Source organism: Salvia miltiorrhiza, chromosome 5 (genome assembly GCF_028751815.1).
Source record: "Salvia miltiorrhiza cultivar Shanhuang (shh) chromosome 5, IMPLAD_Smil_shh, whole genome shotgun sequence".
Classification (NCBI taxonomy): domain Eukaryota; kingdom Viridiplantae; phylum Streptophyta; class Magnoliopsida; order Lamiales; family Lamiaceae; genus Salvia; species Salvia miltiorrhiza.
This window is the reverse complement of record NC_080391.1, coordinates 16,796,970-16,863,045: the sequence shown is the minus strand read 5'-3', so window position 1 is coordinate 16,863,045 and position 66,076 is coordinate 16,796,970. Positions and strand designations below refer to the sequence as shown.

The 66,076-nt window shown below is 35.3% G+C and overlaps 2 protein-coding genes across 8 annotated transcripts; both read left to right on the top strand.

Moving 5' to 3' along the window:
• The first annotated feature begins 38,956 nt into the window (after positions 1 to 38,956).
• LOC130986410 (zinc finger protein BRUTUS) lies at positions 38,957 to 47,096 on the top strand. Its single transcript, XM_057909811.1, has 14 exons — positions 38,957 to 39,394; positions 40,259 to 40,468; positions 41,029 to 41,223; positions 41,303 to 41,649; positions 41,769 to 41,985; positions 42,203 to 42,371; positions 42,480 to 43,688; positions 43,959 to 44,130; positions 44,244 to 44,465; positions 44,550 to 44,687; positions 44,896 to 45,130; positions 45,230 to 45,289; positions 46,520 to 46,591; positions 46,697 to 47,096. The coding sequence occupies exons 1-14, from the start codon at positions 39,110 to 39,112 to the stop codon at positions 46,823 to 46,825; spliced, it is 3,660 nt and encodes a 1,219-aa protein (XP_057765794.1). The 5' UTR covers positions 38,957 to 39,109; the 3' UTR covers positions 46,826 to 47,096.
• Positions 47,097 to 47,844: 748 nt separating this feature from the next.
• On the top strand, positions 47,845 to 52,997 carry LOC130986409 (chaperone protein dnaJ 15). Of its 7 annotated transcripts, none has more exons than XM_057909807.1 (13): positions 47,845 to 48,117; positions 48,415 to 48,743; positions 49,470 to 49,593; positions 49,814 to 49,896; positions 49,976 to 50,087; positions 50,200 to 50,304; positions 50,587 to 50,637; positions 50,961 to 51,050; positions 51,130 to 51,238; positions 51,368 to 51,516; positions 51,602 to 51,655; positions 52,345 to 52,603; positions 52,902 to 52,997. In XM_057909807.1, exons 2-12 carry the CDS (start codon positions 48,616 to 48,618, stop codon positions 52,567 to 52,569), a joined length of 1,230 nt encoding a protein of 409 aa, XP_057765790.1. In that variant the 5' UTR covers positions 47,845 to 48,117; positions 48,415 to 48,615; the 3' UTR covers positions 52,570 to 52,603; positions 52,902 to 52,997. The 7 variants fall into 7 exon arrangements, with proteins under 7 accessions (XP_057765790.1, XP_057765788.1, XP_057765793.1 ...); XM_057909805.1 differs by having other exon boundaries at positions 52,761 to 52,997; XM_057909810.1 differs by lacking the exon at positions 47,845 to 48,117 and adding an exon at positions 48,161 to 48,252.
• The last annotated feature ends 13,079 nt before the right edge of the window (positions 52,998 to 66,076 follow it).

The window sequence follows — 66,076 nt, the reverse complement described above, 5'->3', positions numbered from 1 at the left end:
TTATTCAAACTTAATTGCAGCTTTTATTTTTAATTAAATTAATTAAATAATTTTAAAATATATATATTAAAATTCCGGGTATTCGGGTATACTCGATACCCGATTTTTTCGGGTCGGGTAATCGGGTACCCTATACCTGAACCCCATCTTCCCATCCCTAACTCCAATCACATGCTATAGAAGAGTGCACAAGACAATGCTCACCAATATCAAACTCAAACCCAAACACTACCTAACCCGAAATATCAAGTCTAAGTTCAAACATTCTAACAACAAGCAAATAATGCATAATCTAAGTAATGAGAACAAGAAAGTCATTAAAAACAAGGGATATGAGAACTTACCTTGATTCCTTAGCAAATGTAGGCAAAAACACTCCAAAAAACTCTTCAAAACCCCAAACTTGTAAACGTAAGAAATTAGAGGACAAAAATCAAAATTAACCGAATGAAACTCAAGCAAAAGTGATGGGTAATAAAATTATGGAACGAATTTTTGAGTCATGGAGTGAATTAGGAAAATCAGATAAAGGAAAATGATGGTTTTCATAGGTTTTGGGAAGAGAATAGGTGAAATGGGGTGAAAATCTCATCTTTTAAAGATTCAGCGCGAAAACGGCGGTCAAAAGCCACAAACTGCCGTTTTCGCCAGTCTTTGTCTTGGCCAAGTATAGTGGGAAAAGAGCAACAACCTTGTACTCTGGCCTGGGATGAGTAGGAGCAGCAAACAAGCTTAGTAGCAAAAGTAGGATGGATGCTTGAATCCCCATTCGGAATAGGTGCCTCATCAACTACTATATCCGCAGTGTCGCTCCTTAAATAAATGACATTACCCTGATTTTTTGGATTGATTTCAATGTTGCTAGAAAACCGTCCAAGCTTGTGCTTTGGGATGGCAATTATACTCGTTGGTACCCGACCCTAATGGAGCGGGGATGGGGCCAATATTTTGGTGGTCGGGGCGGGGACGGGTATGAAAAATTTAACCCGAATCGGGTTTGGGGAGGGTATATAGATTCCCACTTCGAATCGCCCCGAATAATATTATATTTAGTGTATTTTTAATTATTAATTAAATATATTAATATTAATTTTAATTTAAAATTCAAATTCATGATATATAATATTAAAAAATTGAATTATTTAATTACATGAAGATTGCTTTCTCTTCTCCTTTATATAACACTATTCTCCCACTTTCTTTCATCCATTTTTCGATGTGGAACATTGTTTCTCTTTAGTTCTCATTCCTTTGTCACTACATTTTGTCCCATATTGAAAATGTAAGAAATAGATGATGGGATTTATCTTATAAATAAGATTTTCTACACAAGATTTAACTTCATCAACTTTTGCTATATTTTTTCTTTAACTTTTAAGGAGAAAAGCAAATTTTAATTTTAACTAAATTTTATTAAAAGTTTAAATTAAAATTTTAATTTTGCGGGTACCCGATGGGTATCCTTCTCCCACCGGATAATTCCTACCCCGACCTCAGCTCGAGTTAAACGGGTATGGGGGCGGGATCGGGGATGTGAAAGCAATACCCAATCCCGCCCCGCCTTGTTGCCATCCCTGATTGTGCTGCACAGATGCCTGATTTTCCATCTGGTCAACCTGAGTCTCAAGTATCTTTATCTGCTTGGATAGAGAGCAGTCATCGTGGACTCCATAGTGGCAATCTTGTTGTTCGTCTGACCAAGAAAATTGGTTTGTTGCGCTATCTCTTCAAGTGACGCCTTCTTAGGCTCATTGATGACCCCATCCACTAGATACAGAAAAACTGGGTAGAGGCTACAAAGCATTGGTGGGTTGGCGTAGGAGAAATTTGGATGATTTTTGTTGTTCGCATGATAAGGATGATTTCCTATTTTCTGCCCTTGATATCTTTGTCGGTTGAACTGATAATTCATTTGATTGACATAATTGACATTCTCAAACTGCGGTGCCACTAATGAACCCGACTGATGTGTAACCTAAGCAACAATCTACGTCTCCATCTCCATCTCACACAACCTTTGGAGAAGTGCGGCATTTCTCCATCAGATCATCATTGCTCTCCTCTTTGACATATGCAATCTTTCTTGTCGAGCTCTGATCATTTGGCCATTGGTAGCTATTAGATTACATATCCTCTATCACCTTGTAAGCTTCCTTGGTGTCCTTACGCAGGAGACAGCTAACACCAGTAGCATCTACCATAGTCTTGGTAAAGTAAGACCAGTCAGACCATTATAGAAGTGAATGATTTGCTGCTCCTCTGTAAAGTAAGGGAACATCGTCTAAGCAATTCCCAGAATCTCTCCCAAGCATCAAGAATTGTCTCATCCCTCATCTGAGCAAAATGCGAGATCTCTGCTATAATCTTATGAGCTTTGGCAGCAGGAACGTACTTGGCAAAAAATGCTCTGCATTAATCATCCCAATTATAAATAGTTGATCGATCCAGATTCTTGAATAAGTCCTTGGCACGATCTCTGAGTGAAAACCCAAACATCATCATCTTGATGGCATCAGCAGACACTCCATTATGCTTGATCGTATCACATATATCCAAAAACTGAGTTAGATGTGCATGTGGATTCTCATTTTGCACCATTTTGATCAAACACGACTTCAGCTCAAATGTATTGGCCTGAACAACTGGGGCCCATCCAACTCCTTGGAATTGACCAACTTGAGGTTGGTACATGTGGTTGAATGGTAGAGGTGGTGAAGGAGGTTGTGAACATCTGTTGGCCTCTACCACTTATCTCTGCAGCTCTGCCATTTGGAGCATAACCTCTACGGGATCCAGTCATAGCTTGCTTCATCTTCTCACAGTTGTCTCTCTTCTGCTGCTTTTCAATTTCCAAATTTAAAGGTAGTAAATGCTCATTTCTTTTGGATCTCATGATCATGCAGACCAGAGGCAACAAATAAAATTAGAAACAAGAAAATAAAAATAAAATAAAGAAACAAATGCCCGAAGTAATGCCAAAGTACTATCAGAAATATCGAAGTATAACCTAACACAATCTCCGACAACGGCGCCAAAAACTTGATCACTATTTTAATAGCAACAAAAATACTGCAACTAAAACGGTGTAATCAAAGTATAAATTAACCACAAATCGAGTATCGTAATCCTCATGGACTAGTAAGCGAAAATACTATGAATAATTCTAATGAATGCTCACGCAATATTCAGGCAACAAAAATACGGTTGAGAATAAAACCTAGACTTAGGACATGATGAGGAGTAATATGTGCAGAGCAGAGGAATGATCTTTATTAGAGGAACGAACCTCGCCAGAGGAACGGGTGTCGTCAGAAAAATGGTACTTACCAGAGGAATGGCCCTCGTCAGAGGAATGGTTTTCACCAGAAGAACGGTTTTCGCCAGAGAAGTCACCAAAGAGTAGGAGGGCTCGCCCATGCGCCAGAGCAGAGGAATCGCCCGCTTGGGGGCAAATTTACTATTATGCCCTCGACCACGCGGGGAGCATGTTTTAGCGGCGAAATTACTATTTTGCCCTTAGCATGTAATTTATAAATACCCATGCACACGCACTCTGTAAGATACGCTCTCTTTATTTTTCAATACTATTGCAACTTATTCTCGTGCTCTCGGCAATTCAATTACTCTCTTTCACTTTTCTCGATCCAACACTAGGTATAACTTATAATTCAATGATAATTCACCGATTAATTCCCCACCTGTTCATTTATAATTCACCAGGACAAAACAAATAAATTTAAAGAAACAAATCAAATGAGAAAGACATTGATCCTAGGGAATGCAATTTTATCAATTAAATCTACACACTTAACCTATTAATCTAAATTACCAGTTTAATCCAGTCCTGATGAGAGATCACATAAATAATCATACACTCCCGCTAGAGCAGTTTATGATAGCTGATTATTAAATTCCATATCTCCGCTAGGTATAAAAAAAATCTACTAACTCCCAAAAGCACATAAGAATAGCTCCCTATGATTCACCTATCTCCGTCAGGTCTCAAGGTTAAAATCATATCACACATTCCTAAATCCGCTAAACAACTATCTTCGCTAGGTCTCAAATTGAATAGCTAAACATTCAAATTATTGATCAAGTAATTCACAAGAAACATGCACTAGAAATTGTGAATCTGAAACTGGAAGGCAATAGTATAATAATAAATCAATCACATAAATTCAATCAACTACATGCAAACCCTAAGAAAAGAAAATTAGCCAGACATTGTAAAAGAAAACAAAAACATAATTAAAAATAAAACAATTGAAAGGAATAAATTAAATAAAACATGGAATGCATTCAGCATAACAAGCTTGAATCTTCAATTTTGTAGAAATCTGATCCAAGCCCTAAAACTAGAAAACAATAAAATTCTAAGTCTAGGAATAAGAAAATATGAAAGCGAAATCCTAAAAGGTCAACAATGAGACCTATATAATCTCAGGTTAAAAATTAATATAAAAATCAAATAATTACATGGAGAAAATTGGATAAAGCTCAGCAGATGACGAAAACGACGATCTCATCCGTCATCCGCCGTTTTTGTGATTGAAAATTGCGGTGGTCATCGTTTTGGGTGCCGAAAATGTCAATTTTTCTAGGGGGAGTTCAGCAATCTAGGTTGCAAAAATGGCGGGCAATTCTCAGGTCGCCGTTTTTGTTCCTTTTCGCGATCATATGCACTTTTCACCCTTTTCTCAATTCTCATGCTTGCTTTTCTCAATTTTGAGGCATCAGACATGCTTCATCAGTATTTGTTGGGTCTCAGAGGGTTAACTGAACAGGTGTATAGGGGGAGAGGGGAATACACTTGTAGGCTATTTTTTGTCGAAAACGCACAAACCAAAACTTCAGATGGAAAGTGGTTGTAGACTGATACTGAAGTAACTTCAGTATTTTGATTTCAGTCAAGCACAGAGCTTTAACTAATATCCACGTAAGGCTTCAGTCTAGTGTTTGTAAACAGCGTAGAGTTACAAATCTTACTGACTATCAGATGATTGGTCAGTTAGACTAATAACTCAGCAGCGAAAATTTAAACTTAATTCAAATAGCCTTTAGAAAGATTGTCACTCAATAAAATCCTTAGTTACACTTTTCAGTTAAGCCAATTCAGTTGTAAAACAAGTTTAGCGTAGATAAGGAATAACTGAAAGCAGATAAAGAACACCAGGATTTTTACATGGTTCGGAAAATAAATTCATACGTCCACGGTTAGATGATCAATCTGACAATCACTCTGGGCTAGTGCTTATGGGTGCACAACAAATCTTACAACTGAAAATCAAATTTTCAGTACCAACACATTGGGTTGGATTTCTCGCTCACTCTTAGCACGCTAGGACAAACAAATGCATTTTCCAGCGCTTGGCTAAGATCTCTGGAGTCAGAGCACTTGTCTGAACTCCTCTCTACTCAAACACTCTTTTCGCTCGGTTGAAAAGGCGTTCGAAATCTTCTAACTAAGATTACTGAGAACATGCTCACAAGTAATCAATTCTAGGTTTATGATAAACAGGGGTTGCCTAGATTTCTAAGAGAGTTTAGGTAATCAGTAAAACTGATTTTACAATGTTTAAGTACTCCCTTCTTCGATTCAAAGTTTAGTCTAAGATAAGGCTGGCTTGTTGACAGAGCTTCAGCGTAAGTCTTTGAATCGGTGAGGATTGAAAGCGATCCTAGAGCTCTATTTATAGGTGAAGTCCCGAATATATCCGTTGGAGAGATGGTCTTTAGGATTTCAGCCATTGTGAGATGTTCCGTGCTTTGGGCTGAGGCTTCAATCTTCTTAGCTCCTGATTGGTTGAAGGTTTGAATCCTTTTTGTCCTTGGAGCAGGGTGCTTCTGAACTTTAGCATGAAAAAAGAAAGTTGGTGTACTAGAAAGGACGATCTTCATATCTGGTGCATTTAATGCTATTGCGGGAGCCAACACTTCAGTCTGATGAAGAATGTTGACTGATAAACTTAAGTCGAAGCTTCGTTGTTTACACGTGTTTGCACGTGAGACTTTAAGTTTAACTGAAGAGTCAGTTAGAGCTTTTGTCCTTCGCTTGAACAGTCGTTGTCTTCAGTTAAATTGTCTTCCTATTTAAACGAACGTCTCTAGTTCACGATGTCCTTCGTATCACCAGTAACTTCCTTCAGTTGTTCTATCTTCAGTTGAGCTTTGATCTTCTTAGTCTTCAGTCTTCAGCCTTCAGTTTCTTCGGTTTTCAACATGGAGAAACTTTAGGTACCTGTAACCTTCAGTCTAACTAAAAGATTGAACTCTAACAGTTGAGTTCAAATAGAGAGGCTAGTCTAAGAAAAGAAAATTAAGGGTTTTGGGATCATCAAAACTGGGATAGAATATTTCTTCTATTTTTCAACAGTATTATTGTTCCAAAACACATATTCCTGCACAGAATTTACCAAAACTATACCAAAACGTGACATCGCAAAACAATGTGAATTCATATCCAAAAGACATCACTGAATGCACAATTTCAACACGAAGCAAATAATATTGGTGGACGTCGTATCCACCAGAATTAAGTGAATATAACGATAAGCATGGTCGAACCACATAGAGTAGGTAAAATCATCCAATTCCCTAAAGACCTATTTTGGTGTATCCACCACGCTTTAATTTTGAGAAAATATTAATTAACCTAAGAAAGCAAATTAAATCAAATAAAATAACTCTAAAAAATAATCAATGAAAAGTAACTCGGCTCGAATAAATCCATATTAATTTAATAACTCTGCTCATCGACTCAGAGATGAATTAATCCCTATCAACCAACCAGTTATAGGATACCGTGAACGCAACGGACGTACCCCAATCCCTACTTACTGTGTCGATAAACAGCTGGAGACACCAGACCTGCTTATTTCCCTTATTAAAATATAACCTAACTTGAGACGCCAGACCTAGATTTAATATTCTAATAGCATTAAGATGAAGGAACTCAACTTAGATAGATTACCCTAGATACGCTGGTAATAATCAGTCTACCAATTTATTCCTACTACGAACATGGTAGCTTTATCACTAATCAGCCCTATTCCAATAATTACGGATTGGAGGAACCAATTGACTGTAATCCAATTAAACCTAAGTTGATCAGGCTTAAATAAAATCAGAATTGTCTTTAAACACAAGGAATAAATCGAAATCAACATGAATCAATTATATGCTCAATTAGGTCTCACAGATTATTAAATCAATATATACTTCATTATTCTCGCTGAATTAAGAAATTAGCTACTCATAATATTGAAATAAAACATAATCAAATAAATTAAAAAAAACATAAAACAAGAATAATAAATTAGAATTGAAATAAACGAAATCACCACACTTGAATTAACCAAAGAAATTGTCTGTTGCAAGGTAATAGTTCCAGCCGCCAACTCCCAAGAATAATAAGCAAAATAAACAAAACTAAAGCTTAAGCTAATCAACGTGTAAGTGCTTAAAGGAAATAAAGACTAATCCTAACTTATATCTAATATACTAGCGGCTATGGATCAAAAACAAAATAAAACCAAGGGATTTAAATCCCTTCAAAGCCGTCCCTTAGCCCACAATTTGGGCCAATCGGCCCTTACAAAGATAAGCCCAAAAATTAATCAAAATAAGAGTATTAGGCTTTAATTGAATTTAAAATAATTAACTTCAAGCTCAATCTCTAATTCCTCTTCCAATTCACGACAACATCATCAAATTCGCGTTCTTCTCGATCTTTCGACATCTACTAGTATCCATCACCAATCCATCTAATTCATGCACCAAATACCAATTAACAACTTGGGTAATATCAAAGCAAAACCAACGACAAACGACACGAAAATAGATAACTAAATCACACACATCAAATATCATACATAAAAATAATGCAAAATGAGTGTTTATCACTATTAAATGCAGCTAATTTTTTTATAAATTTAAATTAAAATTTTCTTAATAGCAAATAAGACTTTAAGACTTTTTATTAGTAAATGAGACTTTTGCTTTGATATAAATAATATTTTTCATAAAATTAGATAAGACTTCTCTTAATAGCAAATAAGACTTTTTTTTTTAAGTAAATAAGACTTTTTATTTGTAAATAAACTTGTGCTTGAATGTAAATAATATTTTTTATAAAATCAAATAAGATGTTTTATAAAATCAAATAAGACTTTTCTCAAACGTATATAAGACTTTTCTTAAGAGCAAATAAAATTTTTTATTCGTAAACAAAACTTTTGTTTAATGTAAATACTATGATTTTTCATAAAATCAAATAAGAATTTTAAAAGAGTAAATAAGACTTTATCTTTAAGATACAATAAAACTTCTCTTAATAGAAAATAAGACTTTATGCGGAGATAAGACTTTTTATATAATCAAATAACACTTTATAAATAAAGTTTGTAATAAGAGTCAATAAAGACGTTGTGGTATAATGGATAAGATATTGAATTTTAAAATTAATGATCTTGAATTAAATTCCCAATAGAAATATGTATTTTTTTCTAAGCCCACTAACCTGACCCGCCCATTGCCCCGACCCACATCCACTGACTCGGCTCACGCCCGTACCCTATCTAATTATCCGATCCATCTCAATCTCATATACGAGACTAGACTCATGCATGTGTGCCTCAAAAGTATATATTATTCATAAACAATAAACAATAAACAATAAATACTTGCACAAACAACAATTTTTATTTTTTTTCTAAAAAACAATAGCGAGTTCTTTTAAAAAGAATAAAGAAAAATATGAAATTGAAAATGTAAAATCTTTTTTTTTTTTTTTTGTGAAGATCATGCTCTACTAGATGACATGTTTCCTTTGTAAAAGAAAAATAAATTAGTGGTTTCCTAAGACGATCTATTATGGCGACACTCATGACTCATCCCATTTAACCTAAGTCAACTTTTTAATAAAATATTTATTTGTCTCTCATCCACATATATAACCTTTGTACTATCTGACAAGCCCATTTTTCGTGCTATTTTTTTGTGTCGTTTAGGCCTAGATCGAATCTTCTTTTTGTGTGTTTTGTATTTTTTTATGTCTGGGATGACATATTTTGGACAATAAGACATGTGAACATGATCTTGGGTAAATAGGCTGCTTGCAAAAGAGGCAAGAATTTGAGATCATTCATGCGCACAACAATCGTACTCATTTTGCTCAGACCAAGTACCGTGCGGAATCCAGTTGTGTTTGAAGGCAAAGCGTCGAGCCAAACTTTGAACAAAATCTGAGCATAGACATCTAGCAAACTTGACCATAAAAATTGGTATTCAAGGGCAAAGCGACAAAAACTAGTGTTCAAGGGCAAAGCGGCAAGTCAAAGTTCGAGCAAAAACTGAGCACAAATATGATGTTGACTTTGAGCAAAACCTGGAGTACAAGGACAAAGCGCGCACCCATTAGCAGAAGGAAAGAAGAAAACGGATATCCACTTACCTTTTATAGGGAGATCTGGTGTGATTAACTTACCAAAGTATGGGATACGTATCTGATTGGGCTATAAGCACACATGGAAACCAATTTAAGAATCGTGGCTGCGGCTAGAAACCCTAGCCACCATGCCCAGAAACTGTCACAGCCCACTATCCCAATGACGGGTTAACCGGGGTTATGACTTGGGTGAACGATAAGAAATGGAAATTTAAAAGGGATTTACTAAATAACCAACATTAATAACAACAAACTAGTGGTATATATATATATATATATAACCACTTGGGTAATTAACAAATGAGCCAGCCATAATGACTAAACCCCAAATGAAAGTTAAACAAAATGAAGGAGTAATAAGTTCCACAATACGATAACAAATTCAGAGTGTTTGCAGCGGAAAAACGTGTGAGTTATGCATATGGAGATGCATACTCAAGGTTTCATTGCATAAACATCAAAAGGGAAATCCGCTCAACACCGATCCATTCCATCGCCTGCTCAACCTGCACATTTAGAAATACATGCAGGGCTGAGTATAAAAATACTCAGTGACATAAGCCGAAAATACAACATGCATACATATATAAATTGAACTGCCATAACAGTAACACACAGGGGTTTTCATAAATGACCTGCGCTTACTAAAACATTTCGTTCATTTTCATAAAGGTGGATGCATCCCATTTTCAGTCTATATGATCCATATCTGCCCTTTCTATCACGCGCCGGGAAGGAGGCCTCCTTACCACGGACGCCAAGACCGGTCGCAAGCGACTCGCGGTCTCCATGAGTGTACACGTTAACCCTAGCTAGCGACCTTTGTCTAGCATAGGATCCCAATTGGATTTCCTTTAAAGTTGGCGAACCAACACAGATAGGATACATATAAAAACATAAACATTTTTGGCAGTCAATCATTTCATAAACATTTCATTTCATTTCATGAACATTTCATTTTCATTTCATAAGAGTCATTTATCATTTGGGCATAATAATAAACTGAAATTAACAGTTAAAATCATCTCATGCATATATTCGTATAAGAGGCCTACGACACGCAGGGGATCTCTATATACGTATAGTAAAAGTAATGCCCACCTCAATTGTTCTTAAAGCTGGCGTGGAGTCGTTTCTTCTTCTGCTTCACTTTCTGTTGCCCGGGCCTTCATTGATGAAGAGTCGATAAGTTCGTGAAGAAATTGTCATAAGACAAAGTCTAATTCTACGTGCCTAGGGTATCTTTTAAAGTTTTAGGGTTCTAGCAGCATCCATATTAATCTCGTTTCATTCAATCAATAAAATGTAATCACTTATCATGTAACTATCATATAGGTTCGAACATCAACATGTACATAATCCATAACTTCCTTCTACACCCGTCATTTAGTCAAGTACTCCATCAATTAAGAACAAGCTATATATTATTACCCTGAAAATTTAATCATTATAAATCATGCTTTCTCATACTTCGCACATTTTCATCACTTAAATAAATAAATCATTTAAAAAAAACACATGCTTAGTAATTTAATATCTCAATTAAATCCCAAGCTCATTTGATAAAGTAAATCATATACTTAATCATTCTATAACACAATTCCACATTTTTTTATCATGTAAATAAATAAGAAATTCCATTATTCATTTATAAATAATAAAACATTTTAAAAATCCATTGAGATGAAATAAAACATTTTAACCATTTAAAAATCCATACTCAAAAAGCCTTGAAATATTATAAAAATGAGGGTTTAATCCCAAATTTTTTTTTTTTTTTTAGTCCTTCAATAAATTAAATAAAAGAACGGACCTCATTTAAAATAAATAGTCCCAACCTTAAATATTAAAAATTAAATCAAGATATTTAAATTCACTAAATTAATTTAGTGAAAATTCAAACATTTTAAACTAAATAAGGCCAAAAATTCGTAGGCTTTATTAATCAATTTACAGTTCAAAACTTAATTGAAATGGGCCCATTACATTTTATTAAATAAAAATCGGCCCATTCCTTTTTTTTTTTACAAAGCAGGAAGGCCCAGCAACATAAAATAAAATCGGCCCATTTTATTTAAAATTTTCGGCCCAAGCTAAATAAATAAATCGGCCCAAACAAAATTAATAAAGAGCCCAATTAAATCCTAACCCTAACACCTATACACACATATACATAAACTCACACAACACATAAAACACTCACAGCTGCTCTCTCACTCTTACGCCTCTCTCTCCCTCTCGGCTTCCTGCCTGCCGCCGCCACCGGACGGTCGCGCCGTCGCCGGAGGCCGGCGGCTCTACCTCCCTCTCTCCCTCTCACTTCTCGCCCTCTTCCCTCAACTCTATCTCACTCGATCGTCTCTCTCTCACTGTTTTCCTCGCGAGCTCCGCCGTGAGCTGCTCCAGCGACCACAGGACAGCCATGGCCGCCGCCCTTCTCTCCATCTCACTCTCCATCGTTGGCCGGACAGCAGCAGCAAAGCCGCCGTTGCCGGCGCCTCCCTCTGCTCACTCCTCTTCTCCCTTCCTCCCTCGGCCATCTCCCTTTCTCTCGGACTCACGGTCACTGGGGCTACCTCCTCCGTCGTCCGTCTGGCTGGAATCGTGGTGGAGGCCGAGCCTTGCCTCGCCGGAAAGGTAGGTTCCAAATCTTCCCCCTTTTCCTCTCTTTTCTATTTTTAAACCCAGATCTGAAATTTCCCTTCTTTCCCTCTTTTTCGGCCGGTCAGGAACAGCCCGTTGCTCCCGCCGCCGTGTCGCCGCTGCCGATGCCGCCGCGTCGTCGTCACCGGAGAAGATAAGTCCTCCCCTCCCTCTCTTCTTCCTTTCCCCTTTTTTTTTCTTTAACCTAATCTCTCTCTCTCTCGGTTGTTTCAGACAGAAAAAGGAAAAAGGCGGTGGCTTGCCGCCGCGCCGCCTTCGGCCGTGAGCAGCCGCCGCCTGCTCTCACCCCCATTACTCCGTTCCCGGACACACATACAAGACAGAGTACAAGAACCCCCAAATTCAGTCCAGATTCACAAGTATAGCAAAGCTAGGGTTTTGTTTAGAAATCTGTTCTTTCATCATTCATTTATCATTTTCTTAGCAAAAATCGAACCTTGTAAATGTAATAGCTTAGAAAATATATTAACATGTGTGCGTGCGTATTCTTCTGTTCTTTGATGCTTGAATCGATATTAACTAGAAAAAAAAAATATAAAGAGAAATTTGGAGTAACCTCGATGTAGCTGGTATTTGGTGTTTAGCTGGAATCTGTGAATTATAATTCAAGCATAAGAACGTATGGCTTGAATCAGAATGTTAGAAACTGAAAATTAATGGAGTATTAAAGCAAGTTTTACCTCTTGAGGTTTACTGTAAGAGCTTTGAATGAAGTCAATCTCTTCTTTGGCTATTGAAGAACTAAGGAGGAATGGGAGGAATGTTGGCTGCTGATTTTGGTTAAATAAAAGTAAGTTGCATGTTGAGATGTTAAAGGTGTAGAAGATGGCTGGCAAAAGGAATGGGCTGATCTGGAGAATCTCTTTATTTAGTGGAATGGTTGGCATATGATGAGTGTTTCCAACACCATCAATTTATTTAAGAGTAAGATGGATGTGGAAATGAAAAGTATGTGTTATTTAGTGGAATGGTTGGCATATGATGAGTGTTTCCAACACCATCAATTTATTTAAGAGTAAGATGGATGTGGAAATGAAAAGTATGTGTAGGTGCTAGATGAATGTGATGAATAAAATCCTTATTCTGTATTTGTAATACTAATTTCGGGTTCCCATATAACGAAGCTTCGTTATAACTCTCTATAAATTACATATTTTATAACTCGTTTTATAAGTCGAAAATTAATTACGACTTCAAGTAAATAATAGAAATACTATTTCTATCGTATATAAATTAATTAACATGACTTTGCTAAGTCAGTTATAATCCGAAATAATAATTATTGACTACTCAATAATCCTTTAAATCTCAAACGGATTCAAATAATAATAAGAATTTAGCACATCAAAACACATATATAACAATTAAATCACATCAGATAAATCAAATCAGTTTTATTATTAATGGATGCCGAACCCTAATTATTAAGTCTTTAATCAGTGATTAAAAACTGGGATATGACATACTATCCCCCTTAAAATAAATTTCGTCCCGAAATTTGTACCTCAGGAAATAATTCTGGGTATTTCTCCTTCATGCTAGACTCGAGTTCCCATGTCGCCTCTTCTTGATCATGGTGCTTCCAAAGGACTTTTACTAAGGGTATCGACTTATTCCTTAGTACTTGAACCTTCCGATCTAGAATAGATTCGGGTCTCTCTTCATAGCTCATATCTGGGCTTAGGATAACGTCGTCCCTTTGGATCACGTGTTTTGGATCATAAACATATTTTCTCAACTGCGACACATGAAACACATTATGCACATTCCCAAGGCTTGGCGGCAACGCCAGCCTGTAAGCTACCGGGCCCACCCTTTCTAGGATCTCATAGGGTCCTATAAAACGGGGTCTAAGCTTACCCTTTACGCCAAATCTTGTAATCCCTTTAGAGGGAGAAATCTTCAAAAAGACTTTATCCCCACACTCAAACTGCAAGTCGGTTCGACGTTTGTCGGCATAAGACTTCTGTCTATCTTGGGCCTCTTTAATACGCTGTCGAATCTGACGGACGATCTCAATCATCTCGCCTACTGTATCTGGCCCCAAGATTCTTCTTTCGCCGACTTCATCCCAGTAAAGCGGCGATCTATATTTCTTCCCGTATAACGCCTCATAAGGTGCCATGGCGATAGTTGCTTGATAGCTGTTGTTGTAAGCAAATTCGATTAGTGGCAACACACGCTCCCAATCTTCTCCTCTATCTAGCACGACAGTCCTTAACATATCTTCTAGCGTTTGAATTGTCCTTTCGGACTGACCGTCGGTCTGCGGGTGGAAAGCTGTGCTGAAATTCAACCTTGTCCCCAATTCCTTCTGCAAGCTTATCCAGAATCTGGAGGTAAACTTAGAATCTCTGTCGGACGTGATTGTCTTCGGCACCCCATGTAAACGCACGATCTCCTTGATGTAGAGTTGGGCTAACTTATCTGATCTATACGTGATAGGGATAGGCAGAAAGTGTGCACTCTTTGTGAGTCTGTCTACAATGACCCATATTACCGTGTTACCTCGTCTTGTTTTTGGCAATCCTGTAACAAAGTCCATTGCAATATCGTCCCATTTCCATTCTGGAATCTCCAAAGGCTGTAGCTCGTCGTAAGGTCGTTGGTGTAAAGCCTTTACTTGCTGGCAAACTAGACACTTTTCGACGAATAAAGCCACGTCTCGTTTCATTCCTTCCCACCAGAAATTCTCTTTTAGATCTTGATACATCTTAGTGCTTCCCGGGTGGGCGACATAAGGAGTGTCATGGGCTTCGCTCATGATCTTGTTCTTGAGTTCCTCGTCATGAGGGATGCATATTCTCCTCTCAAAGAAAATAGCAGTATCGGCTTCTTCGTGGTAGTTCTTAAGATTTCCTTCTCTTATCTTAGCTCGTAATTTCTCCAATTTATCATCCTTCCTTTGAGCTTCTACCACCAATTTCCTCAAATTCGGTATAATCGACCACCCCCGCTATTGTAGCAGGTGGGTTTATCACCTCTAATTTCATCCTATCAAAATCTCGTATGAGCTCTTCTTCCTTTGTAAGGATGTATCCCAGTTTCAATGGGACCTTGCGGCTCAATGCGTCGGCTACTACATTGGCCTTCCCCGGGTGATAATTTATACCACAGTCATAATCTTTTACTAATTCGAGCCACCTTCGTTGTCTCATGTTGAGATCTTTTTGCTCGAAGAAGTACTTCAGACTTTTGTGATCGGTGTAAATCTCACACCTGACACCATATAGATGATGTCTCCAAATTTTTAGTGCGTGCACTACCGCCGCTAGTTCAAGATCATGGGTCGGATAATTCAATTCGTGTGGCCTAAGTTGCCGCGATGCATATGCAATCACTTTGCCTTCCTGCATCAAAACGCATCCTAGTCCGTTCTTTGATGCATCCGTGTAGACCACATACTCCTTGTCTGGTTCCGGAATTGTTAGCACTGGTGCTATAGTTAGCTTTTCCTTGAGCAGCTGAAAACTTTCTTCACACTCGTTAGTCCATGTGTATTTAATTCCCTTTCGGAGCAATTGCGTCATCAGCCTTGCTATCTTGGAAAATCCCTCAATGAATCTTCGATAGTAGCCAGCCAATTCCAAGAAACTTCTGATCTCGTTTGGGGTAGTTGGCGACTTCCATCCTTGTACTGCTTCCACTTTGGCGGGGTCCACCTTAATACCTTCTGAAGATACAATATGTCTCAGAAATGTAACTTCTTTGAGCCAAAACTCACATTTGTTGAATTTGGCATAAAGGCGTTCATCCCTAAGAGTTTGCAAAACAGTTCTCAGATGTTCCCTGTGTTCTTCTTCATTCTTGGAGTAAATGAGGATATCATCAATAAACACCAAGACGAATTTATCCAAATAAGGATGAAATACTCTGTTCATGAGGTCCATGAACACAGCTGGTGCATTTGTTAGTCCGAACGGTACAACTACGAACTCGTAGTGACCATATCTTGTTCGGAAAGCCGTTTTGGGTATATCTTCATGTCTAACCTTTAACTGATGATACCCAGACTTCAAATCGATTTTGGAGAAAACACTCGCGCCCTTGAGTTGGTCGAATAAATCATCAATTCTGGGCAATGGATACTTGTTCTTAAGCGTTAGCTTGTTCAGCTCTCGATAATCGATGCACAATCTCAAGGTTCCATCTTTCTTCTTGACAAACAGCACCGGCGCTCCCCATGGGGACACACTAGGCCTGATGAAGCCTAGGTCCAGCAACTCTTGTAACTGGATTTTCAACTCTTCCAATTCCTTCGGGCCCATTCTGTACGGTGCTTTTGATACCGGCGCCGCTCCTGGCTCTAGATCGATGGTGAATTCTACTTGTCTGTCAGGTGGTAATCCTGGCAAATTTTCTGGGAAAACATCTTGAAAATCCCGCACGATCTCTACATCTTCTATTGTCTTTTCGGTCTCAATTCCCCCGTTCAGGTATACGAGGAAGGCTTGGCAGTCTTTCTTGTTCATCATCTTCCTTGCCTGTAAAGCTGAAATAATCGGCACTCTGTTCCTCCTGCATATTCCGTGGAAACTCAAAGCGTCCCTTCCTGGAAAGTTGAAAGCGATTCTCCGCTCTTGGCACAATATCGTGGCATAGTTCTCCGCTAGCCAGTCCATCCCCAGGATTATATCAACGTCCTCCATCGATATGACGTGCAAGTTGTTCGCTATGACCTTAAACGATCCTATGGTCAGTTCTAGGTTCAAGCAAGCATGTGTTACTACTGTTGTCCCTCCTATTGGTGAAGAAATTCTCAAGTCCTGATTAGTCTTTTCAGGTTGGAGCTTTAAAGTTTTTATGCATGCACTTGCAATAAAAGAATGCGAGGCACCCGTGTCAAACAGAAGTATAACAGGTGTGTCGAGTAATGTGCCCATACCTGCCAAATTCCCTTGGTTGTTTCCTTGCTTATTCTTGTGCAAGGCATAGGCTCTTGCCTGTGGAATTTGCGGTGGACGTGCCGCAGGTCGATACTGCTGCTGTGGTGGTGGGTAGAGTAACTGTTGGCCTTGGATAGCTCTGAGTGGTTGTACTTGGCCCGGCTGATTCGGCCCTCTCATTCCTCCTTGAGGTTTTCCTTGGCAGTCTCTGGCAAAATGGCCCTTCTGGCCACACTTAAAGCAGGTATTGCTGCCAGCCAAGCATATGCCGTGATGTGACTTGGAGCATTTGGGACACAAAGGTGCCCTGAGCTGGCCCTGATTGTTTCCAGCTGATCCTGGATTGACTGGTCGTCCTTGCCATTGCCCTTGTGGCATCATGTTTCCTTGCCATGGCCTCTTGTTATCTTGGTTGTTGTAGTAACCCCTATTATTGTTGTTGTTGCCATCCCATTTTCTCTTCCCACGATCGTTGTTTCCCGAAGCTTGAGTTTGGGTTGGGCGGTCTTCAGGCATGGCTGCTTCAACATCCAGGGCTCTGCTAAGTGCCTCAGAGTGGGTGAGATTACCATGACCAGCAAGCGCCATCTTGATCTCATGCCTAAGGCCTGAACGAAACTTCTCGGCCATCTTTTCATCAGTGTCGATCAGATGAGGGGCATAGCGAGACATGTCGCAGAAAGCGCGATCGTATTCCGTCACGGACATCTTGTTTTGTTTCAGATTGAAAAACTCTGTCTCTTTCTTCTTTCTGTAGCTCTTGGGAATGTATTTATCGTAGATCTCCGTCTTGAAGTCTTCCCAAGTCAGGTTTTCCAATTGTTCGAGGGTCATTGCCCTCTTCTTGGTTTCCCACCAAAAATCTGCCGACCCAGTTAGTTGGAATGCAACACAAGAGAGTCTCTCTTGGTCAGAACAGTAAAGAAAGTCGAAAATCCTTTCCATTGCTCTAATCCAGATTTCGGCATCAGTCGGGTTGCCGGTCCCGTTGAATGTTGGCGGGCTCTGTTTAAGAAAAAGTTCCTCAACCCTTCGTGGGGGTTCGTTTGCGGTTCCCACATTGTTTCTTGGGACTCTTCTGGGAGGCATTCTGTGCTTCAAAGATAAAAGATCCTCAGTATATTCCTTACCACAATTCATAACATATTCATCTTGATTTAATCATGAAAGCATCATAACAAAACATCTAAATCCTTATTGATCACAAGAGGGTACTAGGACAACTCAACAATTGTAAGGCTCAATTTTTGAACGATATCAAAACAAAGTGGTGCAGAAAAATTTGTTGAGAAACTCAAACGAATAACCAGATGGTAGAAAGGAGTAACTACTAGGTCGAACAAAATGATCTAGAGTAAAAACTCATCGGGCTTTTCAACCGAAAGTTGAAACACATGGGTTTTCAACCCAAAATACGTCTACTGATATTTGGATCATGTGGACTGGCTAGGTCCAACATCATCACCTTCCAGTCACACGGGAGACATCATCCCGAACTTAGAAAGCCGTGGACAACTATTCATAATAATAAAACTCAAGTTCGTACTGGCAAACCAAAAGCTTAATTTAAAGTTCTATGTCCTATTGAACCCAAACCCCCAACGTATAACATGTACACAAATATATACATATATATAGGCAAAGCATACTGTTCTTAAAATCTATCATGTACTAAAAGTCGATTCGGTGTTCCATCGCGTGTGAACATTTGAACGTCGAGACTATGCTCAAACCCTTGATGCAGCGTTTGCCTTGAATTCGTCTTGTATCATCATCCCGTGTTTTTCCTTCAACGTGTACATGTCTTTTCATTCCTCTTTGTAGTTCAAAAGAACCATTGTTTTCTTGTGGGAGCTGAAATGCTCTAAGTTCTCTTTCATTCTTCTACATCATCACTTTAAAAATCTAGATTGTAGAGATATCCTACTAATCCAGCAGTCTATGTTCTTTTAGAATAGTGATCATGCAACTTATAGCAATCTATGTTTTCTGGGGAAAGCATGTGTCAATTCTCTATCATTCTTCTCTTATCATAACATCATATCTGCAATGATATGCCATGAAAGGCAAAACATTCAACATTTCAATGAAAGGCAAAACATTCAACATTTCATCATAGCATGCTCTTTACATAAACATTTTCATGAAACAGTTTAGAACAATAACATCTTTAAAACGTTGAAACTGCAGTTACCTTTTTCCTTGATTGAGCACGATGTAATGGAGTGTTGAGCGGTGTCGTATGAACCCACGTATGTCTAGTGAATCAAACTAGACTTGGCTTTTTAGAATAAGGTTTCTAGGGCCAGAGCAAACGAACTGCTCTGATACCACTCTGTCACAGCCCACTATCCCAATGACGGGTTAACCGGGGTTATGACTTGGGTGAACGATAAGAAATGGAAATTTAAAAGGGATTTACTAAATAACCAACATTAATAACAACAAACTAGTGGTATATATATATATATATATATATATATATATATATAACCACTTGGGTAATTAACAAATGAGCCAGCCATAATGACTAAACCCCAAATGAAAGTTAAACAAAATGAAGGAGTAATAAGTTCCACAATACGATAACAAATTCAGAGTGTTTGCAGCGGAAAAACGTGTGAGTTATGCATATGGAGATGCATACTCAAGGTTTCATTGCATAAACATCAAAAGGGAAATCCGCTCAACACCGATCCATTCCATCGCCTGCTCAACCTGCACATTTAGAAATACATGCAGGGCTGAGTATAAAAATACTCAGTGACATAAGCCGAAAATACAACATGCATACATATATAAATTGAACTGCCATAACAGTAACACACAGGGGTTTTCATAAATGACCTGCGCTTACTAAAACATTTCGTTCATTTTCATAAAGGTGGATGCATCCCATTTTCAGTCTATATGATCCATATCTGCCCTTTCTATCACGCGCCGGGAAGGAGGCCTCCTTACCACGGACGCCAAGACCGGTCGCAAGCGACTCGCGGTCTCCATGAGTGTACACGTTAACCCTAGCTAGCGACCTTTGTCTAGCATAGGATCCCAATTGGATTTCCTTTAAAGTTGGCGAACCAACACAGATAGGATACATATAAAAACATAAACATTTTTGGCAGTCAATCATTTCATAAACATTTCATTTCATTTCATGAACATTTCATTTTCATTTCATAAGAGTCATTTATCATTTGGGCATAATAATAAACTGAAATTAACAGTTAAAATCATCTCATGCATATATTCGTATAAGAGGCCTACGACACGCAGGGGATCTCTATATACGTATAGTAAAAGTAATGCCCACCTCAATTGTTCTTAAAGCTGGCGTGGAGTCGTTTCTTCTTCTGCTTCACTTTCTGTTGCCCGGGCCTTCATTGATGAAGAGTCGATAAGTTCGTGAAGAAATTGTCATAAGACAAAGTCTAATTCTACGTGCCTAGGGTATCTTTTAAAGTTTTAGGGTTCTAGCAGCATCCATATTAATCTCGTTTCATTCAATCAATAAAATGTAATCACTTATCATGTAACTATCATATAGGTTCGAACATCAACATGTACATAATCCATAACTTCCTTCTACACCCGTCATTTAGTCAAGTACTCCATCAATTAAGAACAAGCTATATATTATTACCCTGAAAATTTAATCATTATAAATCATGCTTTCTCATACTTCGCACATTTTCATCACTTAAATAAATAAATCATTTAAAAAAAACACATGCTTAGTAATTTAATATCTCAATTAAATCCCAAGCTCATTTGATAAAGTAAATCATATACTTAATCATTCTATAACACAATTCCACATTTTTTTATCATGTAAATAAATAAGAAATTCCATTATTCATTTATAAATAATAAAACATTTTAAAAATCCATTGAGATGAAATAAAACATTTTAACCATTTAAAAATCCATACTCAAAAAGCCTTGAAATATTATAAAAATGAGGGTTTAATCCCAAATTTTTTTTTTTTTTAGTCCTTCAATAAATTAAATAAAAGAACGGACCTCATTTAAAATAAATAGTCCCAACCTTAAATATTAAAAATTAAATCAAGATATTTAAATTCACTAAATTAATTTAGTGAAAATTCAAACATTTTAAACTAAATAAGGCCAAAAATTCGTAGGCTTTATTAATCAATTTACAGTTCAAAACTTAATTGAAATGGGCCCATTACATTTTATTAAATAAAAATCGGCCCATTCCTTTTTTTTTTCAAAGCAGGAAGGCCCAGCAACATAAAATAAAATCGGCCCATTTTATTTAAAATTTTCGGCCCAAGCTAAATAAATAAATCGGCCCAAACAAAATTAATAAAGAGCCCAATTAAATCCTAACCCTAACACCTATACACACATATACATAAACTCACACAACACATAAAACACTCACAGCTGCTCTCTCACTCTTACGCCTCTCTCTCCCTCTCGGCTTCCTGCCTGCCGCCGCCACCGGACGGTCGCGCCGTCGCCGGAGGCCGGCGGCTCTACCTCCCTCTCTCCCTCTCACTTCTCGCCCTCTTCCCTCAACTCTATCTCACTCGATCGTCTCTCTCTCACTGTTTTCCTCGCGAGCTCCGCCGTGAGCTGCTCCAGCGACCACAGGACAGCCATGGCCGCCGCCCTTCTCTCCATCTCACTCTCCATCGTTGGCCGGATAGCAGCAGCAAAGCCGCCGTTGCCGGCGCCTCCCTCTGCTCACTCCTCTTCTCCCTTCCTCCCTCGGCCATCTCCCTTTCTCTCGGACTCACGGTCACTGGGGCTACCTCCTCCGTCGTCCGTCTGGCTGGAATCGTGGTGGAGGCCGAGCCTTGCCTCGCCGGAAAGGTAGGTTCCAAATCTTCCCCCTTTTCCTCTCTTTTCTATTTTTAAACCCAGATCTGAAATTTCCCTTCTTTCCCTCTTTTCCGGCCGGTCAGGAACAGCCCGTTGCTCCCGCCGCCGTGTCGCCGCTGCCGATGCCGCCGCGTCGTCGTCACCGGAGAAGATAAGTCCTCCCCTCCCTCTCTTCTTCCTTTCCCCTTTTTTTTTCTTTAACCTAATCTCTCTCTCTCTCGGTTGTTTCAGACAGAAAAAGGAAAAAGGCGGTGGCTTGCCGCCGCGCCGCCTTCGGCCGTGAGCAGCCGCCGCCTGCTCTCACCCCCATTACTCCGTTCCCGGACACACATACAAGACAGAGTACAAGAACCCCCAAATTCAGTCCAGATTCACAAGTATAGCAAAGCTAGGGTTTTGTTTAGAAATCTGTTCTTTCATCATTCATTTATCATTTTCTTAGCAAAAATCGAACCTTGTAAATGTAATAGCTTAGAAAATATATTAACATGTGTGCGTGCGTATTCTTCTGTTCTTTGATGCTTGAATCGATATTAACTAGAAAAAAAATATATAAAGAGAAATTTGGAGTAACCTCGATGTAGCTGGTATTTGGTGTTTAGCTGGAATCTGTGAATTATAATTCAAGCATAAGAACGTATGGCTTGAATCAGAATGTTAGAAACTGAAAATTAATGGAGTATTAAAGCAAGTTTTACCTCTTGAGGTTTACTGTAAGAGCTTTGAATGAAGTCAATCTCTTCTTTGGCTATTGAAGAACTAAGGAGGAATGGGAGGAATGTTGGCTGCTGATTTTGGTTAAATAAAAGTAAGTTGCATGTTGAGATGTTAAAGGTGTAGAAGATGGCTGGCAAAAGGAATGGGCTGATCTGGAGAATCTCTTTATTTAGTGGAATGGTTGGCATATGATGAGTGTTTCCAACACCATCAATTTATTTAAGAGTAAGATGGATGTGGAAATGAAAAGTATGTGTTATTTAGTGGAATGGTTGGCATATGATGAGTGTTTCCAACACCATCAATTTATTTAAGAGTAAGATGGATGTGGAAATGAAAAGTATGTGTAGGTGCTAGATGAATGTGATGAATAAAATCCTTATTCTGTATTTGTAATACTAATTTCGGGTTCCCATATAACGAAGCTTCGTTATAACTCTCTATAAATTACATATTTTATAACTCGTTTTATAAGTCGAAAATTAATTACGACTTCAAGTAAATAATAGAAATACTATTTCTATCGTATATAAATTAATTAACATGACTTTGCTAAGTCAGTTATAATCCGAAATAATAATTATTGACTACTCAATAATCCTTTAAATCTCAAACGGATTCAAATAATAATAAGAATTTAGCACATCAAAACACATATATAACAATTAAATCACATCAGATAAATCAAATCAGTTTTATTATTAATGGATGCCGAACCCTAATTATTAAGTCTTTAATCAGTGATTAAAAACTGGGATATGACAGAAACCCTAGCTACTGCGCCTAGAAACTCTAGTCTGCATGGACCTCGCCCAAGGTCACTGCAATTCTCTATATAAGGATGCACACCCTCTACGTCCAGAAGAACATCTTACACATCACTTTTTATCTTTTTTTTAGAGCTTAAATAAATCACAATGTAATTATTATAGTAGTTTAGGTAGCCATGGCTGCTGCCATGACTTAGTTTAGTTTGTATTTATCTTGCTTTTATTTGCTCTGTCCAAAGTTGGTTTTGGGCAGAGATCGTTTTTCGCTTTGACCTTCTATCATTTATCCAAGTATGTTATTTTCTATTATTTCATTTGCCTTTTATTTACTTTATCATGTCTATTTAAGTTTTCTTTCCTGGTTTGGGCCTAATCGAGTTAAGTATGAGCATGTGAAATCGTGAGGTATAGTTTGGGCAAAGTAGTTGTGCATGTGTGTTCCCGAAGCATTGTGTCCGATCCCTATATAACATGGGCATACTTGGAGCATTATTTGACCGGTAACGTTCTGGGAAAAGCCAGGTTTCAAACAAAACACGAGCAAAAACTTGGAGAAATACTGCTCCATATAGTATGGCTGATGCATATGGGTAAGAATCGGGTTGGGTTCGGGTACCTGAACCCGATTTTACATGAAAAATGTTGTACAACCTAGGCTCATATCAATCCCCTACTCAACTAGTCCTTCTTCCCCATTGTTCTCTACTGAATTTTTGTTATCTAAACAAAGAATTTAGAGTAGCAATTAGCAAACATCCGAATTCCACAGCCAAAAATTAAGCGCATCCAAAATCAAGAACATCAATAACATGCACAATTTTATTCAAGCACCAAAACCTCAAAACTAAGCCCAACTGTTAGGTGCGCTAGTGAGGGACGTCGAGACTGCTGGAGCACCGCCGCCGGAGCTCGAAGTCGAAGGCGAGCGAAGGCCGAATCGGCGTCTCGCGTTTGGTCATCGCAGTTTGTTGCAGCGGGAAAGACGACCTTCACGGGAGTCGGGAAGACGGTGGGCCAGTGACGTTGGCTTGGGTTTAGAGAGAGTCAGATGGGGAGAGTCGACAAAGGCACGCAATTTCAAATTTCCTTTCAATTTCACAGTTCATGGTTTGTTGGTTTCATATTTGATTTTAGGTACTAATAAAGAATTACTATTATTAATTATGTATTTAGAATTTATAAAAAAAATCGGGTAATTCGGGTATACCCAATACCCGAACTTCACACCACCGTAATACCTGTCCCCGACCCGAACCCCGAAAAAATTGGGTATCGGGTTCCCTATACCCGACCGAGTATTAGGTCGGGTCGGGTATACCCGATACCCAAATTCGATATTCCCACCCCTACTGATGCGGGAGGTGGTAGTTTGCCTCTGGGCATGCCTGTGACCATTTGAGTCTGCTGTTCTGTAATGCGTTTTTGGCATCACCCGCACAACTATAGTTTAATGCGGGAAATCTTCCAGGGCAGAGGGCGAAAGGGGGTACACTTCTACCCAATACAAAGGGCGCGGATGAAGGCTGGGTGAGCTTGTGCACGTGATACCGTGACAAATGGGGCATAAATCACTAATCAAACGGCCCATAACCAATGATACATGAGCACAACGAATATCCTTGAACCTATGAGCGATGACTTTGCCCAAGCCTAACGAGATTGTGCCTAAACCAGGTTATCTTTATTTTTAATGTTTTTCTTTGTTTTATTTTAGTTTCTCGTTCCTAGGCAAAGTCTTTTGTTCCCAGCGCTCCAACCAAAGTGGTACCCCTAAAGTGATTGATTATGATCGTGACAAGAGAGAAAAATACACCAACTCCTCGTGGGATCGACCTTGTACTTACCGCTAGCTGAACCTAGCTGTGGGCATAGGATACTATAAATTTGTTTGCCACTCCCTCCGTCCACAAAAAGGAGTCTTGGTTGAAGGTGGGCATGAGTTTTAATAAAGCTGTTAAAGTTGTTGAAGTAGAATAAATGTACAATTTGTAGGGGTAGTGTTTAGGGGTGAGCATCGGTTCGGTTCGGTACAAAACCGAACCAACAACTCAAAACTGAAAACCGAACCGATGGTTAAAATTGGAACCGAACCTCACCAATTGGGGGTCCGGAACCGAATCGAAACCGAACCGATAAAACCATCGATTTCAGTTCGGTGAGCGATGCAATTTTTTTTTCTTCGAAAATACCAATTAAAATTTGTAAAATACACAAATTTCAAATGTCAAATCCCCACACCATGAACATGATAAATAATTATATATTATAATTGTGAATTAGGGTTTTAGTTTTAGGTTAAAAAATTAGAAAAAATAATTATATATAATAAAATATTACTCCCTCCGTCTCACAAAAACATGAACGTTTTTCCATTTTGGGGTGTCTCACAAAAATATGAACCTTTCCATTTTAGTACATCATGGCCCACTACTACTTATCCTTAATTAATTCATTACTCTCACAACACCTTTTAAAGTGGGACCAATTTTCCACTTACTTTAACTCTCAACTAACATTTCTTAAAATCCGTGCATTTCTCTTTGTTCATGTTTTTGTGAGACGGAGGGAGTAATATGTATCGGTTCTGTTCGGTTTAAAACCGAACCAAAAAATGGAAACCAACACCAAACCAAAAAAAATTGGTTTTTACTTTTCAAAACCGAACCAATAGAATTGGGACCGAACCGCACCAATCCGGTTCGATTTTCAGTATCGGTTCGATTTCTGCTCACCCCTAGTAGTGTTAGTACGAAAAAGTAGAGTAAATGTAAATTATTAGTTAAATTATTGGTCGAAGTGTTAGAGGAGGAAAATTGGGCAGCCATGGTCGAAGCCCTAATTCCGTAAGATAGAAGAAGGAATTAAGATGATTTCTGACCTAACTTAGTGAATTACATGATTAATTGATATAAAACAACGTCGGTCTCACTAATATGAAACGTCGTCATATTACATACCGTCCGACGTGTCCATGTCATTTATTAGGTAAAGTCGCAAATGCCATGTCAGTTCGTAATTTGGGGATTTCTCAAAAATTTGAAAAAACTACAGGCGTTTAAATTTAGGGAATTGAAGGTAAAATTGAAGTTCATGGAAAGTTTGAAAATAGGACCAAAGTTCATGAGTTTTGGCGTAATTACCCCTAAATAAAATGCAGGAAAAAAATGAAAAAAGAACAAAAAAGCCATCATTTTTTAGTTATTTGGTCAAATAATTATTATCGTAAGAAAAAATAATCAATGATATTAAGAAATGAAATATTTCTCCCATAACAATAATTACTTTTCAGCCTGCCTGCCAGCCCGCGCCCAACCCGACCCACGCCCCCAGCCCTAACCCGACCCGTTTTTTACATACATTTGGCTCGCACAAGAACAACTCTTATATTTGAGGTACAACGACATTTGATGTAAATAATGAGTTATGTAAGGATCTTTGTTATATGTTGACTTTTCAATTTAGAAAGTGACTTATTGAAAAGAGACGTCCAAACAAGAAAATATGGCCTATTGGATTGAGACGGGGGAGTAATATTTTTTCACCACTTTTAATACAATCAATAATTTTTTTTAAAATTTGTGCCCCTTCTTCCTCCTTGAAAATTATTTGAGGGGTGAAGGAAGTGTAAAAATCTGATTGCACTCGAAGAATTTTAGAGTATATCACATGATATTGACCGATAAATTTAATTTTAAAGTATATCACATGATATTGACCGATAAATTTAATTTTAAAGTGGTGCATGCATGACTCCATATAAATGAGTATATGATTTCCTAGTGGATTTCCATAAGTCTTTTCATCTTATCTAATTTGATAAAAGTTAGACATAATTTTGGTGTACCATTTACAAATGATCATTTTTGTTTTTCTGAAAACATGAAATGATGTTAAAGGTAATGCAGTTCTGTCCACCATTCCTTACGCAAAAATCATCCTTAGCTTGGTATCATGACTCATATTTGCACTTTGGAGTATGGAATCCAAAGATTTTGTGATTTTGTGAAAATTTCGTGTTGCATTTTATGTACGTACAACGTAGGTCAATTAAGATTTGGGATGAGTCAGTTTATATGTAATTACACAATTAATATGAGTCAGTTTCACGTGACAATATTGGTCCACTTGGAATCCAAAGTAACCTCCCTTCATAGTGATGGCGTCGGTGAATATGGGCAGATTAAATATCTATCACTTATAACTCGAACGATTTTGATTTTGAAATTAATTTCGGGCTTAATCTTAAAAGAGTGAACCAAACTTCGAAATATTGATGAAATCTAATTCTGAACTAGAGGGTCATATATACATCTCAACAGGATTTGACCTTTCATCCTACACAACAGCTGCCAAAGTTGTGCATATTGACTCATAAAAACAATGTTCAAACACAATGAGAGCAACATCTCCATATCTTGAATATTGCAAATTGTAGCCGTAGTTGGTGGGCCAAATTTCGAGGCACTATACCTTAAATTACTCCTTTTTTTTAATAACCTAACTCACTTATTTGATAAGAACTAAATTGAATTTTATTACTGCTTTATGTTTTAAAATTGAAAGGAGTGCTAATTTTGAGCACCAAAAAAGTAGGAAAAGGATAGCACAACATAAAAAGAGGGAATTAAAATGGTCGGAAATAACATTTTAAATTGAAGAATGTGGGTTAACCATAAGCATAACACACGCTTGTCGTATAATATTGGACAGTGGAATTCCGACTTGAGCCACTTACAAAAATCATTAGATTGTTTTTGTCTGTTGTCACTATGCATATATGTGGAGTGTCCCGAAATTATAAGCATCGAAAGAATGGTTAAATTAGGGAGTTTTGTATGAGACAGTATAATATGTTAAAATTTATCAAAGAGATTTAAAATTGGATTCAAATATTAATAAGCAACCTTTGAAATATATATAAATATATTATTGAAAATGGATTTGAAACTAAATATTTGATCTGTCTCATATATTTAGGGCTGAGAAAATATACCGAAAACTCGGTATACCAGCCATACCGTACCGTAAAATACCGAATTTAAGGTATACCGATTTTTTTGGTAAGGTATGATACCGTACCGAAGATTTACGGTAAGGTAAAGGTATGAATTTTCCAGATACCGGGGTATACCGGTGTATACCGATACCGCCAGGGGCGTAGCCAAGGGGGCTAGGGGGGGCTAGAGCCCCCCCCCCATTTTGAATTTTTTATTTATTTATTTTTATTTTTTATAATATGTCTAAAAATGTTGTTATTATTATTATTATATTTGTATTTTAGTAAAAAAATGTCTAAAATGTATTGAATGCCCCTAAAAAAATTTTTAGTAAATGTTTTGAACTATATTATCTATGAAAATGTTGTTATTATTATTATTATTATATTTGTATTTTAGTAAAAAATGTCTAAAATGTATTGAATGCCCCCAAAAAAAATTTAGTAAATGTTTTGAACTATATTATCTATGAAAATGTTGTTATTATTATTATTATTATATTTGTATTCTAGTAAAAAATGTCTAAAATGTATTGAATGCCCCCCAAAAAAAAAATCCGCCGAACCCCCGTAACAGTTCAGCCCCCCCCCCCCCCCAAAAAAATCCTGGCTCCGCCACTGGATACCACGGTATATACCGAAAAAATCAATAAATACCGTATTAAAGGTATATGCCGGAACACGGTATGATACCGTATTATTGGTATACCGAATATTACTGTATATACCGGTGATGCGGTATCATACCTTATTATGGTATACCTTAATATTCGGTATATACCGGTAATAAGGTACAATACCTTATTCTGATATACCGCAGTTGTCCGTATATATTGGTATACCGAAAATCGCGGTATATATCATATTAAAATCTATAGTTTTAAAATATATAATATATATTTTTATGTTTATATTTTTTAAAAATATTCATAAATTTTATAAAATGATGTATATAATCTATATTATGTGAATATATACAATTATACATGAATTTATAAATATCATCAAATGATACAAAAATAAAAATAAAATAATATTTATTTTGATATTATAGTATAGTTATAATATATAACTAAAATTATTGTTTTGCAATAGATTATACATCTAACTTATAATAGTTACATATATAATAACATAGTTATAATATTAGTATTATATTATAAATAATATTACGTCTAACATATAAATTATATGTAACTTATAACATCTATATAATTTACTATATATTACATGAATGCATACAAGTATGCGAATATAAATATCATCAAATGATATAAAAGTGAATAAAATATAATATAGTATGTAAGTTATATCAATATAATGCGTTATGATATCAATATAAATAATTTATACTATATTAAATTATATAACTTACATACTATATTATATTTTATTCACTTTTATATTATTTGATGATATTTATATTCGCATACTTGTATGCATTCATGTAATATATAGTAAATTATATAGATGTTATAAGTTACATATAATTTATAATTTAATATAATTGAATTATTTATATTGATATTGTAACACAATTATAATATAATATTTGAATTTGCTTTTGTTGAAGTTTAATTGATGAGACTTGAGATGTGGACAATGCTGATTTTGTTATTTTGTATAGTATATGAATAATTTTCTTAAACAAATTTTTATATAATATATGAATATGTAAGTACGAGATTATAGATATAATCAAATAATATAAGTATCTTATAATTATATGATAGTGTTGTTTATATTAATATATATATATATATATATAATAACATAGTTTTATTATCATAATCATGTGACGTGAGTTACATAGTTATATTTTTTTTTGGTAAGAAAAGATTTCATAAACAAAATAAAGAAGACGGTACCAGAGGTACCAAGGTTCAGTTACATCAGCCAAACCGAAAGATTACATGACATCCAAGAGGAAAAATTCAAATCACTCTCAAAATAATTGAAGATCTTGTTCCAACTCCAAATCCTCGCCTTAATCTCCATGATCGCATCCTTGATATCCCAATTTTTTCCTTCCCACCTGCTCTCGTTTCTCCACTTCCAAACCAACCAGCACGTGCAACTCCACAAGGCTTCTAGCAGCTTTTCTGACCTCTTCCCCTTTCCAAGCTGGACGAACTGAGTGAAATGTGAGACGACGCAATGAGGGCGAATGAAACTAATCCCCATCCACTGGAAAATACCATCCCAAACTTTTTCCGTCTTTGGGCAATGAAGAAAGATGTGATTTGCTGTCTCCATGTTATATTGTATAGTATATATAATTATTTTTTCTAAACTAAATTATACCCAACTTATAACATAAATATAATTTATTATATAATTTATGAATATATCAGTATGAGACTATAAATATTTATAGTCTCATACTGATATATTCATAAATTATATAATAAATTATATTTATGTTATAAGTTGGGTATAATTCGATATAAATATGAGACTATAATTATATAATAAATTATATAATAAATTACATAGTTTTATTTATGTTATATTCATAAATTATATAATAAATTATACTCCCTCCGTCCGCCAAAAGTGGACCACTTTGGCTAGGCACGAGATTTAATAAAATTGGTGATGATTTTGATGTAGTGGAGAAAGGGTCCCACCACTTTATGAGATGTGTGGTTGAAATTGAATTTGATGTGGTTTTTTTGTAAATAAAGAGTGTTTGTAAGGATAAAAGATTAAAGTGGATGGTGGGACCATTTCTATAAAAGGAAAGTGGTACACTCTTTGCGGACGCCCAATATAGTAAAAATGGTCCACTTTTGGCGGACGGAGAGAGTATTTATGTTATAATTCGATATATAATTATGATTATTTTTTTTTCTCAAAAAAAAAAGTATGAGACTATAAATATGATAAAATTATATACTTCTATGAGTTATACAATTAGATATAACTATTATGTCATTATTATATGAGTTATTTGTTAAATATTATTCATTATCTAAATATGTCTTAAATAAATAAGTTATCAATTTTTTACCGTACTGAATTTTTTCGATTTCGGTAATACCGATTATTTTGGTATACCGTTAAAGTGCGATATACCGTGAAAGTACGGTATACCGAAATTCGGTAAGGTATACCGAAAGAAAGGTACGGTAAAGGTTTTGTATATTCTCCATACCGTACTTAAGATATGACGAACTAAGGTATACCGTAACTAGGTAAAAGTAAGGTAAATGTATGAATTTTCTCCATACCGAAGGTAAATGTAAGGTATAAGGTATGATCGATTTAATAAGGTATACCGTACCGTCCCACCCCTACATATATTTAATACGTCAAGTTTTTGTATTGTAGCGTCGCTCCTTCATAATCATAACTAATTTGAGCTTCAAAGCAGCTATAATTAAGTCTGAATTTGTTTTAAGTATTGTCACAAGTCACAAGTTTTCAACTGATAAACATTTATATGGAGTAATAAACAACGCCATTTACTTTAAGAAGTTCGACTCCCCAATCACGTGTGGATTAATGACAATGTGCAGATATTGATACTCCCATTATTAAGTGTTAGATAATACTACCATTTACGTAATAAAGTTAGGTAGAGAAGATAAAATAAATAAATAATCACCGCACTGCGACACAGCAAGTAAAATTGATGATTAAGAAAAAGAAAACAAAAAATGGAAAAAAAGGTAAGAAAAGGGTATTTGGAAAAAGGAAGGGTCCGAAGGGAAGGTAGGTAAGGTAATACTGTAATAGTAACTGCAATTTCCTAAAAAAAATATTTGGAACATAAAGAAAACAAATTCTATACAATTGAGGCGGAGAAAACATATATTTTTATTATTTTTAATTCTAAATTTCCAATGGTTTGACCAAACTTGAATACTTGAATAGTCGAGAGTGTTTTCAACTCATGCATGAATCGCGCCAAATTGTTAAAACCCAAATTAAGAATATTTTTAATTTTTTAATCTTAAATATACGGATTAAATGATGATTGTTGAAATTAAATCATATTCACGTGCACTGATTCAAAACTAGTATGTGTTGCATATGTTTAAATAAGTTAGTAATAGAGAGATATTTAATAACTTTATTAGATATACACAGAAATAGATATTGAAACATTTAAGTATCTTATTAAACAGTCTAATAGAACACTTACAAGTGTCCTACTATGAGGCGTTTGATTTGAATGATACAACATGATTGATAATCCAACTTAATTCAACGTATTAATTTGCATAATTTGATTTCCGATGGATAGCTCAACCCACACTTTAATTATCCAATTAAGTGATTATCTATCATCCCAAAATTAAGTGTATTATCTAATCTATACATATGTATTTCACCTACCAAATGAAACACACCGTGTAAATGTGCACACATGAAAATTTGTGTTACAAAAAATATAGCCATAAAATAATTTTAAATTTGGTTAATGATTAGTATTTGTGTAATATTTGTCATTAAACCCCAAATCGTAAGTCTAAACTCCACTGAAATAAACTAAAATAAACAATGCATTGACCACCGGTATCATTCATATGTGCACATTAATTAACCTCTTTTTTCTTACAAGAGATAGCCTTTTGTTTAGCATTTAACATAGATTAGTTTCCTTGTTATTTCTCAATAGTCCTAAACTAATTAAAATAGGGTGAAATAGAGGTTTGGGGTCTAGGACTAACTTACAGCTTCACACACGATGAACCTAAGGCTAATAAATTGTAATCGTGGTGCATAATTCTTAACCCAATAATTATATTACTCCCTCCGTCCCGGTTTTTGGTATCCAGTTGAGAGCGGCACGAGTTTTAATAAAGTGATTGGTGTGTTGTGAGTGAAATAAGGGTCCCACATTTTATATGAGAATTAAAATAATTAAAGTGGAGTAAGGGCTCCACCTACTTTTACTAAAAATAGAAATGAGTATCAAAATATGAGATGACTAAAAAAGGAAAATTAGATACTAAAAGTTGGGATAGAGGGGAGTAGTATTTAATAAATTTGTTGGTTTCCTTTTCACTATAATTGTTTTGTACACCTATAAGGCTATAAAGTACGGGGATCTTATCTGTTTTTAGTTTGGGTAAACACTATTCACTTACCCAAAGTTGGGTAATAATTTATGATTATTTGGTGATATAGAACTTATCCAAATTTAAGTGTTTTTTATTCTCTTTGTTCCAGTTAAATTAATCATTTTTTTTCAACACAAAATTTAAGAAATTAAATATTTTAAGTGCGATGGTTAATAAAGTAAATAAGTGATTAGATGTTTTATTGCTTATATTTATTCCTTATAAGAAAATTGATCAATTTAATTGAGATGGTCCAAAAAAAATATCGATCAAATTAGTTGGGGACGGAAACAGGATTTGATAACAATTGAATTACCCCAATGAAAATAAATAAATCAATATGCAGTACATGGCCTAATTCTGAAAAGAGTTGGTCTTGGGTACACCTGGATGTACCGTACATCCGGGTTGACCCGTATCCATATCCTGACCCGCATCTTGATCCAAACCAGCATTCTGATTCAAATCATGTAAATGACACTATTCGGTTATAAAAAAAACACACTGTTTGTAATTGACATTATTCTATTATACAAATGACACTACGCATAAATGACACTAAATCTATAACATTGTAAATGACACTGTGTATAATTGACACTATTCAAAAATATAAATAACACTTCCTGTAATTAACACTATAATATTGTAAATGACACTATAATATTTTAAATAACAATATAGTGTTGAAAATATCATTATAATATTTTAAAAATATTACAGTGTCATTTATATAATTAAATAATGTCAACTATAATTAAACAGTGATATTTGTATAATTGAATAATTTCATTTACATGATTTAAATCAAGATATAAATTTAAATTAGTATGTGGAATCAGAATTTAAATAAGTTTGTGGGCTGAATTCAATCCAAAAGTCCACATACACTTGTCACAAACAAAGTGATACACATCATTACAGCTAGGAGTTTGGACAAATGGTGCCATCTACATTTAACTTAGACCCCTCTTTTGTCTTATAGCCAAATATAAGAAAAATCGAAGTTCGTAAATAAATGCTCCCAATAATAATCCTTCATAAAAGCATTTCCATGGCGCATTAAAAAAAAGAAGAAGAAAACAGAGAAAGCATTTCTATGGTGATTTTGTAAATTTGTTTTTACTTTCTAGAACTTTGAGTATATTCAAATAAGAGGAATTTTGAATTTATTTTATCTCGGACATGTGCGTTTTTTATTTTCTTTTAGTCCATATTTAATTAGGTATTTTTGGAGATTGGAAAGAAATTCAATTAATTTAATCTATTATTTATTACTATTTAGTTTGAATAATGAGTTAACCATTACCCTTACTTGAGGCATGAGGGTGTAATCTAATCACTCAATTTATTATCCCTCAAAATAGAGGGAAAATAAAAGAAATATAATTCTTTATTAGTGATTCATTTTCATTGTTAAACCAAACACTCAACAAAAATAATAGTTATTGTTGTCATTATATCCTTTTATTTGATTTCATTCTCTTTTTTATTCTTCTACTTGAATCAAACGAGCACTTAGTTGATAAGGAGAATTTTGTATCTAACCAGAGGGCTTAGCCCACTGGCCACCGGGTCCTCACTTAAGTGAAGTGACCCGGGTTCGATCCCTCTTGGGAGCGAATTGGAGATTGGAGATATAAGGTGGATTTGGTGAATGGAGAGATAAGGTGGTTCTTGGAGTGGATGGGAAACTAATTACTAACATCTAACATGACTTTGACCGATCAAAAAAAAAAAAAAAAAGGAGAATTTTGTATCTATTATCCAAAAGTATTATTGATAGTATTACGCACAATAAGTCATAGTATTACACTGCCTCAGAAAAAGGAAAAAAAAAAGTCATAGTATTACGCACAATAAGTGATAAACTTAGCAAATATAAGTCTTTCCCAAATTCATAAATTCCTAACTAGACGAACATACTTATTCAATCAATTAGGTCATCCAAAAACTTTATACTCCATTCGTCTCATGAAGTTTGAACAGTATTTTTTTTCGGATTGTCTCGAGAACTTTGAACATTTTTTTTATATGACAAAAGTTTTTCTCTTTATTCACATTTTCATTTTTTCACCTACCACACTTAACACACAAAAATACTAACTCTTTAAAACTGATGTCGAAAAGAAATTGCCCAAGCTTCACGAGGGGGAAGTAAATGATTTTTTTTATTATTGTAATGCATTTTCTTGCAACTTTTTCTGTCAAAGTTTCAACTTCAATTTTTAAACAATATACTAATTTAAATAATAATTCAAGGATACGAACAAATATCAAGATCATAGTAGATAGTGTATTATATACAAAACTTTCAAACTTGATATGCGAACTTCGAGCATCTTAAACTTCATTAATTAGGTCACTCCATTGAAATTATATACATTATTAAAAACAAAAGTTGTGCCAACATCTAATGGGACAGGACAAAGTTTTTTAATACAATGTTCTAAAGTATTCAAAGAATTGGCATCAAGCAAGATCAGAGTTTTCATACTACAGGACATCAAGTTCTGTTTTGTTTTCTCCTTTTTGCTTTTATAAAGATAAACAAACATAATCCAGTGTTGGTAGATTATGCTGATTTTGAATGGATTTAATTATAATTCACACGTCACTATACATGTCCAATTACATGACATATGTGTAACATATGTATAATTAATAATTCCACTAAATAAGGAGCCGGAATCATCCAAAATAACAAATTCGAACATGACCGGCCCAAATAAAAATAATAAGAATAAAAATAAAAACACAATAATATTGTATAAAAATTAAATGACTTAAGTATAATAACTTAATATATATTTCAAGAATCTCACCAAATTGACTACCTCATTAGCCCACCCTAAAAAAGCCCACAGGTCCCTTAAAATCCGTTGTGAATATGAAAACGGAGTTCTCGATTTTTTGTGTGGTACGTCCAGGTACAACCCTCCACAGCTAGTGGAAGAGGCGGGGATTGACGTGTGACCGGCACGACCGTCCCGCATGGCAGCCTCGCATTTGGCATATGCCCTAGAACGCCGTTACCATTTTACCGTCGCCCATTTGTCTCCTCACTAATTTTAAAACATTTGCATTTCTTACGTAGTATTTCTCGCCCAGTTATTAGTTAATTTTATGTTCATACAATTATATTATATGAACCATCAGCTTATCAAAATAATTGGTACCCTCTGTCCATCATTTTTTGACATATTTTATAATAGCACAAGTTTTAAGAAATTGATGGAGTATATTGTGAGTGAAAACTTTTCAAAAAAGATATTGTGATGATGGTCCCACTTTATTGTGAATAAAAAACTTATTAAAAATTAAATAGGTAAAAAAATTGATGAATAGATAAAAATGGTAAAATAAATCAAAAATTAATGGACAAAGGGAGTAATATATATAGGTAATGACAAAGAGAGAGAAATATCACTATGATTTTTCTTTCAAATTTTAAGGTTATTAAATGCTTGTTTTTGGCGGCACATGGGCTAGTGGCACATGGGCTAGTATTTCTATGTACTCCCTCCGTTGCAACAATAACGTCTCAAAAAAATGGACACACAAATTAAGAAAATGTAGATAAAGAAAGATATATTATATAAAGTAAATGAGGAGAGATATAGAGAAAGTATTGAAAAAGTAAGAGAGAGATAAAATAGATAAAGAGAGATAGAGTAGGTAAAGTATTTTATTTATTTTTAGTTTGAACATTCTAAATAGGACTAAATAGGGCGCCCAAAAAAAAAAATTTGGGACGTTAATTATTAGAAGGGATGAAGTATTTTTTAGTATAATTGCCTTATCAAAATAAATTTGGTTAAACTCATTTTCCCCCCTTGTGTTAGGTAAAAATCATTATGTAGATGAACACAATTCGTCAATTATTTGTAGAGCGCCAATTTGGCATGATTGTCTTTTTCAAAAATCAATTTGGCAACCTAATAATGCCCTTGTAGTTTATCCTTTTTCTGTCAATTAATGATGCAATTTTTTTAATTTGAAGACGTTGAAAATAAGATTATGTGTAAGAAACTAACTAATGGATTCATCCACATAAGTATGTGAGATCGTAAAATAACTAAACGCATGCTAAAATAGTTATAAAAATACAATTTGCAAGTAACAATATTATAGAATTGCATTGCATTTGACAGTAGGAAGATTCTAAAATTGTCGCTGCATTGCATGACCTCACTAATATAATATACTAGTAATATACATGAATAACAAGTAATATAAGGTCTCAATTTATGTAATACCCGTAAACGTAAGTTAAACTTACTCTTTAATTATATCTACTCTAAATCATATAGTCATTAATAATTTGATGATGACAATGACATGCAATTCTCGGAGTGGTTATATATAGCTATTATGGAGGTGAAATTTGTATTTAGTTATTTTTTTAAAACAAAAACTAATACATCTTGATTAATTGAACATGGAGGTGAAATTTGTATTTAGTTATTTAGTTTTGGATTCAATTTAAAATTTTAATTTATTATGAAATTACGATATCATTTATTTGGGTTGATAGTGTTTTATATTTCGAACTTTCAAAGTTTCATAAAATTTCTCGAACTTTTGTTTCTCTTAAAAAATTCATAACTTTCAGCTTTTTATAAAATATTCCGAACTTTAAGTGTTTTTTTATAAAAATATTAAACTTTCATTTTCTCTTAAAAAATCTCAAACTTTTAGTCCACTACACAAAATTTGGTAACTGAAAGATGACTCTTATCAAATTGATTGCATTCAAATTGTAAATTTTACACTACTAAATTGATAATTTAAGACTTAGGAGTCATCTTTTAGGACCCAGGTTTTGTATAGCAAGACATTTTATGAAAATGAGTATTTTCTTCATCCCATTGATAATGACTCATTACTGTTCGGCATAATTATTAAGAATAATAGTGATTAAAAGATATTCTCTTCATCCCATTGATAATGACTCATTGCTGTTCGACACTGTTATTAAGAATAAGAGTGATTAAAAGATAGAATTGATAAAAAGCGGTGGAGCCCACAACTTTTTGTGAAATAAGATGATTCTCTTTTTTTGGAACAAACCATTATTAATTAGACAGACGAAAAAAAAATGAGCCATTAACATTATCAATGAGACATATGGAGTAAAATTTAAGTTTTTAAAGGAAAAAATTTGAATATTTTATAAAAAATGCTAGTAATTTTTTTTTAAAAAAAGTAAAATAAAATATTTTATAAAAAATATTGAAAGATCCAAATATAAAACACTATTAAGTCTATTTATTTCAACAGTTATTGTTTTTTGAGTTGATTTAGTTCGACAGTTAAAATGATAGGAGTAGAGTAGGGTTCCGATATGTACGACATCAGCATCAACGCTACTAATCTCCGCAACTCACTCATCCCACGTACTCTGCGTTTCTCCGCACGTGCCATGCATCGCCACGGCTCGCATCACTTCCGCTGACGTGTCCCACCACCGCCACGTCACCATCCCTTGAATCTCCATCGCCACGTGTCCAACTACTAATTGCCTCCCCCCTTTATCCATTAAAATTGATTCCTCGCTTCATTTTCTCCTCAGGTAAAAGAAGAAAAATAGAAAAATAAAGAGAATTTATAGAGAGAGAAAGTTCCCGAGGGTGGGAGAAAATTCCTAAACAAAAAGGGACCTCTTTTGTTTTCCTTTTCCGGAGGCGTTGTATGAGCAGATGGCGACGCCGGGGATACAGAACGGCGGCGTTTCCGTGATGGCGGCCGCGCCGACGGTGGCGCCTGTAGATCAGAACGGCCGCTCGGCGGCCTCGCCGAGGCTGTCGTCTCCGATTAGGATCTTTTTGTTCTTCCACAAGGCGATTCGAGCAGAGCTGGATGGCCTTCACATGACTGCCTTGGCTTTGGCGACGAATGGAAGCGGCGGAGACATCAAGCAATTGATGGAGAAGTGTCATTTCTTAAGGTCAATTTACAAGCACCATTGCAATGCCGAGGACGAGGTATGTGCTGATTTTTTTTTTTCCGTTTGGATGTTTGCTTCGTGCCCGAAGTGGATGCTGCTTTTGTTTATTTTAGTTGGCTGAAATTTTTGTGGACTAAAAGTATGCCGTATTATGTATGTGGTTGGAGTAACTGGGCTGTATAAGCATTTCGGATGAAAATATCTAGAATTTAGGTCTGCGTATTTTTTGTTTAATTTATTCTTATTGGAGAGTGTCCTTTTATTTAGTGCTACTAGTTTTCTGTTTAGTAATTAATATGTTTATGCAGCTTGATTTAAGTTTTTGGAAGCTTTTGCAGACGAGTTTTAGTAGATCGTGTTGTTATCTTTTTTTTTTTTTGTTTCCAAATGTTATCTAAATTTTAGTTTTGTCGGTTACGGCGTGCAAGTTTCCAATTTGGCGAAATGAAGCACTTACAGCATGATCTGTAGTTCGTAATACTTATATGTGTTGTTAGATTAGAAAAATAATTAACAGTCTCTGGAATTTTGAATCACCTATCGAGGCAACTAAACCTGACTGCTCATCTTCATCATGCTTTTAATTTTGATCGCTCATTTCTATTTTAAGACATTTTGTTGCTTAAAAGCAAGTTGGAAAAGTATTTTCTGTATTCAAAACCATATCTAGTTAAAGTTTCACATGATTTATGTGTCACAATATCTCATGCCTAAGGAAAATAAGTCGATTAATGATGTTTCTTCAGAAACAGTGTTATCAGAATTATTCAATGCTTAGTTTCTCTGTAGCTTCTTCAGCAGTAGTTGCAAGGATCATTATAGATATTCTCCTTGATTGTTCATACAACTGTTTGGAGTATGCAACCTAACAACTAAAAAGTTTTTCATATATTAATGACAGGTTATATTTCCTGCCCTTGACATCCGTGTGAAGAATGTGGCACGAACTTATTCCCTCGAGCATGAGGGTGAAAGTGTGCTTTTTGATCAGTTGTTTACATTGTTAGGGAATGATATGAAAAATGAGGAAAGCTACAAAAGAGAGTTGGCCTCTTGTACAGGAGCACTTCAAACATCAATTAGTCAGCACATGTCTAAGGAAGAGGAGCAGGTTGAGTTTTGGTCATCCTTGATTTCTTTCTTCGCCAACCCCTATGTCCTTGTCTAACGACCACATAAAATCATGCTTATCACAAAGAAATGTACAGAGAATCTTAGTTAGTGAAAATATATCTGCAAGGCATATTGTTGCCTCGCTGGATCAGCAATAACTCATTTGCATTACCGCTGCATGTTAGGTGGACGAAGTTCATCCCATTTTGTCGATATAAGTGGAGCTAGATCTCCAGTTGTCGCATTATACTCAAGATAGGCTAGGCTTCTTCACAGAAATTGCTTGTCCTAAGCTATATATATTTTTTTTCTGTTGGTTTCATGCAATAAAAACGATAAATTGAATTCAGCAAGGTAGTTACTGCTGTAACATATACATCAGTCCAAAATATAGATATTTATCCCTTGGCTAGAAACATATTATCTTGGACTACAAATGATATACTCAAGAGTACAAAAGGACGCCTTTCTACTTCTGAAATGCTTGGGGATTAAATTTCAGGCAATGCTTCCATCATCTTAACCTGATACATTATAGTGTTGTTTTCCATTTGACAGGTATTCCCCTTACTAAGTGAAAAGTTCTCATTTGAGGAGCAAGCATCATTAGTTTGGCAGTTCTTGTGTAGCATTCCTGTTAATATGATGGCAGAATTCTTGCCATGGCTTTCGTCATCAATTTCACCAGATGAAAGGCAGGATATGCGCAAATGCTTGCACAGAATAATTCCAGATGAAAGGCTGCTTCAACAGGTTAGATAGTTTGATTAGAAACACAAGCAGAAAGGACTTTCTAGTCTTGTTTTCCTGACTTGCCTTCATGTCATTGAAGATTATATTTAACTGGATGGATGGGGTAAAGGTTTGCAACAAGCGTAAACGTTGTGAGGATGTTCCCAGACTCTCCACTAGCTTGGTTAATCTACCTAAGAATGGAGAATGCTCTCATGCATCTCCCTTGACTGACGAAAGAGATCTTCTGCCATCTGATTGTAGTGCTATCAGGTCTTCACTATACCATCCAGTGGATGATATACTGCATTGGCATAAAGCTATCCAGAAGGAATTGAATGATATCGCTGAAGCAGCTCGAAGTATAAAGCTCACTGGAGATTTTTCCGATCTATCTGTCTTCAACAGAAGGCTTCAATTTATAGCTGAAGTCTGTATTTTCCACAGGTATGTTTTTCTTATCTCTTAAACTAGATTTATGCGTTCCAAATTATTTTCTTTGGTACTTCTCTGGACAGTGTTCCTCTATTGAACGATGACTTAAAATTTCTTTGCATTTTCTGCAGCATTGCCGAGGACAAAGTTATATTCCCTGCTGTAGAAATGTCATTTGTCGAGGAGCATGCAGAAGAAGAAAGTGAATTCGACAAGTTCCGATGCTTAATAGAAAGTATTGAAAGTGCTGGAGCTAACTCATGTGTTGAATTTTATTCTGAATTATGCTCACAGGCTGATCACATAATGGAAACAATAAAGAAGCATTTTCTCAACGAGGAAAAACTGGTATGTGATTTGAGCTTGGTTGTTTATGTTTCATATTTGTATGTGTATTTGTGTTTGTGTTTGGCAGAAAGGTTAATTTCTCTTATCAGGAAAGAGTGCTAATCATGAACTCTATAAAGCGTGTGTAAGGTTCATTGATGAGGAAGTTAGCTATCATTCAAAGGTTAATGATACTTAATTTCAGTGCTTCTGGATTTCTCAATGAATTATATTGCAGGTACTTCCACTTGCAAGGAAGCATTTCAGCCCTGAAAGGCAGCGCGAACTTCTTTACCAGAGTTTGTGTGTGATGCCACTCAGATTGATTGAGTGCGTCTTACCATGGTTGGTTGGTTCATTGAGTGAAGAGGAAGCTCGGTGCTTTCTTTGTAACATGCACATGGCAGGTATACTTTGAAGTCCTCTCTTTTCAATCTTTGGGGTTCATCAGTTTATTCCATTTTCCAACAATTGATGCTTTTCATTTCTTCTAACCAAATGATGTTGTTGCGCAGCTCCAGCATCTGACACTGCTTTGGTTACGTTGTTTTCTGGCTGGGCATGCAAGGGTTATCCTAGGGAAATCTGTTTGTCTTCTAGTGCAATTGGTTGTTGTCCTGTCAAGGAGATTGAAGAAACACAAGAGCATTCTGGCAGATCTTGTCGTAACTGTGCCTGTGCAAGTTCTTCCACTGCAACTTGTGGACAAACATGTGAGAGGACAATTGATCAGGGAAGCTTAGTTTGTTCAGTTGAAAATAATGCTTGCACTGTTTCAAAGACAGAATCTCCAAAAGCTTCTAACCAGTCTTGTTGCGTTCCTGGCCTAGGAGTGAATAGCAATAGTCTAGGAATGAGTTCTCTAGCTGCTGCGAAGTCTTTACGCTCGTTATCTTTTGGTCTTAGTGCTCCTTCTCTCAACTCTAGTCTTTTTAACTGGGAAACAGATAATAGCTCCAGTATCAGAGGCCATACATCAAGGCCAATTGATAATATTTTTAAATTTCACAAAGCAATCCGGAAAGATTTGGAATTTCTAGATATTGAGTCTGGAAAACTAGGTGATTGTGATGAAACTTTCCTGAGACAGTTTACTGGTAGGTTTCGTCTTTTATGGGGTTTATACAGAGCGCATAGTAACGCAGAGGATGATATTGTCTTTCCTGCTTTAGAATCAAAGGAAACTCTTCACAATGTTAGTCATTCTTACACATTGGACCACAAGCAAGAAGAAGAACTGTTTGAGGATATCTCATCTGCACTAGCAGAGCTCTCCCAACTTCATGAGAATTTGAGTGCAAAAACAGCCACTGGCAATTTGGGTGAAAATTTATTGGGTTCTTTAAGTTGTATCGATCGTTTAAAAAAGTACAATGAGCTGGCTACAAAGATTCAGGGCATGTGCAAATCCATTAAAGTAACATTGGATCATCATGTTCTGCGTGAAGAGGTTGAACTTTGGCCATTGTTTGACCGGCATTTTTCTGTTGAGGAACAAGACAAGCTTGTTGGCCGCATTATTGGAACAACAGGAGCTGAGGTGCTTCAATCAATGCTGCCTTGGGTAACATCTGCTCTTACTCAGGAAGAGCAAAACAAAATGATGAACACATGGAAGCATGCAACTAAGAACACTATGTTCAGTGAATGGCTTGATGAATGGTGGGGAGGAACCCCTGCATCATCATCACATGCATCCACATCAGAAAATAGCATCTCACAAGGTACATCTGGAAATTAGTCAGTTACTGTTGCACTTTTACATACTAAATTAATGATTGTGTTTGTTTGCTGCTGCTGCTGCTGCTGCTTTTTTTTTTAGTTGGGGGTGGGAGGATTGGGATCCATACCCTGGTCTTTTCACCCTTACAAAAAGGAGGAATTCAGCTAAGCTACAATGCTTGTGGTTAATGGTTGTGCTTATTACTAGTAGGACATGTCACCAATTTGCTAGGCTGACACTTCATAAAGCATTATATGTGTACTTTTTTCAGAAATTGATGTGCATGAATCGATGGATCAAAGTGATCATACATTTAAGCCTGGGTGGAAAGATATATTCCGGATGAACCAAAATGAGCTTGAATCAGAGATACGGAAAGTCTCCCGTGATCCAACCCTTGATCCAAGAAGAAAAGCGTATCTCATTCAAAACCTAATGACCAGGTGCCGCCATCTTACTAGCATCTGAATGTTTGGTTTTTCGTTGGAATAGTTGTCATTTTGGTTAGTTTATCATAGGACATTAACTTACTCAGATCACTGTAACTATCGTTTAGTCGGTGGATAGCTTTTCAGCAGAAGTTCTCACAATCAAGAACTAGTAAAGCTGATGATGATAAAGATTTACTTGGACGAACCCCATCATATCGTGATGCTGAGAAACAAATCTTTGGATGTGAGCATTATAAGAGAAACTGTAAGCTGCGTGCTGCTTGTTGCGGCAAGCTATTTGCATGCAGGTTCTGCCATGATGAAGTGAGCGACCATTCAATGGATAGGTATCTCCTGAAGAAGAGACTTGATTATTTGTACTTCGTGTTTCTAAATTTAAGGGAATTCTCAGTATTTCATTATATCTGCAGGAAGGCAACATCTGAGATGTTGTGTATGAATTGCTTACAAATTCAGCCGGTTGGACCAGTTTGCACAACACCTTCTTGTAATGGGCTTTCAATGGCCAAGTACTATTGCAGCAGCTGCAAGTTCTTCGATGATGAACGGTGAGCTTCGATTAGTTTTATTTTCCTTCTTGTAGTCTGTTACAGAATATATTTTCTACTTGGTAGTTGAAATTTCAAAGGACCATGTTACTCCATCAAATGTTCATAGGGTTTGTTTACTATTATCTTAACTTCTCCAGTTGGATGAATCATGAAACTATAATTTTCATCCTTATTTGGTATCATATTTCTGGTTTTTGCTTTTCAGGGATGTTTATCACTGCCCATCCTGCAATTTGTGCCGTGTTGGAAAAGGTCTTGGTATTGATTTTTTCCATTGCATGACATGCAATTGTTGCCTTGGGATGCAACTAGTGGACCACAAATGCAGGGAGAAGGGTCTTGAAACCAACTGCCCGATATGCTGTGACTTTTTGTTCACTTCAAGTACGGCTGTCAGGGCTCTTCCATGTGGTCATTACATGCATTCTGCTTGTTTCCAGGTCTGTCCCTTGATATATTTTTCTGGTTTCGATTTCTATCTTTGACAAACAATTGACATTAGCGCCTCTACTAATCTCACACTATCTCATTCACACCAGGCATATGCTTGTACACACTACAGCTGTCCTATTTGCAGCAAGTCAATGGGAGACATGTCGGTAAGGACAAGCTTTTCAAATTTAAAGCAATATTTTGTTTATGCTATTTGTGAAATTGAGTTGAGACGGAGTATAGATTGTATGTAATGATTCTCCTCTAGTTATGTAACTTATGTTCAAGGTGCAGTTATTTCAGAGTCATCAACAATCACCCATTAAAGGCACCAGACTTCTATATGCACACATAATATGCACATGTTGGTTTATATCATTAGACTTAGGGGGGTGTTTACTTTGCATGATAGAGTATTTTTATCCTCAAGGGTAGGATTTCTTCAATCTCACCCTTTCAATGAGACATGAATCAAGCAAAACTAGCTTAAAGGATAGAAATAATCAAGGGCCTTGGGATATCCCAAAGTTTCAATCCATGGAAGTAAACAAGGGATTAGCCTTGCTATTTTTATCTATCAAGGCTAATACTCAAAAGTAAACACTCCCTTAGAGGTTGAATGACTGAGCTTATGAGCTCTCGAAAAGTGTGATAAAATAATCTCCTAAACATCTTATAAGTTGTAAAAATAAGCTCCAACAACTTGCAAGTTTATAAGTTCACCAAAAAATAAGTTCCTCAACTCCAACTTTTATAATCTTATAAGCTACAATCATTTTACTAAAATAACTCTACAATGACTTGTTATTTTCATCGTATATACCTTTCGAAGTTAATATTTCGTCAATTTTATCTCTCTAACTCACAATTCTCTCTTTAGCTTACCCAGACACTTTGATAACTTTTAAGCCTTGAAACGTTACATCTTATAAGATCTTGAAACATCTTATAAGTTGTTGGAATTTATAAGCTGTCCAAAATAAGCTTTAGCCAAACACCCCCTTAGAGGTTGATGACAGTTGAATATATAGTAGCCTGTGCTAATACTGCTTCTCTGTCCTCGTACTTTCTGTAATCATTCTTCTCGAGTAAGTTGCATTCTTGTGCTGTAAACATTCCAAAACACACTGCTATCTATCTGCTTTGGGTCAACGTCTCAAGTTATGTTAGACCACTCACCTGACACTGAAGTAGCATTGTATACGTTCGTGTTTCTTTTATTTGTATGGAGTTGAGATGGGGAATGCAGACATTGGTGTAGTCCGCAGCTCGCATGACAATATATTATGTGATATACGCTTGGTTCTCTTCGTCTTCATACTGTTCATTCTGATGAAGCTCACGTTATCTAGTCTAGTAACTGGGTTTGCTTTTTACTAAGAAACCTCTCCTACCAGGTTTACTTTGGAATGCTCGATGCTTTAATGGCGTCAGAGGTGCTACCCGAAGAATATAGAGATGGGTGTCAGGTGAGTTTCTCTCTCTCTCTCTCTCTCTCTCTCTCTCACTCTCATTTTGTTTCAGCCATCATCTTTTGCACGACCGATTGAGACTCTCGAGTGTTTGATCTGCAGGACATCTTGTGCAATGACTGCGATAAGAAAGGAACTGCACCGTTTCATTGGCTGTATCACAAATGTAGCTTCTGTGGCTCGTATAATACAAGAGTAATCAAGGTTGATCGGGATAATTGTTCTACTTAACTAGAGAAGTTTTCTATTCTTCCCAGAATTCATTTGTGTATATTGATGGTTGGTGGTACGACGTGGGCTTTACACATCATGTAAATGGTCTCCAATGTTTTCGAACAAAATTTTGTTTCTTTTTGCTTTTTTCTTTTGTATCTGTTTTTTTTTTTTTTTTCCATTATATACGTGGAATAGATAGAACTTCACTCCTTATTGTCAATAGTACTTTGCTTGGTAGATGTCAACATGATCGAATAAAATGGATAAAGATCCACTTAATTTCCTATTATGGTTGTTTAGCTTATGTATAACGTTAGTGGTCATATTTAAAAAACAAAAAAAAAAATTCGACGGATTTGGACAATTTCCTAAAATTATTTGCTTAGTCTCAATTATTCTTTACAATATCAATAAAAGACCTAAACTAATGATATTGTGTATAAATTATCCTCACTTTGATGAAATTTGAGAAAAACACATTATGTCATTATATTTATAGTCCTTTCTACTTTCTTCATGGTGTTCTTGTACGACTTAATTGCTATATAAGTTAGCACTCCGTCAATAAAAGTGTTATTTTTGGTACAATGTTAATAAATTGAGCCTTTTATTGATATTACTGAAGGATTCTTGCATCTTTGGAATTATATAAATAGTTTTGGATTTAATTTGATAATTGTCAATAACTTTTACCTGTAGCTACGAGATGAGGAAACATGTGCTAATTTGTTTTCGAGGAGTTGAAGATGGATGAGATTTGGGTTTGTATTATGAAATGATGATGCTATTTAAACTCGATGTGATGGTTTCTATATCACAAATTAGATTTACAAGAGCATATTGCGTGTGCTTTATATATTGATGCATTGCTTTTTATTAACAGAAATAGATTTACATTAGTGATTAGAAATCATTTTGGAGTGTATGTATTAACGAGGCAAAATCCCTGTTTTGAAATAAATGAAGGCGGTCACTGCCTTGAGCCTTCATTCAAAAAGAAGAAAAAGAGAAAGCAATCGGGAAATAATTGAAATACGAGTCGCGAAAAGGAAAGATTGCACGAAACGCGCATAGTATTATTATTAACCAATTATTTCCTTTCTACAGAAAAAGCAACCAATTGACTGTTAGCTCTTAGCTCCGATGATCGTAATTAATACTGATACGATAATAATATTATTGAAAATAGGAGTATTTTCTAATTCCATGACCACTTGACGCCAGCAAACGAGGAACAAAAAATAAAATACATAAAACAAATACTTTAAAATCATTTCTTCTTCTCCGCCCGAATTCGAAAAGCCGAGGTAATTCCTTAAAAACCCTAGATTCTATCTGTGAACCCGTGTTTCTTTTATTCAGATGGAGCTGTTTGCTTTTCGATTTGCTTTTGGGCAATTGAAAATTCGTGTGGAATAGATCTTACAGACAACTAGAATTTCGTACAACTATTTGTCATTGGCAAACCCTTGTTTTTGTTGATTTATGCGTTTATTTCGAGAAACGTTTTTTCAGCGATCCGAGGCATTGGATTTAGCAGCTATTCCAGCTCGTTTCTCCCAAATATTTTGAAATTTGTAAATCTTGATTGCATTTGCTTGCAGATTTGCAGACAAGGCGACTGCTAGTACGTGGAACGCGACTCTTGACGTATTTAAGGATGTTTTTCGGATGCTGAAATATCAGTAATTGAAATTTTGAAGGTTGGGAGAAGAAATATAAAAGGGGAGAGATTGGTGAATTTTGACAGAAAGAAAATTTTGGAAAAGAGAAGGGATAGGTGGTGAACTTCGGAAAGAGGAACAATGGCGGGGTCAAAAATGGAGGGAACATCAGCACCTGCGTTGCGGCGAGACCCGTATGAGGTGCTTTCTGTTTCCAGGGATTCTTCTGATCAGGAAATTAAGACTGCTTACAGAAAGCTTGCACTAAAGTACGCGCTTTGCTTCACCTTTTTCTCTGTTTCCATGCTCTTATATATTGTTCTTTTAGCAGCATTCTCGAATTTAGATGGTTCGGTACATTCGAATAACTGTGAGTTCATTTTTGGGGGTCTAATTGTATTCTTTTGATACTTGTGGTATCTTTCATCTTTATGAAGATTGGTTTTGATTAGGCTTGAGTTGAATGGGAACTCAAGGGTTGAAGGAATCTACTGGTACTGAAGGAGATGTTTGATTATGTTCTCATTTAATGACTGTCATGAAATTTTCCGGTTTGATCAAAACAGAATGGATTGAGCTTTCCATTGTTAGTGGATCTTTTGATCATGCTGTTTGATTTGCCTTGATAATTTCAACTTTAAGATAAATCAACTTGGATAGTATGTGAAAGATGAGTGAAATAGGTTCGTGAATATGTTTCATTCTTTCTTTTTTTTTTGATAAATTAACAGTATTAAATAAAGAAATTTAAAGACCGCGCCACAGGGGACTCGAACCCGAGACCTTTAGCCTTAGACATTAACCCCTTACCGCTTGGCCAACACACGCACACATATACTGTTAATTTATAAAAAAAAATAAAAAATTTCATTTATTGTAACTACAATGAGGCTTCCGGACCTGTTTTTCGTGAAACTACCACAACACATGAGTCAACAAACTTTATGTTTTGAGGTTTCTTAGATTTGTTAAGGACAAGTCCTGTCGGTTGTCAGGTATCATCCGGATAAGAATGCTAACAACCCTGAAGCTTCAGAGCTTTTCAAAGAGGTTGCATATTCCTATAGTATTCTGGCTGATCCAGAGAAAAGGAGGCAATATGATAATTCAGGATTTGAGGTACTCTCCTGTCTTCTTGTTAGTTTTGTGTTTTTGGGTTTTATTCTATTCTACCTATCACAAGATACGCAGGTGATTTAAGTGCATATTTATTACCCGAACAGAAGTTAAATAAGAATTTATATTCGTTGTGTATTGTTTGATTGGTCTTTCTTCTTTCCGGTCATTTATGTGAGGGTGTCTTTTAATTTCTGTGGCATCTTGTATTGGTGATAATAAGGCCCTTGATGCTGAAGGAATGGACATGGAGATTGATTTGTCAAATCTTGGAACTGTCAACACAATGTTTGCAGCTTTGTTCAGGTTTTATTCTTTTCCGAAAGTCGATCTTTTCATACTATAATTAAGTTGTTAGCTTACTACTGTCGACTCAATTCGATAGCAAATTGGGTGTGCCGATCAAGACTACAATTTCTGCCAATGTTCTTGAAGAGGCTTTGAATGGTACGGTTACAGTTAGACCTCTACCTATTGGAACTTCTGTGAGCGGAAAGGTGTGTAACCCTCTACCAGAATAAAAAAACCTAGTCATGTTGCTGCTGTCTTCTTTATTCGTCTTTATGTTTGATCTAACTGTGACTGTATTATCCAATGATTCATTACCAGGTTGAAAAACAGTCCGCTCACTTCTTTGGTGTAACTATCAGTGATGAACAAGCAGAGTCAGGAATAGTAGTTAGAGTGACATCAGCGGCCCAAAGCAAATTTAAGGTGCCTTCCTACTTTGTGCTATCTGCGATGGACAGAAACACTTGTTTATTGTATTCTAGTTAACCTTTATCATGAACTTAAGCGGGTTAACTTCATGGATCAATTTCTTTTCAGCCTTCTTAGAGGCTCATATCTATGTTTTAAAGTAACTATAATAAGGCTCCAGATAATTAGAGTTACTGAGTTATATCCTTGTACTTGCTGAAAAAAGTTCACTTTTTCTCTTTGATGTTCTTATAATGCATATAGCTCCTTTCTAATGGTTTAACTTGTAATTTTTAGCTCCTGTACTTTGAACAAGATGCAAATGGGGGATATGGTTTGGCATTGCAGGTATTTTTTACTTCCATTTCCATGTTTATGATTATGTTGCTATTTGTTTGTCTTGACCTTATCTTAAAATTCATTTCCAAGATGGTGGGTGATTTGCTCTCATATCAGATCAAGTCAAAAAATCAAGCTTAAGATGAATTTCATAAATTTCTTGAGGTTTTCTATACGGAAGCTTCAACCTCTTTCTTTTTTATGTCTTAGATTCTCACCATCAAACTATGTTTATTATCTTTTGAGTTATACTTTTAAAACAATAGAGCAGAAAGGGCTTCCTAATGGAGAAGTGTAACACATTTTGCTGACTTGTACCACTGTTCATACAGGAAGATAGTGAAAAGGCAGGCAAGGCTACATCGGCTGGAATGTACTTCTTGCATTTTCAAGTGTATAGGATGGATTCAACTGTAAATGCGGTATGTACACTCCCTGTTCCCTTAACTTGAGAGCTCATATTCTATAATTTTGTTGATGAGTACTTCTTTGGTGATGTAGTTGGCGATGGCTAAGGACCCAGAAGCTGCTTTCTTTAAAAGACTGGAAGGTCTTCAACCATGTGAGGTTTCAGAACTCAAAGCTGGCACTCACATATTTGCTGTATATGGTTAGAACTTCTAATGGCATCTTTGTTTGTATTTTTCTTTGTATGTGAATCTGAATATTAAAGTTTGCTTTATAGATTTTATAGAAAATACGAACTCATTTGGGATTATTTTTTGTGTGATTCCTGCAGGAGATAACTTTTTCAAACCTGCTACATATACAATTGAGGCCCTTTGTGCAAAGACATATGAGGATACAACACATAAGCTTAAGGATATTGAAGCACAAATTTTGTGTAAGAGAAATGAGTTACGGCAATTTGAGACAGAATATAGGAAGGTATAACTTCATTCCTGCTTACAATTATTTTGTAGTAGTGGATGCATTTCTTAACACACAATCGCTCATCCTCTTCGTATTTCAGGCACTGGCACGATTTCAAGAAGTCACTAACAGATATACTCAGGAAAAGCAGTCTGTAAGTTTGCATTTCAAGATTCCTTCATAAGTTCTTGGTTTTGTAGTTTCAGTTCTTGTCTGGCTAAGTTCTAAACTCTGAAGCTTATTCCCCTTTTATCCAGTTACAGTATCTCGGTCATATGAGAATATTGCTATGCAATGAGAAGAGTATTACTGAGTCTTTTTGTAATTAATCTGCCTTTGAGGTTTTGCTAAGATCTTTTGAGCTGGACGCTGATATGCAGTGTCTCAGTGGGCAGGCAGGTACTTTTTTGTGTGGGGGTGGGATAGGGTGTTGTGTGAACATTCATGCCAATGTTTTGAAGCCTTATTGTTTGTCTATGAACAAATTCGAAGTTAAAGAGGACGCTCACAAATAGAAGAGGGACCTCTGAGATCCATTTTCCAGTGTTCGTATTGGACCACTGTCCTTCACATGAGATTTCTGCTATATGGGGACACTTCTGATTCAGTAGGAGCAATTGAGTTGTCTTCACCCTCCTAAGAGCATTTGTATTAACCTGCATTTGTACTCTAGTTTACCTTGTCTTCATCTTCATCTTTTCGTATTTTCTCTCAATTAAGCAAGCCATCTTAGTTAACTGGTACCACACAACTTCTAATTTACTTGCTGACTTATCAAGTCAACCTTTTCTGTTTGTGGCTTTTTTTTTATTCTCACCATCATTCATGGTATTGATTCAACAGGTTGATGAGCTGCTAAAACAGAGAGATAGCATCCACTCTTCTTTTACCGTTTCAAGGTCTGTTTCTTTCCCAGGGAGTGGACATTTTAGCAATGGAAGTAGCAGCAAACTCGGGGAAGATTATAAATCTGAGAGCCCAGGGGAAGAGGGCAGTTCAGATTCGAAGGATAAATCTTCAAAGAAGAAATGGTTCAACCTTAACCTCAAAGGATCCGACAAAAAGTGAATGGTGTTGGAGCTACAACTACCTGCTTTCCAAGGTTTGAAGTTCGTTCTTTCCTTCATGTTTTTATGTGTAGCAGTTTTCTGTCTGTATAAGGCTCGACCCTTATTATTTGGTGGAGTTGCATGCTATTCTTGAGGATGTTCCCTTATGGTTGGTCTGTCATATTATTGCTGTAAAATGTATGTAATTAGGTCTCTATTCTTGGAGCTGTTCGTCGCCCGATGTTGGAGCTGGGATAGTTTGTAGAATAGTCGAAGGAAATCAATTTATATTTGTTCTGGTTTCACTGTAACACTAATTTTGTTTGTAACTCAATTCTTTACTTTTGTCAGTTGCATTGGGGTTTCCGGATATTATGCTTGTTGCAGGAGGTAATTGAATTCTTGGATTAAATAATCAAATCCAAATTCAGAATTTTATTTATTTTAGCCCACTTTTTTTGCTCAAGAGTCGTGTGATTATTAAAAGTGCCTTCGCCAGATATAAAGTTACTGTGAAATGGAAGCTGCTTTTCGTTCACTCTCCAAATCTTGAAAAAATTTATGCTTTGACATAGCCTTTAAAGATTAGGACATATATTTTTGTTTATTATTTAGTATGGATTGTGACTAGATTTTCAACTTTTTCTTCAATCTTTTATGTATTGTACCATATTTTCGGGATTTTGTTGTTCTTTGCTATCATTCTTGTCCCTGTTACGATCGGATCTATCATCGATGTTAATTAATTTGGGTTCGACTCATTTGGTTTCCCCGATTATCTTAACCGGTTAAATTTAACGCGATGCCAAACTTTTGATGTTAAATTATTACTCTCAGTCGAGCTTTTAGTATTCATTTGAAAGTGGCACGAGTTTTAATGAAGTGGTTGTGTGTGTTATGAGTGGAATAAGAGTTTCATTTTTTATGTGAGTGTTAAAGTAATAAAGTGGAGCAAGAGTTTCACCTACTTCTACTAAAAATAGAAATGGATACTAAAATATGAGACGGTTAAAAAAGGAAAATTGAATATTAAACGTTGGGACGTATGGATTATTATTATTATTATTATTATTATTATTATTTGATGTTGGGATTTATTTTTGTGGCATGTTTGGTACGCGGTATGAGATAATGTATGATATTTTTAAGGGTAAATTTGGTATAAAATCATAATAAATTTTCAAATTTTGGTTTTTTCCACAATCTTTCATTGTTGTTTCAAAATTCATAATAAATCATTTTTTTGAAATTCCCCACGATGACAGATTTCGATCAAAAATTTAAATGACGTGGCAATACAATGTAATTACATGGAAATTATGTGACATGACAATCTAATTGCCCCCTGCGTTTTAACGATGCTTGATCCCGTTAGAGCCGCGCTTGGGGCGGCCGTTAAAACGTAGGGGCATTTTGCTTCAGTTTTGAAACATTGAGGTAGTAAACAGCGTTAAACCTGACGTTAGAGTGTTAAAGGCGATAGGGGTGTCAACGTTGAAGGGGAAAGTGGTACTTGACCCTTAAATATGCCACATCATTCAAGTTCGGCGCCACGTCATTTAAAAAATTCGCCGAAAAATCACAATATGGGAAAATTCCAAAAAAGTGATTTATTATGTATTTTGAAACAAGAATGAAAGTTTGTGGGAAAAATCAAAATTGGAAAATTTTATTATGGTTTTAAACCAAATTTACCCAATTTTAAATTGAGATATTTTTTACCATGTCATATTAATATCATGTTTGGTAGAATGCATGAAAATATCACTAAAATATACTCCCTCCGTTCCAATAATAACTTTCCGAATTTTCTTTTTGGGCTTCTCATTTATAATGTCTCAACTCAAAAAAGGAAATAATTTACTCTTATCTACTCTCTCGATTTCTCTTCTAATTTATTTTATCTACATTTTCTTAATTTGCAAGCCTATTTTTTTGGGATGGAGAGAGTAATATGTTGTTTGGTATGATGTATAAAGATTATATATAAAGTTTTAATTTCTAAAATGTCCTTATAATTAAATTATTTAATAATTTCACTTTAGTTGATATTAGGACAATTTAGTCAATAACAAATGAGTTCGAGGGTTTTTTAGGACAGTAACTTAGGTTGATTTGGAAATTAGGACACAAATTTTCGGACTAGTAAAAATAGGACATTGATTTTTTTAGAGTAAAATAGGACGCTAATTAATAAGCGTCGTAAAAATAGGACATTTCTCGGCCAATAATCAATGTCCTATTTTTACTAGTCAGAAATTTTTTGTCCTAATTTTCAAATCAACATAAGTTACTGTCCTAAAAAATCCTCTAACTCATAACAAATTAATATATGTTATAATTAAAAGGGTTTATTAAAAGTAATAGGACATTTGTAATGGGACGGAGGGAGTATCTATTATTAAATATTAGAATATTAAAATCAAATTTATAATACCTATAATAGAATATTAAAATCAAATTTATAATATTTTTAAACAATCAATATAATATCTTGTTATATATATAACAAGATATTATATATTATTTCATAATATATATATATATATATAATATATATTATATATATTTCATAATATATATATATATATTATGAAATAATTAATATAAAATAATTAATCATCGAACTTAATCTTTGTAAAAATAAATCAATCAATTAACAATAATTTATACATAACAATTTAATACTTATAATAAATATCAATACATCTATAATGATGAATAATGATCTAAATAAGGTAATGTTAAAATGAGCTGAAATAAGAATTTATTAAGAAGCAAAGAAAAAACAAAAAAATCTGGCACCCTTGAGAGCACAGAAACGCAGACTAAAGGTCGGACCTCATTAAAACCTATCTTAGCAAAATCCCAAGGGGGAAAAAACCAAGATAGGAAAAAGAGTGCCCGTCTAAGTACGAAAAAATGAAAAAGAACTCATAGAGTGAGAAACGGGAAGACACCATTGTCCTCAAGCTGCCCGATTTTCTCACTCGCAGAAAAGAGAAACGAAAGCAAAAGCAAAGAACCACCAACAAACCAACAAAGACCATCCAGGTGATAAAACACTGGAATAAGAGCGAAAAACTCGACGCTAGCAGAGGAAGCAGAAAACTTCGTGCCACGAAGTCACCAAAAGTACCTGACCCCCCAAATCCCAGCCTCGAGCGCACCCAAGAGCTGTAAAAGAATCCAGGAGACGCCCCCAAAACACACGAACTGTCCAACCGTCCCCACCAAAAACTCGACAGTTACAGCCGTCAGAACCGCAAACCTCCAGAAGTGCCACCCAAAGCCACATCCGCAAACGATCTTTAGTCGACCACTCGCGTAAAGAAAGGAATATAGAGGTCCTCAATAACCAATTGACGGATGTCCGGAATATCATGCAACCAATAACCTTCGGTAACTACGTCAGAGGCCAAACAGTTCGCCACTCTGTTGCCTTCAGGAAAAATATTGGAGATCCTAAAAGTGATGGCTGTCATGTATGAGAGAGCCTGAGCCCAGCGGGCCTTGAAACACCACGGAAATATCAGTGAGCCGGAGCTAAACAGGCTGACCACAAAAGTGGAATCCGCCGCGAACCAAACCCGTTGCCAACCAGTCCTATGTGTGCATTCCATGGCAATAATAAGAGCATACAATTTAGCTTCAAACGTGGCGTCGTGACCCCCTGAGAAGTGGAAGCAGCCAATAACCTCGTTAAAAGAATTTCTAATAACCCCGCCGGCGTGCATAATGCCATTCCAAATGGAACCATCCGTGTTGATTTTCACCCAGCTTGGCGGAGGAAGCTGCCATGCAATATAGATAAATATACGTCGGAGGTCGTTTGGGCCTTGCCAGGAACAGAGAGAGCATGAAGAATCAAAAGATCAGAAACTTGGTGTATAATTGAGATTAAATTGAAACTTGGATAATTTTCTAGTTAAATTATAAGGTCATGTTATAATTGCGATTAAATTGAAAATTAGTGTAGTTTCTGCTCAAATTATAAGGTCGTGTTATAAAAAAAAAATTGACGAGCTATGGGATTTTCCAGCAATAACCCCTAATTAAAATTCGTATTACATATATTGTCTCAGATGTAATATGGATAATCACACAAATTTGTATAATTTCATCGGACTATTGGATTTATAAAGGATCATGTGTTTCGTATTACTTCTTATCAAATAAGATATTTGAGCGCCATAGTTATATTATATACCTTAATGACTTGTACCAAACCAGCCATTGATATGTACTTGTTTATACATATAAATAGACCAATACAATATCACATAAATTAAAAGGTGGATATTCTTAAAGCGAAATGTCTTAAATTTAAATCTTTAAGAATTCTGCAGGTTGCCATAAACTCAAAAAAAAAAAATGATTTTTTTAAATCTTTCGTGGTTGATTAATTGTCAATATCATAAAAATTGCCAACAAACAATGGCAGATTGACAGGAAACCCCTTAATCAGTTATTTAAACTTGAATTTATGGGATTTACACATAACTGCCACAAAAGGCCATCTTAGGTTATCTGTACCTAGACTTGTTGAATGCAATTATTTAGCCCCAAAAATTAGATGATATAAATATATTATTTTTCAGGCATGACCTAATAACAAGAACGCTTAACTTGTAGCTACATTATTAATAATTTATTTTTTTTGGGTAGGAAACTTGCTATCTTTACTTAAGTTTAATGATATAAATCTATGCAGACAGATTACATTCCACTTCAACTTCGGTGGCCCAACTCATTGATTGCCTCCAAAACTTGGAAAAAAAAGATTGATTGATTATTTAAGGTTCTTAATTTCTTTAAGAAATAGGCAACCATCATGTTTTGTAGAGCATTTTATAACTAAAAATCTAACTATATGTATGTTTTTCTCAATGTCACCTCGCATGTGAGTGGACGTATGGACATGTGCGAGTTATAGTGAGAACGTCTTATACATTAGGTGATTCTTATTTTATGTACATTCATAAATTACACGAAAAGATAATACTCCGTCCTTTTATTAATAATGTCTCGTTACTTTTTGGATGTAAATATTAAAAAGAGTGTAGTTAGGGAACGTTTATTTTATATGATTGAATAAGTTTATCCTATTGTTCAATTCTACCCTTTCAATGAGATATATGAATCAAGCAAAATTAGCTTAACTGATGGAAATAATCAAGGACTTTGGGATATTCTAAAGTTTCAATTTAATATGAAATTAGACTTACTATTTTTATCTATCAAGGCTAACTAATCCTCCAAAGTAAACGCCCCCTTAGGGTGTGTTTGCTTTTTATCCCTCTAAATGGAGGGATAATTCAATGAGTTAGGGGACCACATTTATTATACTCCCTCCGTCTCACAAAAACATGAATGTTTTTTCATTTTGGGGTGTCTCACAAAAACATGAATCTTTCCATTTTAGTACATCATGGCTCACCACTACTTTAACTTAATTAATTCATTACTCTCACAACACCTTTTAAAGTGGGACCCATTTTCCACTTACTTTAACTCTCAACTAACATTTCTTAAAACCCGTGCATTTCTCTTTGTTCATGTTTTTGTGAGATGGAGGGAGTATCTTATTTCGTTTGAATGATAATATATTTATCCACTCCTTATAAGGTGATATAAAATTATACCACCCTCTCTTAGGTATAAAATTACCATTTTTCCAATGGATAAGGGGCTGCCCGAAAAATTAAATACAACATGCCCGAATTTTCTTATACATCAAAGCAAACGAAGTATAAGATGGTAAATGTAGCTTATCCCTCCCTTATATCTCAAAGCAAACACTCCGTAGAAGATATTTAATGATTATTTTAGGTAAGTTGGTGTATAAAGTAAGGTCCCATTATTTGATACTAATATTTTAAATGATTAATTGTTTTACTAAAAAGATCATAAAGAACATTATTAATGTGACGTTCCAATATAGTTATTGGGACATTATTAATGGAACAGAGGAAACAGTAAATAAACTCTACATCAGGTATGCCTTTTAAATCGAGATATCAAGTACTCCTACAAACTAAGATGCCCATGTCGCTAGAGATGCTTGGATGGTAACATTATTTTCTCCTCTACAATTCTAAACTGCCCAATTAGCTTTAATCAAGGAGCATTTTCAATTTAATTAATGCTAATGACATGTGCAAGTGTCCCCTAACTAATGTGTTTGCGCTTACATCTAATGTGGTGTTTATGTTGCCGTCTAAATGTCCACTTTATTAGCAACCCTAAGCATATTTTATTTGTCTTATTACAAGTCTCCCTAGTCACCACCCCATCCCACCAACAAAACTCTTTAAAATCTCAATTCACGGGACTTTCTAATATGATTATTTAAATATCAAAAGCCCAAATGGAGTTCATTATCAACCTATTAAAATATAGTAGACATTCTTGACTGTAATCTAGGCTTAGGCTTAGTTATTAAAATATTAATTAAGTACTTAATTGTTTAAGTGTTGACATGTGTATTAAACTACAAATAAGGGATAGAGTCATATCACATGACTTAAAGCAAACTCCACCAATCCACAACTTTATTGTATTAAAATTGAAGTAGGTAAGTATCACTTGGAATACTTGTTTGGAGGGACTCATCACTCCGACCACATATATGCGTTTCTACTATATATTTCACTCTAATTCATCTATATACACGTTACGTGTATAATATTGATATACGTTGATAAAAAGATAGAACGATGGATTTCCACTAATTTTATTTGAGCAATTAAGCCCAATATAGGTAAATGGATTAATTTAATCATGCTTTTGAACATATCCAGAAAAGGGGATTACAACTGGGAAACTAAGTCTCATATCATCTTCTTCTTCTTTTTTTAATCCTTTTTGGATCTTTCCAAAGTCATGGCTGTAAAAAGGGAACAAAGATGATTAGAAAAGTTAACGGGGGGGTTGTATTATGATAGGATCATGTCTGAAATAATCTTTTGTTGATATTGATTGAATAAGCTCTCATTGGCTTAATTGTCTTGACAAACACATTTAGTGGGCCATAATCGCGATTTAGGCAATCTCAAATAATAATTATCTAGAATAACTTCAATCAACACCAAGAAAAAATCATGATTAAGGTCCTTAAAAGCATTTTCTAATCGGTGGTGGAAACCATTAACAACAAAGGAAAGCCCCTCATCATGTTTATTAATTAAGTACATTAGTAGATTAAACAACAAGCTTGTGAAGAAGTTGATTGGACAAGCTAGCTAGATTATTAGAACACTCGATATTAAACACAAATCGAAATATTCATTGCATTAATCAAACCCATATTCCATCATACTCGTTCGCAGCTTTGCTCGTGTCTGAGACCGATCGAGTTCACTCAAATTCTTGTATAGAAATTAGAAATCAATTTGGGCATAGATCTTCATAGATTGTCATGAAAAATTAAAATATATAAAAATATCATTAATAAATATAGCTAGGGAATCTCAATTCTCTAATCTATACAGATATATCAACATGGCCAACGTGCAATAGGTTCTTACAATTGTTTGAACAATAACATGTTTTTCCCTACAACAATGGGGCGGCCATGTGCTTATATTTTTTTTCTCTAACCTTGACTATCTTTTTAGCTTCTGACAATCTTGTCTTATTATACCATGATTCAATATTAAATGTTGCAGAATTTTGGTTGGGCCGATTCCTTGTTTCCCAACAACACTATATTTTCTTAATACCATAACTCCACTTTTAATTTTAAAAAAAAAAAAAAAAGTAAAAATATGGCTTGGTGCTATAGCTTTAGATAATTAGGTCCGCCACCATATCTATATGTTGTAGCAAGAAAAATCAAAGTGAGACAAGATTTTGGTCCAGAATCTCTATTTTTATTTCATAATTTGTAGGAATAGGAAAATTTTGTTGTAATTTTTACACCACCTAAGTAAAAACAATACTCTATGAAATTAGTTGAATGATATGCAGGTTCACGAAACTTCAATTAAATAAAGTCCAAAAACAAATTAAAGCTAGTACGGTAGCTTTCCGGGTAAAGATTCACATTTGACTGCCAAAAATTTCTAGATCCATTGGAAATGAATATGTTTCGTGATAAATGAGATTACATGAATAAATTATTCATTATTCAAATTCATCGAGCCTGCATGAATAAATCAATATAACACATGAATAACACATTCAACTAATGTGGTTATTCACGTGTTGCATTGATTTGTTCATGTCAAGTTCATAAGTTTTATGAATTTGTTTGTGTAATTATCACTAAATTCCAACTATATATATCCACCTAATAGCAGATTTCATTGATACAAATCAAACCCAAAAATAAAAATAAAATAAAAAATAGTAAGAGCTGGTAAAGCATGATAGTGAGATTTAAATAAACACTACACGATTTCTGCAACTTTTAAAAAATTTGAACAAAGATTGGAGTTTTAAGCAATTCTTGAAAGTCTAAACAAACTTGTACATGTAATTAAACTTCCAAATTAAGTCGATTGTCTTTACTTAGATTAGCAAATGTCAAACCAACTTCTTGAGCCCCTCTAGAAGAAGTGAATAGCTAGCTATGGTTTCCTAGCTAATATATATGTATATATATTATCATTGGATCCATGTTCTCTTTGTTAGACGACAAGTTATATATCTATATAGAAAGGTTTTGTAAGAAATATATATTTTTCTATGATGGGATTCCAAACTACAAGTTATATATCTACTGCAACAAAACTTCTCAACTATATATATAATTCAATAACATTTCTTCTCTTTCTTACATTTTGAGATGGAACTCTGATTAGGTTTAGCTTAGCTGGTAATGGGACAAAAGCAAGTCACCTTTTTTTTTTATATATAATTTATGTCTCCTTTTTTTTCCTTTTTTTTTTTTTTTTTTTCTAACTCTTCTTAATTAATCTAACTGTAGAAAATTAAATCCATTGCACTTGGACCTAATTGAGTTTTGTTTTTTGTTTTCATTTTTCTTTCTTGGCTTTGTGTGTGTGAAGATCGTAGTTTTTGGACGAACTATATATAATAGGGAAAAAAAAAAAAAATATATATATATATATATATATATATATATATATAGTAAGATTAAATGATGAATGTCGTAGTGTGAAATAATTTAGTAATTTTAAATTTTAAGAATTTATTTCTAGCTGAATAGCCAATAAAACTCAAAATTCAAATAAATTTTGATGCAAAGTCCCGTCCTAAGCTTTTGAAATTAAAGTAAGCTTGTCTAGAACCAAAAACTGCCCAAGACACCGAAAACCTCTTTGATTGGTCAATTGACTTTTTCAAATATGTTTTTTTTTTTTTTTTTTTTTTTTGAAGGCACTTTTTCAAATATGTTAATCATCATGATTAAGGAAATTCGAATTCAAATTATATTAATTAAGGTAAAATGACTTAAACGGAAGTAACATACCCCCTCGCCTAATGTAGCGACGCCACGTCTTATATTATACTATTTCATTTATATAATTATGATATCCTCAAATATAATAGTATGACATGCAATACATACTATCATCAAATTAATGATGTGAAAATGAATTAATATAATTATATACGTACGTATACGAATATACACACATATATATGATGTAACAGTTTTAGAGATAGTAGTTTCACACACACCCACATGTGTGTGTGTGTAAATTGTGATGAATCATGATGTAGTTAGTAGGATTCTGAGAGATCTTTCCCATTGAAAGCAAAGCTTAAAAACAGTATCGAGTTGAACGTCAATCACGCAAACATCCTCAACAATAATTCATCATCACTACGTAATGCTGCGGTGGGCTCCACTAATTACTATGGACCCGTCTCATGAGATCAAATACGATTCCATGATTACAATTAATGTAAAAATCAACTTGCAATTTCAACTCAGATTAATCTATTAATCTAGAATGTCACAAAATTAAGTATAATATTTAGGTTTTGAATTTGAACACAAATGATCATACTGACATCGACACGATACAATAAAGTAATAATATGTACTAATTCAATATTTATCTTAGACTACGTAACAATATATATACGTACGTTAATGTATGCATAAACTATACAAAAGTCCCGAAATTTGTAAAAATACTTCTTTTAGCTGTTATAAATACTCAACTATTTAACAACTGATGGTCTAGTGTCAATGAGGCATAGTCTAAATGATAAAATTGAGGCATTCAAAGACTCTCTTTTGTAAAAGGTCTTGGATTCAATACTGCCTCCGTGCAATATAGATTTTCTAAATTTATGTGGGTAGTGGTCACACATGCCTGCATACGTGAGTGACTTATTTGATTATACAATATATATCTCTTGTAATAAAAAAAAAACAACTAATAGTCTAGTATCAAGTAAATATGATAAACTGTAAAGCCTAGTCATGTATAGTCAATTTTAATTAAGTGTTAATGCGTAAAATATCCATATTTATAACTTTTAATTAAAAAGGTCAACTTTTATAAAAAACTTGATCTTATGCTCAAATTAAATTGAAGGGTCTAAATTGTCATTGAATGTTGATGGCTTTACATTCTTTGTTGCCTGAAGTCTTACACTTTCTTACTTATGTACAATTGTGTAAAAAAAGTGTAAAAATTTATGTAATTATTAATTAAGGATGCTGATGTTAGTAAATTCAAAGTGATACTTGGAATTTTTATTTTTTTATTTTTTAGATAATACAATAAAATCTCAAATTAAAATTATCAATTATGATAATAATTAAAAATTCATTTTCTGCAATTAAATTTATTTTCATACAAGAAAAAGTAGGTAGGAAATCGGAAAAGTAGCCTATGGGGAGGTAGCCACCTTGGCGGCTTCCAGGTGGACTACCTACATTTTCTTGTTATATTATCAATTATTTTAAGAGGTAATATATGAAATTGGCAACTTTCGTATAGTAAATTTATAGTCCTATCAAATACTCCCTCCGTCCCGTTAATCAAGTCCCCTTTCTTTTGGGCACGGGTATTTAGGAGACTAAAATTAAGAGTTAAATGGTATATTTGAAAAAGTTAATGTTACTTTAATTAAGGGTCTCGGGCTCATTAACACTGCTGCACCACCGCCTGTGCCACTGCCGCGCCACCGCCTGTGCACCACCGCACCACCACAATTTCTGAACCACACCACCGGAAATAAAAAAAAACGGAGGCGAACCTTGCCCAAAACACCAAAACATTGGGCCTTAATTTCAATTTCTGAGCCGGAACACCAAAACACCACAGAGAAATCAAAAAAATGGAAGAGCAGGTGGTGGGCGAGAGGCGGAGGGCAGAGGCGGCGTTGGAGCCCGCGGAGGCGCGAGGCGGCGCGAGGCGTTGGAGGCAGAGCAGGAGGAAGGTGGAGGCGGCGCAGGAGGATGGTGGCGGAGGCGTGAGGATGGTGGCGAAGGCGCGAGGCGCCGGAGGTGCGAGGCGGTGGAAGAAGGCGGATGGAAGGTGAAGTCGGCGGAGGCGGTGGAACAAGAGGAGAGAGGGGGGATGATTGAGAGAGAGAGAGAGAGGGGCAGGGGAGGAAGAGGCAGAGGGAAATCTAGGGTTTGCAGTGGTGGCGTTGGAGGCGGTGCAAGAGGATGGCGGCAGAGGCGCGAGGCGGTGGAAGGTGGAAGGTGGTGGAGGCGGTGGAAGGTGGAGGGATTGGAGATTGGAGGTGGTGAAAGAAGAAGAGGAGAGAGGGGGGAGATGACGAAGAGAGAAGAGAGAAGTGAGGAGAGAGAGAGGGGCAGGTGGGTTGGGTTGTGAGAGGAGAGAGAGATAATTAAATCTATTAATTGTATTCTAATTATTGCCAAAAAAGGAAAGGGGACTTGAATATTGTGACGGCCCAAAAAGGAATATGGGACTTGAATATTGGGACGGTGGGAGTATATTTTTTTTAAATTAGCCACTTTTTGTGTAAAAGTATAAAATTACTCCTTACCGTTAAAATTTAAAAAATTGGTCACTCTCTTCCCTTCCTCACAACATCATCTACTCTCTCTCTCTCTCTCTCTCTCTCTATTCCTTTCTAGAAGATCAATATATTTAACTTTAATTTCACACTCCACAAAAAACACGAGCTCCTACCGCTTCATCATCACCACATCTTTGGTTGATGATGACGGAGCTCTGACCGCTTCATCATCACCAAACTCCTCCCTTGCATTTGCTTTCTTTTCTTCATCTCCATTTAAGTATGAAACCTACCAGAAAAAGAATCATCAAAACTCCAAGTGTGACCAAACTCCACACTTTCCATGTCGTTAAACTTGAGTGGGGATGATCTTCTTCTCTCTCGTTATTCTCGATTGCGTGTTTTTCTTTGGCTGCAAAAATGGAGGAACGCGAAGCACCTTATCTATCTGAATATGATGCTAATGAATACAGTTTCAATGGAGAGATGATTCAGAGAATGGAGCTGCTAGTGTTGAATACATTGGAATGGAAGATGAGCTGCATCACTCTCCATTTACTTATCCAGTGATGATTTGTGAATTTTATTGGAGAGATTTGATCGACTAAAGAAAAAGAGATTTTGATTAATTGATTAATGCTCTTAAATTCATAACCAGATCTACGAATTCACAATCAGATCTATAAATTCATAACTAAAACTAGAATTCACTACAAGTTTGATGTATTCACAACTGAATTGCTAGTATTAATTGTGAATTTGAGTTTTAAAGCTCAAATTCACAACCAATTCTATTGTTGGTTGTGAATTCAAATTTTAAAATTTGAATTCACAACGAGAAATAATGCTAGTCATGAATTTAAGTTTTTAAACCTTGGAACGACTAACAATATTTCTAGTTGTGAATTCATCATTTAAAACTTAAAATCATGATTAACAATATTTCTAGTTGTGAATTCAAACTTTATAACTCGAATTCACAACTAAATTAGTATTGGTTGTGAATTCGACTTAGTTGTGAATTCGTGGATAATTTTTAAATTTTTTATGTGAAGGGTAAAATGGTAAGTGCGGCCAATTTTTATTTTTATTTTATCTTAGTGGCCAATTTTTAAATTAACTATTTCAAAGTGGCTATTTTCAAAATCCACTCTTATTTTAATTTAAAATTATACTACTTTTATATAAATTGTTAGAAATAAAAATACATGAACTAATCAAGATTTAGTAAAAAAAGTAAAAAATTAATTAAAGTAATCATGATTTATAAGGTAGATAACATGTAAGAAAAATGTAAGAATATGTATGATTGAAACAATAAAAATAATTTAATCAATTTAAATATAAACACAATATTTTTATCAAAATGGATATTTTTTATTAAAAAAAATAAATCCAAGAAAAGAGTGAGGTAGATTGTCTACTGTATATATGCATAAGAACTATGATGTTGACTCGTATGCCATGCAAGGAAGACTTAACAAGGTCAATTTTTTTTTTTTTTTTTTTTGGTGTGTGTGTGATGCTACTTTTTGAATGCGTATAATGCATTTCGGTAAGTGGTTTATTCTTTAAATATATATCATGTCACTCATGTATACTAT

What these genes read in the sequence shown, in the direction of transcription:
- LOC130986409 (XM_057909807.1), top strand. Translation starts at nt 48,616, where the DNA reads ATGGCGGGGTCAAAAATGGAGGGAACATCAGCACCTGCGTTGCGGCGA. An exon ending in GAACTTCTGTGAGCGGAAAG is followed by an intron (nt 50,088 to 50,199) that starts GTGTGTAACCCT and finishes ATTCATTACCAG; the next exon opens with GTTGAAAAACAGTCCGCTCA. An exon ending in ATACTCAGGAAAAGCAGTCT is followed by an intron (nt 51,656 to 52,344) that starts GTAAGTTTGCAT and finishes TTGATTCAACAG; the next exon opens with GTTGATGAGCTGCTAAAACA.
- LOC130986410 (XM_057909811.1), top strand. Translation starts at nt 39,110, where the DNA reads ATGGCGACGCCGGGGATACAGAACGGCGGCGTTTCCGTGATGGCGGCC. An exon ending in TGTCTAAGGAAGAGGAGCAG is followed by an intron (nt 40,469 to 41,028) that starts GTTGAGTTTTGG and finishes TCCATTTGACAG; the next exon opens with GTATTCCCCTTACTAAGTGA. An exon ending in AGCGACCATTCAATGGATAG is followed by an intron (nt 44,466 to 44,549) that starts GTATCTCCTGAA and finishes TTATATCTGCAG; the next exon opens with GAAGGCAACATCTGAGATGT.